Below are 71,532 nucleotides of genomic sequence, written 5' to 3'. Positions count from 1 at the left end.
TGTCGTGTTGCTCACGGCTTGCAAGGGAGACGAGTTCGGGTGTTTCCGATCGGCAGACGACGCCGGGATCACGCTCACCTCTGCGCCAGTGTCAACAAGGAAACGAACGCCCTTGTCGCGGTCGGTGAGGAAAAAGACCGAGGGACGACTCTCTGGCAAGGCGGAGGCACTGGTCGCCCTCAGTGCCGGCCCCGGCCGTTTCCCGACGAGTGCTCGCAGGGTGGTACGCAGTTGCGTGCGGCGTTACCGTACTTGCGGTGATACCAGCATACCTTCTGCTGCTGTTGTGGTCGCGGCTTCGTACTCTGGTTAGACGGGTGGGAAACAGACTCCTGCAGTACAGCTACTGTGGCGGTTAGGCGCGATATCTCGTCTCGAATGTCTTGCAACTGGTCAGAAGTAGCTGGCTCTGGTCGCACGGCTGAGACAGAGGAAGAGGGCACGGCCATTAGTCTATCGGCGAGCTCAGCCAACTTGGAGAGGTTCGTTTCCCCGGCGGAGATGAGTACCATCCGCACGTTTGTAGGAAGCCGCCGGAGGAAGAGTTCTCGGAGCATAATGCTGTCGAGATCCGTCGTCCTGGTCCCGAGCAGTTGTTGCATTTGACGGAGTAGCTGACTCGGTGTGCGGTCTCCGAGCTCAGTTTCGCGAAGCAGTAGCTGAAACCTCTGGGGTACTGAAGGGGTAACCCTTCGAATGAGGGTCTCTTTGAGCGTCTTGTACGCATCCTCCGCGGGTGGAGCAAACAGCAAATCGCGGATCTCACACGCTGTAGCGGGCGGCAGACTACTCACCATGGGGTGGTATTTTGTGAGGTCTGCCGTGATGCGTCGTGCAGCGAATTGTGATTCCACTTGAATAAACCACAATTCTGGATCAGAGGTCCAGAAGGGCGTTAACTTGATGTTGACGGTGGAAACCGACAGGGGATCGTGCTCTTGTGGCGAGGTCATGGCACTGCTGCCAACTTCCGGGTCACCAATGTTGAGGTGGCGAGCAAGGTCCGAGAAAGAACGACCTGAAAGCTTGCGTACCAGATCTCAACTGCTTTATTCTTCTTCCTCGTCGATCTCTTTTTTCTGTCTCCCCTAGCGGGAGTGAAAATCAATCATCTCCAATGAAGAAGTGCGCATGGTCGTTCTCGCGTGCGGCGAGCTGTGTGGCATTGAGCCACTACATTTCCAATGGAAGTCGAGATAAGGCATCTGCATGTCACAGACTCCGTCCCTTTTGTACCTGATAGTATACCGATATGAATCCAACATATTTTTCCACCGCTGCGCCCTGGCTACCGCCAATTGACTGGAATGTATTTTCGGATCTAACAGCTGCGCCAAGGGCTGATGGTCAGTTACTATTTCAAACTGGCGGCCGAATAAGTACTTGTGGAAATTTTTTATGCCGAAGACAATGGCGAGTGCTTCGCGCTCCACCTGCGCTTAGTTCTTCTCGGCTACCGTGAGCGTGTGTGACGCGGACGCTATAGGCCGCTCTTCTTGGTTGTCGGCGTGTACGAGCACCGCCCACAGTCCGTATGCTGACGCATCACACGTAAGGCGCAGGGGCTTACCGCTATCATAGAGATCATAGAGCGTTAGGACTGACTCTTATAAGCAATTGGCATTTCCGAAAACTGTTTCCGCATTGTTCTGCTCATTCCCACTTTGCCTCATTGCGTAGAAGCCGGTACAGCGGCTCGAAAACGGTTGTCGTTCCCGACAAAAGCTGGGCATAAAAGTTTACTAATCCCAGAAAAGATTTTATCTCTGTCACCGAGGTAGGTGCCGGAGCTTCCGAGATAGCTTCAACTTTTTCTTTAGTCGGATGAATGCCGACTTCGTCAATCTCATGCCCAGAAAGCGAACCGGGTTTTGAAGGATCTGGCATTTGTCAGCATTTACTTGGATACCATGCTGACGGAGCGTTTGTAACACCTGCTTCGTGCGTTGCTTTCTTTAATCCCGGCAGGTTCATCGCATTCTCGTCACCATTATTCAAAGCACAAGACCATGCTTAGTTTGAGACCAGTTTATTGTGACAACTGCGGCTCAGCTGCTGACATGAAGTACCAAAACACGCCCCCGGTTGAGGTTGGCCTTTATATGCACAAAGCACAGTTTTGTCCTTCCACATCCGGCCAGCCGTAGACCCCTGCTCGGCTACATATGCAACAAGTAACGCCTGGAACGGACAACGAAAGCTCACCCTGTAAAGCTTGTCTAAAAGAATTTCATTTCATTTCATTTATTAATGACTCAAAGGCATTAACTGTGATTGAAGTTCATTACATGAGGGGAGAATAAAAAAAAATAAAAACAATCGTTTAGAAACAAATAATAGTAAATTCTTAGAATAAATATAGATAGTGAGATTTGTCGAATAATGACTAGGGTTAATTTAGATCTGGATACATATCATGGAAACAGATATAAGAAACTCAAACAAGTTTATAAGAAATAACTACTGGAATGAACAGTTCGACTAACCAAGAACGCTTTAAGATGTGTCTTGCAAAGGTCGCGGAATTTAGCTCGGTTATTTTCAAGTACAATAGCCTCAGGAAGAAAATTCCAGTTGTAATTGGCTAGAGAGAGCGGAGAATTTTGAAATTTGTTAGTCCTCGCAAATAGTGGGTTTATCTTCAAATTGTGGTCACGACGTAAGAGACCTGTGATGGAAGTAGGCTGTAATGGTTTCGAGATGACGAAGAGGAGTAGTGAATTTCGTGGTACACTTGACGAGAAAGTTCAGTTTTTTCAGCCAGTGGGCAAAGGTCATGGTTAGTTTTGAGTGCAGTCACGCTTGATGACCGCGAGTAGTCATGGGACATGAAACGAGATGCTTTTTCTGAACTGATTCGTTTAATAATTAGTTAAGTGTGGTTGACGGTGACGAATGCCTTAGCAACATCAATAAAGATGGCGCACATATACATGTCATTGTCGAAGGACGAGTGTTTAATGACAGAAAAAGTATCAAGATTGGCGGTACCACGACCAGCGACGAACCCGTATTGATGCGGCGAGGTTAGGTTGTGCTTCTCAAATAACCCGGACAAAAAGACAAAAAGATGTTTCTCTAATATCTGGAAAATGGAAAACAATCGTCGCGGATTCTACCGCCTACAGTTATCACGAGACTGTGAAAAGAGCACTGAACCCTGAATTGCGCTCCGACTCCTCTGGCCAAGTGGTAAGGGGAGAGTACGTTAATGAGAACCACAAACACATCAGCCGAGGTGCACAGACATCTCGTTTGTTTATGCATCGTGAGTTCAGTTGGTATGCGAGAGAGAAAGAGAGAGAGAGCGAGTAACCAAAAAACTAAACCAAAGCGTCTCCTCCAATGTGTGTATTTCTGTAACCTTCAGTATATATACATTAAACAGTTGCTCTTTAAAGATGTAAAACATTGGTTCTTCTACATCACAAATTTGGTTCCGGAACTCGGGAAAGTGATAAGGAATGTGATGTCAACGAAGTCAGTGAATTATCAACGAGAACATGGAGCGCCTGAAAGTGCGACGCGCATACAGGACGTGTTAAAACACCCCCTTCATTCGCGAGATAAGAGGAACTCTGGAGTCACCTGAACCAGACCTTGAAGCTCTCAGAGTGCTACACGAACGACTCAAATTAAGTAACACCAAACTATAACGAAGCTAAACGAGCAGCTACAACCTTTAGTGCCTGCCGAGGAACTCGGAGTCGAATGCGACGCAGTCTTGAAGTACGAGGATACTGCAATAGCTACGCTAGCGCAGTTGGAGCTAAAATCAACAGAATCAAGGACTCCAAGTCACCACCAAATGAGCCACAGCAACGAGACCGAGTGTCGGTAAGCGTTACCAAATTGCCAAAGCTGCAAAAAATTACCTTCAACGGAGAACTCAAAAAATGGCAGGGATTGTGGGATCACTTCAGGGCGACTATTCACAAGAATCACAGCCTCACTAATGTCGAGTAATTTCACTATTTGCGATCTCAACTGACAGGAACAGCTGCCTCGGCTTTGTCAGGGCTTTTGGCTACAGACGAAGGTTACATGAAGGCAATCGAGCTACTGAGGAAGAGATTTAGAAACAAAAGTCAGATCGAGCAGGAGCACCCGAACACGCTCAGGACGGCGCACCACGTGAGGTCATCAGACGATGTCGTGGGACTGCAGAAGCTTTACGAATGTGTCCAGACTAACATTCGTGGGTTGACGTCACTGGGTGTTCTTTTTGTAGAGACCGGGACCAGACAGAGTCAGCTGGGCCGGATGGGCAAAGACCCACGGCAGTCTTTATTCACAGAATATATACAAACGTAACAGTGAGGCAGCGCCCTCTATGATAGTATGTTAGAATTAGTGTTAGTCGTGTTAAAAGCGACACCTGACGATAACAAACAACACTACATCCCCCTTCCAGAAGGATGCCCTTCTCTTAACTAGACCAACAATCACAAGTCCAGTCTCACAGGCGGAATAACCCGTCGCCCTGATCTTGTGTAGCGATGCTCGTGCTGCCTGAAGTCCCCTGATGTCGAACTTCCGTTCACCCATGGGTTTGCACTCGTCGCTGCCGATCGTCGCTGTTGCAGCTCAGCCGGCGTCTCTGAAGGCGGGGCTGGAAGACCAGCCAAAGCCTCCTCGGGAATCGGAGGATCAGCAACCGGCTCCCCAGGAACTGCAGAACCAGCCACAGGCTCCCCAGGAACTGGAGCCCCAGGAGCGTGAGCACCGTAAGGCACCAGGTGTCGCCGGTTTCGCTGTAGCATGCCCCGTTGAGTTTCCACGACATAGGAACGTGGACGCTGCGCACCGCTGAGCACCCGAGCAGAGCACTGAGCATCGGTTACCCAGACCTCCTCTCCAGGCGAGAGGTCTCGAAGCACCTGCACACCATGGCGACGGTTGAAGTCCACTGCCTGCTGCCGCCTCGCCGCACTGTCCCTCTCTCGGAAGGCACCCAGGGCCGGCACCTCAGGACGCAGCTTCTCCTTGGCCCTCGGCATCCGAGAACGCAGACGCCGCCCCATCAGCAGTTGCGCCGGGCTGAAACCTGAAACGCCTGGGGTGTCCCGGTATGACAACAGTGCCAAAAAGACGTCGTCGCTCTTGCGGAAAAGGTCCTTAACGGTTCTCACAGCGCGCTCCACCTCCCCATTAGATTGGGGGTAGCCGGGGCTACTAGTGATATGCTGAAAACCATAGTCTCTTGCGAAACTTGCGAAGTCATGTGAAGAAAACTGTGGCCCGTTGTCGCCTCTTAGTACTTCCGGTATACCGAACCGAGCCATGGAACTCTTGACCGCTGCAATCACAGCCTGGCTTGACGTACTTCTTAATGTTACAACTTCTGGGTAACGAGAGTGGTAGTCCACAAGTAAAAGAAAATCCTGCCCGTCCAGATGAAACAAATCCGCTCCCACCTGTTTCCATGGCAGGTCCACCGGAGGCGTTGGCAGCAGGGGTTCCGCTCGTTGCGTCCTGGTAGATGCACAGCGGTCGCACGTTTGTACCATGGCCTCGATCTGCTGTCCAACATGTGGCCACCAAACCGAGTCTCGGGCCCGCGCCTTACACCTGTTCACCCCCTGGTGTCCTTCATGTATCAACTGTAAAACTTCGGGTTGCAGAGCTGCTGGGATCACTAGACGGCCACCCTTGAGAAGCAGACCCTCGCAGACGCTCAGCTCCCTACGGAAATTCCAGTACTTCATGACATGGCTGGGAAGCTTGTTCCTTTGAGGCCAGCCGTGGTTGCAGAACTTCTCCAGCGTTACGCACTCGCCGTCTGATGCTTGATGCCGACGGACATCTTCGGGGCTGACTGGAGAACCTTCCTGGATGGAATGGATGACGTTCTGCACGTAAAGCTCCACGGAGCTCGCTTCTACGGCTGATGTCAATGGGGCCCTGGACGGAGTGTCGGCCGTAGCCAACAGCTTTCCGGGAACATAAAAGATCCTGTACTGGTACCTCATGAGCTTGATCCTCAGGCGCTGGATCCTTGGAGGCAAAACGTCCACGTCCATTTCTCCCAGTAGGGCTGTCAAAGGCTGGTGGTCTGTCTCCACGTTGAATCGCAGACCTCTGACGTACTCGTCGAAGCGTTGTACGGCCCAAACAACCGCCAGGGCCTCTTTTTCGGTTTGACTATACCTCTGCTCGGTTGGCGTGAGTGCACGGGATGCGAAAGCCACGGCTCGGCGTTCACCCGTTGGCTGGTCCTGCAGCAAAACTGCCCCAAGTCCAAACGAGCTGGAATCCGCAGATATGATGGTTGGGTGTTCTGGGTGGTAGTTGGCAATGCAGACGTCTGAAGAAATCATGTCTTTCAGTCTCTGGAATGCCGCTTGCTGGCTTGGACCCCAGAGCCAAACACTCCGCTTGTTCAGTAGCTCGCGGATTGGTGCTGTAACGTCGGAGAGATGTGGCAGAAACCTCCCCACATGGTTGACCATGCCCAAGATCCGGCGCACGCCCCCGACGTCGACCGGCGGTTCCATACGCTGCACGGCTGCCACCTTCTGCGGATCTGGTGCAATTCCGTTTCCGCTCACGATCACGCCAAGGAAACCGACGCTTGTGACGCCAAACTTGCATTTGGCCTTGTTCAAAGTCAGCCCTGCCCTCGCCAGACGATCCAAGACTTCCGCCAGTCGGCGATCGTGTTCCGCGCTATCCCGGCCGAAGACGAGGACATCGTCTATCATGTTGACGACGCCATCTTGACCCTCCAGGATGTAACTCATTTGGCGCTGGAAAAACTCTGGCGCCGACGTAATCCCGAAGGGCAACCGGCGGAAACAGTAACGCCCGAACGGGGTTATAAACGTCGTGAGTTCCTGGCAGTCTTCGGCCAACTTCACTTGATGGAAACTGGATGTAGCGTCCAGCTTCGAAAAAACTCGAGCTTCACCAAGAAGTCCCAAGACCTGGTCTACCGTCGGAAGGATATGGCGCTCTCGAAGCACCACCTTGTTCAGCCTCGTGAGGTCGACGCAGATGCGGTAGGCGCCGGACGGCTTGGGCACGACGACCATTCCCGCGCACCACGGCGTAGGATTCGACACCCGCCGGATGACGCCCTGGGCTTCCATTTTGTCCAACTCCGTCTTCACAACGTCGCGCAAGGGGATAGGAACTCTTCTTGGAACGTGAAGCGAGAAAGGAATCGCATCGGGCTGAAGGCGGATGATGTACTCTTCTTTGAGCTCACCCAAACCTTGGAACAACCCCGTCGGCGAAGTATCGTTCCTTCCTTGCTGGACGGCTGCCACCGGCTCGACGAACTTGACCACGCCGAGCGCCTGGATACCCGGAAATCCCAGGAGCGGAACAACCTGGGACCGGACCACATAGAGCTTCTGCCTGGTCGTCTTGTTCTTCCATTCAAGCGTGGCGACGAACGCCCCGCGAACATCCAAAGGCTGGCCCGCTGGACCGGTCAGCTGTCCGTCCGGCGGCTCGAGCCGCGCCGGAATCCCAGAAAATGTGCTGGGGATGACCGTGACTTCGGCCCCGCTGTCGACCTTGAAACTTAGTGGCATCCCGTCGACTTTCACCTCGACGAACTTCGCCCGAGTGCTGCCGTCCGAACTGACGGCACCCAGCTCAACCGACGCGAGCCTCTTGCTGTGCCTCTCGAGCTTCGTTCCGGAGCGACATACCGCTGCGAAGTGGCCCTTCTTGTGGCATTTGCTGCAGAGTGCTCGGCTTGCAGGACACTCGGAACGCGGATGAAAGTCACGTCCGCAGAACCCGCACGGCGAAGAACCCGCATTCCCTACGGCAACGTTGCGCGCTGTTTTTGGTGGGCGGTTCCCCGTGACTCTCGCCGCGTCGATGCTTATCGCCTTCGCTTCGGCAGATGCCGCCGAGGCTCCGGTAGAATCGCGAATCCTCCGCTCCCTCTCGGCATCTTCAGCCTGACGTACTTGAATCAGGGCGTCTTCGAGTGTCAGTCTCGGATTGCGACAAAGCCTGTCTGACAACTTGACATCTCGAAGACCGACCACGAAGCGGTCCCGTATCAAACGCTCCTCCACTTCCCGCGAAGGATAGTTGCATTTTTTTACGAAGTTTCCCAAAACCGTGAAAAAAGAGTCGGCCGACTCACCGGCTTGTTGGACGCGGCGATGAAAGCGTGCACTCTCGTACAGTTCGTTGGCGGGATGGATAAAATAGCCGTCGAACTTTTCGGCGATGTGGTTGAATTCGCTGAAGTCCGCCTCTTCCACTTGCAGCGAGCTCAGGATGTCGCGTGCCTTGGGTCCCATGCAGTACAGCAGTGTCCGCACACGAACTTCTTCACTGGCGGCGTAGAGGCCTGATGCGTAGCAGTAGTCTTCAAATTGCTGCCGCCACTGTCGCCATGCTCCGGGGTTACCGAAGTCAGACTGCGGCGGGGGGCGTAGGCTTGGCACGCCCACTGTTACGGGTCCCGCCCCGGACCCCGCCGGCTTGCCTGTAGCCATGGTCTCCGAACTTCGCCGCGGCCGCTGCCGTAGGAGGCAGCCTGGCGAACCACTTCTGACACCATGTAGAGACCGGGACCAGACAGAGTCAGCTGGGCCGGATGGGCAAAGACCCACGGCAGTCTTTATTCACAGAATATATACAAACGTAACAGTGAGGCAGCGCCCTCTATGATAGTATGTTAGAATTAGTGTTAGTCGTGTTAAGAGCGACACCTGACGATAACAAACAACACTACACTTTTGACGTCCTACTTGTCTCTGACGTGTGATATCCTCTCCAAGGCGATGCCTAGTGATTTAGTTGTTGCTTACCACCGACACAGAAACTAAAATAACCCAGTGGAAGCCGGGACTTCAATTAAGACGTTAACCATTATCTTGGAGTGCCTTTCGATCGAAGTTAAAAGTACGAAGCGTAGCGAATACGACGCATTTGCGCCCAGAGAGAAAAAATCGCGAACTCAGAAGGGAACAGTGATTTCCCGACACACACCCCTAAAGGGGGGGGGGGTGTACAATCCCCTCGCCTTGTTTTCCTGAAGGCACCCCTTTAATTCGCAACGACCTGTTTATTCTCAATGCTCCCCCCCTACCCCCCCCCCCCTTAAAAATTGAGACCTCCCCCCTAATTTCAATTCCTGGCAAAACCCCTGGAAGGGGTTTTGCCAGGAATTGGGTTGTTTGGGAGCAGCTTTGGGTTGTTTCCCTGGAAGGGAAACAACCCAAAGCTGCTCCCAACCTCCATAGCCCTCCATAGCGAGGCGGGCTCTGGTAACTTTTTTTCTGTAACACTAGAAGGCATAATACTGAAGAGTGCAAACGTCAAATCGGATTCAATCAAAAGAAAGCAAGCCTGTCTAAAGACAGCAGGTGATTCAAATGCAAAACACGGGATCATCGGGCGAGAGATTGCCGACGAAAGGTGACACGTGAAACCATCAAGGGAAAGCATGCCGCATCAATGTGTGATACTTGATTTACAAAGAAGGCGTTTGGGATCCAAGAAAACAAAGTGAAGAGCACAATTATTCGAGCAACTTATAAAACAAACGGCAGTTGTTATGAACCGACGGGGTGCTTCTGCAGACGTTCTGCGGCTGGTTGATGACGACAAACTAATGCAGCTATATCAGAGGCGTCATTGACAATTGAAGCCAAAAAACCTTCATCAGGAAAGAAGTCGCTAATGAGCTGAATCTGAGGGTGACTGGAACAGTGAAGCTGAGCATCAATACTCTCAGGAGCACCAGGGACAACAAAAAGCACGAGCGCAGAATGGTCGAACTGATCGAGCTCCAAAGTCAGTACGACAGTGTGAGGCACCATATCGAGGCTATCGAAGCGCCGATCATATGCAAGGACATCGGTCCCGTACCGATGGACGGCTTCGTGCAAAAGACAATAAAAGAAAAGAGGTATCTAGCGGATATGCTCGCCTTCCCGGGCGTTCAGAAAGAACCGGGAATCAGCCTTCTGGTCGGAGCAGACTAGCTTGGAAAGCTATTAGATCACAAAGTCTGCTGGGACGAAAGCAACTGATGCCTATCCGCGATCAAAACAAAAATGGGATGAACCTTTCGTGGTCCTGTGACCTCAAGGACCCCTAAATCTGACCGAATGACTAGCAACATATGCGTGCTCAGAACCTGCGCAATCGGAGACGATAATATTAGTTCGACCATAAGAAAATTCTGGAAACTGGAGAGCATTGGTATTAAAGATTCCATGAACAACACTGGCCATGATGAATCCTTCCTGCAAACGTTTTAGGAGACCGTAACCATGAAAGATGGAAGGTACGAAGTTGCGCGCCCACGGAAATCTTAGAACGTGAAACAACTTGACAACAACAGAAATGTGACAGTAACAAGACTGCAAGGGTTCTGCCGGCGCCTGTCGCGAGAAAAGGACCTTTTGCATGGCTACGACTCTGCTGTGAAACACTATATTTCAAGGATGGACACGCAGAAAGGGTGAAAACTGAAAACCACGGGAGTGAAATCAAGTACAATATGCCGCACAGAGCCGTCAATCAAGAGACGTCGACCACCACGAAGCTGAGAGTGGTCTTCGATGCATAATCTCATAGCCCAGAAAGCTAAAAAGGCCCAACCTTAACATCGACCTGTTAAAGAACCTTATGAACTTTCATTTTCATAGGATCGCACTTATGTTGATATAAAGAGGGCTTTCCTTCAAATCAATGTGAACCTTGAGGACAGGGACGCTATGCGGGTTCCGTTGTTTGAGTGCACGCCCATCCCAAGAGAACAGCATCCTCCTATCCAAGAGTTTAAAATGACAAGAGTCCCTTTCGGGTCCACTGCTATAGCCCATCCTTCTGACAGCAACTCTGCAACATCACCTGCAGGCGGTCGAGGGCAAAACCAAGGCTATAGTCAAAAAGCTTGAAAAGTGTTTCTACCTGGACGACTGATTGTGCGCGTATCATCCTACGAGAAGGCGCACAAATCATTCGATGCCTCCACGATTATCCTTGAGGACGAAAGAAATGAAGCTGCAAAAGTGCTCCACCAGATCGAGAGAATTCACGGATCACATGAATAGGAGTGCGGATGAGATGTGCGCCTCTACTGAATCCAAGCTGACCAAGGTACTGGAAATCCTTTGGGAAACTAAAAAAGACAGTGTGCAGACAAATCTACAGCAACTCTTTGACTTTGTCAAACAAATGAAGGATATCCCCCCCCCCCCCCCCCCCCCCCAAAGAGGTTCGTCCTCCAAAATACGTTAAGGCTCTTGGACCCAAGAGGGCTTTTTTCGCCTTACAGCATCAGGGCCAAGATCCTGTTTTAAAGCATCTGGGAAAAAGGGATCCACCGGGACAACGTACGCACTGCCTGAGGATTTGCGCCAGGAATGGTATGAATGGTGTGGCGACCTAGGAGAACTCCGATCTCTCTCAGTCGGCAGATGCCTCATGAAGGCAGATCAAACAATCAAATCTAGACAACTTCATGTATTCACGGACGCAAGTGTTTACGCATATAAACCAGTGGCGTACATACGAGTCGAAGACGCCGACGGAAGTCATCGTTCGACTGATTATGCCCAAGGCTCGTGCTGCACCACCCAATAAACTTACACTGCCGCGCTTAAAGCTCGGAGCCCTTAATTGCCGGTTAAAGGTTGATGACTTCCATCAAAGCTACGTTGAACACACCCGACATGGAATGCTACCTTTCGAAGGAATCCACCATCGCACTCAGTTGGATTCAGGGTTTGGCTAGCAAATGGAAGCCAGAACAATACTGATCCCCTTCAGGACCGACATTGTTCAGGAAAACACAACCCAGCGGACCTACTCACTCGTGCAGTTCCTGCATCGCACCTGAACAGTGCAGTGGCAGGGACAGGAGTAATTTGCGCATGGTCCAAACCTCTGGGCGAGGAGGGACGAACGACGAGGAGGGACGAACGAACAAAATCAAGATTCGGCTTCTCAGCTAAAGGGCAATGACACTGTTCTGCAGACCAGCGCAGCCGTAAGGAAGCCGCTTCTCGAACTTCATCGGTTCAGCAGATGGTTCAGGGCTGGGAGAATCACTGCATGGATGATGCGATTCGCCAGGAACGCGGACGGAGAGATTCGCGAGACAGTGGTCCCCTGTCCACTCAAGAATTGGAAGAGGCGAAGACGTACTGGACTAAGTACACACAAGAGCAAGCCTACGGTTCAGAAAAGGCAAGCCTAGTCGCCGGTTAAAGGCTGCATTCGAGTTTACGCTTCCAAGACCTTCATTCGTTCCTGGATGAAGATGGTGCCATATTTACAAGAACTCGGCTTTAGAATGCGGCACCGGCCGACGAAGCCAAGTTCCCGGTGTTGCATTGGGGAGATCATCGCTTCACTGAGCTTCTCATGGAGCATGCTCACGGCCACATCCTGCATGGTGGGGTGAATGACATGCCATGTGAACTCCGGGAACACTACTGGGTTGTGAGAGCGCGTCAGTGTGTAAAGCGTGTGATTAGACGCTGTAAATTGTGCCTGCGATTCAAGCTCAAGACTCCTATGGCGCCGCTGCCTGCAGACCGTGTGATGAAAGCGGAGCCATTCCAAGTGTCTGGTGTTGACTTTGCAGGACCGATGCTCGCGAAGTCCGGACACAAGTGCGTCAAGGCTTACATTATTGTGTTTACGTGTGCTATGACGCGATCGATTCATTAGGAGCTTGTCTTGGACATGTCGACGAACTCTTTTCTGATGGCTTTAGGAGCTTTGTACCTAGGTGAGGATTGCCGCGGATCATCTGTTCCGACAACGCTTTGGCCTTTAAGAGAGCTGATAAGGATCTGAAGCGAATGTACAGAATGTTTCAAGGACCAGAGCTAAAAGATTACCGTGCAAACCACCGTATCGCATAGAAATTCATTCTTGAGAAAGCCCCTTGACAGGGTGGGTTTCAGGAGCTTAGGGTGGGCTCAGTGAAGAGATGCCTGAGAACAAACATAGGCAGAGCGGCGCTTGATGTCCAGCAGATCGTAACCATATTGACTGAGGTTGAGGCTGTGATTAACTCTCGACCAATGACGTACGTGTATTTTGAACCAAAAGAGCCCAGTGTTCTGTCTCCGGCCCACTTTCTTTGTGGTACGAGGCTGACAACACTACCTCACCGGAGAGGAGGAGTAGTTACATCTACACGAACAGAGTTGGTTAGGAGATGGTTGCACCACGTGCTTTTGATAAATATGTTCTGGAACCGATGGGTGAAGAATACCTGTACACGGTTCGAAGTGGCACCTGCTCGAAAACCTCGGAACAGCAGCAGTCTCAATGTTTGGGACATTGTTATCGCGCATGACGACCATGTTCCGCGAACGTTTTGGAAGGCGGGCAGAATTTGAAGTACTTTACAGGTCGAGACGGGAATGTGCGTACTTGTAAGATAAATTGTGCAACGGAGCAGGAGTCAAGAGGACTGTTCAACGTTCATATTTGCTTAAGTTGAGCTACACAGTTCCCACCGCGCTTTCAGTTTAAGGGTTAACGTAGCATAAAACTATATTCACAGTGGCGTTCGAATCAAAACCGTGCAACTAATCAGCTTCTTTTCAATATGAAATGCGTGTCAATTTTTGATGAATCCTTATGCAGTCGCATTTAAGCAACTCCAATATTGTAGTCAACCGGGAATTCATAAAATGTCGTTTGGATAGCTAAAAACATCACCGGAGTAAAGCCCTGTTTACACACCGCCCTTTTCGAAAGTTATGTTACGTTACAACAACTTACGACTGCTTATAGACCATTCCATTTAGCGCTCTCAGGGCGGCGCCTTTTTCTTAGACCGCAGCGCCCTCTCCGCACATCAGGGAAGTTCAGCAGGTTCGGCGGGGTAAAACGAGAGAGAGGGCACGCGCCCGACTCCGCTAGCACACGACAAACCGGGAGGTTGCCGTTCTCCAACTTTGGGCTGTACCGGCAGGCTCTACCGAACATCGAACTCTCGCTCGTGGCTGCAGTTATGAAGTGTTTTGCGTTCTCAGAATATTCATGGCTGCTCCAAAATCAGCCTATAGCGCTCTGTTGTTTTATTTCAGTAAATGATCAACTAGCGTATCTTTGTTCCCTTATTTCAATAGCAGTGGAGTCAGCCAGCAGTACTACCCTCAACCATCCGGAGAACACGTTTTTATTTACTATTCCAGACTTTCACTCACTGTCTCTAAAGGCCTAGAACAGTATAAGCTTTGTATAGTAAAAAAGCTACAGCAACCGGATTTTGTACTTTTTGCCGGAGGACCAGCCACTCTGACACACTTTTCCCATTTCCTTTTTTTTTATTTGCACGCAGGTAACAGCACAATTAAACCTGGTTAGTTTTTTTTTTTTTTTTTTACCGAGAATAGCATTACACGATAACTTGCATAACAAAATCCGTGCGTCTGCGCTTGAAATTTCCAAAATGACGCGATTTTAAACCGAGTTTGAACGCCAGCCGGATGTTAAGTACAGCCCACTCGGCGGAGCAGACGATGCAAGGGGTGAGAGGGTGAGAGCATTTTTCCCTCTCCTCGCTTTCTAGTAGAACGGTCTATAGGTCGGTTCACACTAAAGTCACTGGATCATGGTACAACCAATACCTCGCAAGGCGATTGGATAATCAGTCTTCGATGCTAAGGCAATCGCCCTTTCGGCCCCTTCCCATCTTCGGGAGGGTCGTTCTAATCCAGTCGCACCAAGGTCACCATGGAGGATCATCGTACTGAAGGCGTTCCTCGCCAATATAAGTATCTTTGGCACTGGGTATGCAATCAACTCATCCATCATGCCCGTCTCCACGGATCTCTTACAACTATTGGCGATGTCAGCGATCGAAAGCGTCGCTGTGATCGGCCCACCACAATTGGTCGAATGCTGACTACGACGTCAGCAAAGGATACCAAATCTACGCAACTAAGAGCGATGTAAGAACTTCAATTTTGACAGTGTGGGCAGCGTTACTTTGAGAGCGCTATGATTTCAGGCTTTCACCGTGCTCATTACAGACACCATTGAACTTGCTCTTCAGAAGGTAATGACGTCACGAAAGGTAAACAAAGAGGGCGCCACCAAAACATCTCGCCGCTAATATTGCTCCTCTTGCGCATTTAAGGACAGCAAAATTATGTTTCAATGCTTGTAAGCACCGCAGGAGGAAGCATGAGCAACAGTTGTCCCGCTGTCCCGGTTGTTTTTGTTGTTCGCTTGCTGGTTCACGCAACCTGCACAAATGTGTGAACAGGGCCCAAGAAGACAGTACCAACAAAGTCACATGGAAAACCGTTCGCCGTTTACAGCGTGGCCACAAATGCAAGAAGAAGCTTCGTGGAGCCATCAAAAGTGATAGAGTTCTCGGGGTCCTGGTCATTTTGATTGCTGCGGACGCAACCGACGCAAATATGCTAACCAGCATTAATACTCCTGGGGAGTAGTTAAGTGAAAAGACAGGGGCAGGGTGGGGTGTTTTTATATGTGTATTCGTTTAAGTTCCTCTGGTGGAGAAATTTTAAAATTCTGTATAGAACTGCCTTTCTGTGCGTGGGTTTCCTTTCTTGGAGGCCCACCGGTTAAGTGTCTTCGACATTTTGACAGACTATACAGCATTTTGACTGCAAGATTGTGGCACTGCTTATTTGGCACCATTTATTCACGGCCTCTGTTGCGCTCAGATCTCTGATAAAGCTAGACATATATAATTTGTCGATTTTTTACACCATCCCCAGAAATCTGTGATGATGATGATGATGATGATGATGATGCGGCTTTTCCCTTTATACCGGGCGAGCTCGAAAAGTCTTCGTGCCCTAGCCAAAAAAAACTATAAGCTATCTGTTCTAAATTTTCTTCACCAGTGTTCCAGACGCGCTTTCGTCCTTCGCACGCACTGCATGGTAGAAATCTCATGCCTGTCTTGTGGAGGGTCGTCTGCTTCGCCCGTGTAGGGTTTGTTTGAGTCAGCCGCCGTTTTAAAGCCCAGTGCATATGCTAGCATCGCCTCTGAGTGAAGCCGGCGATCTACCAGTGGGGTTGGCAGCAGGCACTCACAGTAGAGCACTATGTGTTCAACTGTCTCAGGTTCTTCTCTGCACGCGCGGCACATCGTGGAAACCACCTTGGGGTCAAACCGCGCCCGGTATACCAGAGTTCGTAGAGCGCCCGCTCGCGCCTCGAACAGAAGGCGGCTGCCCAAGCTGTTGTCATAGAGCAGGGTTTCAGCCGCGATCTGTTGCTTGTTTTTACTGTACACCAGCAGCGTTGGCTTCGCTTGAGCGGCTTCAAACCACTGGAAGACTTCTCTCTCACGTACTCTGCTTCTCACTTTCGACTCCAACCTCTCGCCCGTCACTACCTCTAAGGGTTCTGCAAAGAAGCCATACTTTTTTTGGAGTTGATAAAGGCGCTTCTGCCACCTCGTTCTTGTCCCAGTCATGTGAGTGTATACAAAAAGTTTTTTGGCCCATCGGTTTCGATCCATGTGGCGGAGTCGTGTATCATAACTTATCTTGCTGGTGGCTTCCCTGGCTTCGAAGCTAGACCATCCTAGGTCTCCCTGGACGGCTTCGTTAGCCACATTTCCGTGGCAGGCCAGAGCCTGTCGTCCCACTGCTCGTTGTCGTCGCTCCAGAAATTCTCGTAATTCACCAGGGACGCACACTACAGCATTCGCGAAAGTCAAGCCTGGAACCATTACTGCCTTCCACACTTCCCGTGTAACTAGGAACCTATTGCAGCTCCAGAGACTTCTTTTTCGGAGGACGTTGGCCCCTCGCCCTACTGACTGGCGGAGATGAGCGTAATGATCTCGAAGGTATTCCGGCGTATTGGCAAGGACGACACCCAAGTATTTGTACGAGTCCTCAAGTGGCACAACCTCGTCACCCAACTTAAGTGTGCAGCAAAGCGTGTCTTCGACCCCTGAGAACTGTACAAGCGCAGATTTTTTTTGCGTTGAAGCCTAGGTGTCGCACAGCAGCCTCCGCAGTGCATATATCCAATAGCCGCTGCATATCTTCCGCTGTCTCAGCCATTAAAACGATGTCGTCGGCGAACGTGAGCCCTGGAAGCACCCAGTTCACCTCCTCGCCGTCCTCTAGGTGGGTTAAAGAGAAGCCCACTCTTGACTGAATTAGCCTCTCCTCCATCCCAGCCACGTAAAGCATGTAGAGGAGCGGGGAGAGTGGACACCCCTGTCGAAGTCCCCTAGTCACTATCACGTCTTCGGATTCTACCCCTTTCATTTCTGCCCTCACCTTATTGCCCTCATAAAGAGATTGGACTAGAGAAACACACTGTTGTGGCAGGTCTAGTTGTTCCAAACACTGAATGAGCAGTGAATGAGGGACACTGTCATATGCTTTGGCAATATCCAGAAAGCAGCACAGTAATTGTCTTTTCTCCTTTCTGGCTACCTCAATGCACTGAGTTATTGTGAACAGATTGTCCTCAAGTCGGCGCCCTCGACGAAAGCCTCCCTGTAGCTCAGTAAGGTGCCCAGCCTCTTCTTCCCATGCAGCCATCCTCTCCTTGAGCATGTATGCGAATACTCTGTATATTGTGCTCGTCACCGTCAGAGGCCTGTAGCTGCGGAGATGTTGGCGATCGTTCCCTTTTGTCGGGATCAAGACCACCTTGCCGAGCCTCCAATCATCTGGTATAGATGCTGTGCCACAAAGGATGTCGTTTAGTATAGACGCGAGGTGTTGTCGGGCGTCCTTTCCTAGGGCTTTGAGTACCGTTGCCGGGACACCATCCAGGCCTTGGGAGGTGTTCTTCTTAAGGTGGGTTAGTGCGCGCACTACACTCACTTCACCGATTTCCCACCGGCTGCCGTCGGATGAGGACTCGACTGTCCATTCGGCTTTTGTGGCAGTGGGCATGCACTCGGGAGAAAACATCTCTTTCAGGTACGTCGTGAGGTGTGCACCCAGGTCTTCTACTTCTTGTCCTGTGCACTCATCGAGGACGGGAGTCGATTGGTCTCGACCCTCCAGTGTACCCATGTAGCTCCAAAACTTCCTCGAAGCATCTTTTCCACTGGAGCGAATGTCAAGAACAGTACGTAGGTCCGCCGTCCTCATTTTTTCCTGGATGATCTGTTTGGCGTATTGCTTCCGCGTTTGATAGAGCTTCCAGTTTTGTGCGACCATGTGCTCATGCCCCATTCGAAGGGACTGTGCCATCGCATGCTAGCGCCATCTCTTGGCGGATTATGGCAACGCTCCCATAGAAGCAATGTATTAAATATAGAAATACGGCAATATTTGCTCAACATCACATTTTTCAGATTTGCCATGCTACCCGTCCAATCTCTGACACGATCCAATCCTTCCGCAAAAAAGTCGATTACAGCGCATAAGCTGCAGGTTCCTCATTCGAGTAAATTATTTGATGCATAGCCACTATGGGTGGTATCAGGTTTGATCGGTTTTGAAAATATATTATTAGGTGAGTGAAATAAATTTCAATTTTATATTATAAATACAACCCTCCCTCAATCATATGACAAAGTTTCGTGATTTGTATGATGTTTTGTAATGCGTAGAAAAAACATCCTTCTGGGGCACCTCTCCCAAACGTGCCACACAAAGTGATTTTCAAACCTCCCTAATTTAAAAATACAGAAAGATACGAGATTTTTCATATAACTGCGACAAGGCAAAAACATCCAGGAAGCGTAGTGTACGCTCTGTCTTCTCTCAAACTTATTTGCTCGGGTTCCTGAGACCAGTTTGTCGAACCAGGCGCATAATCGATCAGCCAGCTGTTCGGAATCGTTTCCTCCATTCTGCTGCTGGGGTCACTAAACTACCAAACAAAGAAAGCAACTATTTTTTTTTTCATTTAGAAATTTTATTATGGCTAAGAATAGGTATAGAAATATTGTTATTAATCATTAAGAAATTATTGACCTTGGCGAAGCTACATTTAAGGCGAATAAAGTGGGAATATTGAGTGATTATTTGGCAAGGAAGCTGACTGTACATGATGGTCTCTTCATGACATGTCAAGCACATAAATTCAAAATATCAAGTAAAAAACATGTCTGTCGATCCAGCGAGGAGAACATTGGAAAATGAGAACTACGTAACGTCCTCACTCGAACGCCATTCCCATCGAGGAGGTTTATTTTCAAGGATATGCAGTTGTACCATGATTGATTTGATGGACTTAAATTTTATCATTTTTCCCAGTTAAAGACCCGAATGTTCTAAACAAGTTCCTTGTGGATGAGCGGAGGCCCAAATTTGAAAAGTTGTACGAAGCCGTCAAAACGGAAAAACCAGGTCTAGTTTGAAGCGGTTTTTCTCAAGACAGATTTATTTCCAAGTATTTGCCATGGCACCAGCATGTAGTAGACTGATGAAAATGATATATTTGGCCCAAAATGGGTGCATGAGCCGTGCTCCAAAAGTTCCCTGTGAAGGCGCGGGTGCTCAAACTTTAAAAATGGGACGAAACCGTCGAAACGGAAAAACCAGGTCCACTTCGGAGCGGTTTTTCTCAAGACAGATTTATTTCCAAGTATTTGCCATGGCAGTAGCATGTAGTAGAGGGATAAAAATTATATATTTCGCCCAGAATGGGTGCATGAGCCGTGCTCCAAAAGTTCCCTGTGAAGGCGCGTGTGCTCAAATTTGAAAAGTAGGGCGAAACCGTCAGTACTGAAAAACCAGGTCCACTTTGAAGCGGTTTTTTTTTCGAAATAGAGTTATTTTCAAGTATTTGCCATGATACCAGCACGTAGTAGAGGGATGAAAATTATGTATTTCGCGTCGTCTACCACTTGAGTATAGAGAGACCAAGGTTCGAGGAGATATCATAGAAACAACATCTGAGCGGATGAACACTCAAACCTTTCAGACTCGCCAAACTGCTTGGCCCATGGACAACACGATAACGCCCAACGAGCCTTCAAAGTAATTCTAAAAGCGCAACGTGCGCGCGTGCGTGCATCGTGTATGCGAACACGAAGTGATAAGCTAAGCTATGTTTTTTTCTTTAACACTAACTTTGATCTCCCCTTTCCTAACAAAGTAGCCAGACCCTCAGTCTTTGTTCAATAAAACGGTGGCCGGAAGCGTACTGCTGTAGAAAATTATGTTAGCCCTGGAATAAAGACCATTGAGAAAGAAACGGGTATTACTCTGTCTCAGTCACAAATGAACAGAAAGGTACTTCACGAACCTCGGAACCAAACCAACACAGAGAGTGTGCCACGTGATCAGACGGTATTGCGCAGCAGTGCGAAAAATGTAAAGTCATGTGGCACGCTCACCGGGCTGGTTTGGCTGGGATGAATCGTAAGGTTTGCTGCGGTTCATTGAAGAGAAAAATTAGATATAGCTATAAATAAGAAATTATAAACCAAATCGTGTAGGAGATTCTCATGGAACTCGCAGCATTTTGCACCGTCTTTTATGGCGTAAACGCTTCTTCGTTAAAGGGGTCTGGAACTATTATGGAACCTCTATGAATCTTTGTCGACTTCCGTGAGGTCCTTTATATGGCTTCTTCCGTGAGTGCTTTTTTGGAATTCTGAAGATGCTCCGGAAGGGTACTGCGGGAGGATCACGTAGTGGTTGACAGTCCCGCGTGACCTTACGGATCATGGGCACTTGACCGTGCGACCAGCATTTTCGTTATTTCTAGTGTGGCTACGTGGTGGACGAAAACCGATGGGCCATGGTCACGTGACCCCCACCCAGAAACAAACGACGCTTACGCATGAACATGTGGCCAGCAAAAGTGCGCTATTATCAGTATTGTCTGGTTGCTTCCGACTCAGTCACGCGATCATGTGTGGCCATCAAAGGTGCGCTATTTTTTATGTGGTCACGTGGTGGACGGGACCCCACGGACTATGGTTAAGTGACCTCAGTGACGATGGACAGGTGATCCCTTATGATCATGATCACGTGTTCGTGCGACCACCGAAGGTGCGATATCTTATGTGGTTGCAACCACCACCCCCTCGACAGACCGACCGACGTGAAAACTGAGAAAGGTTTTTTAACTTTATGATGTGTGAGGGCAGCCATTAACAAAAGCTCACGACGTTTTTGTTAGAGTATTTGAAGGCCTTGAGGAACACAGGCTCTAATCATTGTAGTGAGGTCATGCTATATGATAAAATTTTAACGACTGTGTCTGTTTAAAGCAATTAACGGAATAGGACCGAAGAATTGCATACTTCAGAAATATATCGCATATTTACTCGAATTAGTTTTTATACTAGACCTCGGCGTTTGTACAAAATCAAAGATTCGGGAGTTCCGCTCGTTTCAGCTGAATTTACTGTGGAGTTATAAAGTCGTTCCTAAATCCTCCGATTTCCTCTTCTTACTAGCAGGAACCAATCTCGCTCGGCGGCCGCTGTGTCAGCGGAGTAGTAATCACACATTAGAATAAGAACGGCGTTGCATTGCACTTTTGGAACTACCTTTCTGATAGGAGTATCAGAAAGTTACGCTGGAATTATGCGGAAGTGAAAAAGGCAATATCATTCATGTTGTTGACAGAACAACCTTTGTATTTTTCCACACGTACGTGTTTTTGATTATATACAACGCACATGCGCAGCAGCCTGTTTCTTGAAATGTGAATAATCTTCACAATCTCGGTGCAGCAGTCCTCACTACTGCTCTTATGTCATGCTCCAAAAAACGTGGTGGCGTGTGCAAATTTCTGATAAGTACTAAGAACTCCTGATATGGTCATAACGCCGTACTGAACTGAATTGTGGGAGCTTGTCGCGTGGGCCTGAAAGCTCCTATATAAACGCATACACCCCGAAATGGTTCCTTTGTTGAACTTGCACGTTGCCTGTTCGTCGATCACTACTCGCAACAGCCATCCACCTCTTCATGTCCTACTTCGCGGTGGAGAGTGTTATCGCCAAAACGGTGAGTAAGGTTTCATGTTATTTTATACTAGTGTATAATAGGACAGGACAAATTCTAATTTCTTTTTATATGCTATATTATAATGTACCGCAGATGTTGGTTTTAGCTTTTAAGGCCAGCTTTCGATTAATGCTCATATCCACCTATTTCCTGCTAGTAATTTCAACGTCGTTGAAATTTTAGTTTCATCGCATAGCCATGCTCTGTCTTCTGTGTTCGTAAAAACTTGGATGACGTTTAAGCTTCGCCTTTAAGAGTGGAACGCGATAGCGTTATCGGGCCCCGTTCGCATCGCCTTCTCATTCGCTTCTCATGCTCTTGAGTCACGCAACAACATAGTGCTCATGACACAACAGTCCTCGTTCCCAAGCCGTGCAAGTGTGCGTTGCGTGGCCTGGTCAGTACCCTGCCTGGCTCGCCACCGGAACGGACGTAGGTTTGAATCCCGCCCGGAATTCTTCAATTTTTTTCTTTAAGGCGAATGAAGGACTTTATAAAATGAAATTATTTGAGACACGCGGCGACCTTTAATTCGCATTGCATTTCATGTTTTAATCACTTTCATTCCACGCGTGACGTCACGTTTCACGTGAGCTTTGTGGGCTGTTTGAAATTCCCGCGCGAGGTCATGGGCTGTGACGTCATACCCTATCGAACAATCCTGGATTTTCCCGTCACGCCACCGACGCCGGCTTTTCTGCGACACGAGCTCGTTAACGCTTTCGCATTAAAAGCCCGTATTTCGCGTGCGTGTTCACCGTGGTTCGGCTCTTTGTAACAGTGAAGAGGGTAACACAAATAACTGGAGCACAAATAAAACGACCTTGTGCCTCGCCGGAAATCAAACACGAAACCGGCATTCAAGGGCAGCCCAACTTTAATAGTACCACGTTCACTGGAAGATGAAGTGAAAAATATGTCAGAAGTCTTAGAAGCATATCAGAAAAAAAAAAAAAAAGATGTTCCTGATAATTTTGTTAGCCAGCTCCTGCGCTCTATCTCCGCAAGAAAAGATTGATTTTATCGACACGTGACGTGACCAACAATGACGCTTGCGTCGTTGTTGGTCACATTGCGAATATTTGTGGCATTTGCTGTCTCTGTCTTTTTTCAGTCAAGTTCCGTTGTTTGTTCAGCGCTTGCCCTATTTGCCTCTCTTCAGCTTTATTTCTTTTATGCGATGTTGTAATTTTTACAAATATGCACAACCAACTCGCCTGCATCGCTTCTTTAATTCTAGGGGAGTTTCAATGACGGTCGCACAACCACTGTGTAATTGTCACTCTTAGTTACGTCATCGCGTGATCTGGTTACATGATCACATGACCTACAGAAAATAGTTGCCATAAACACCTAGGCAGAAGTGCAGAGGTCTCTTGCGGCACCAGAAGACCAGGAAACCAAGCAATAGGCTCTCTACGACAAACAAATAGTTAAATTGAGTCAATTGCGATTTCATGGGGAAAGAGTAAATATACCGTGGTACTGTTCTAAAGTCGGTAAACGCAGAATGCGTTGAGTGTCTTAGCCTTTCATGAAAATTCCAGAAAAACAAAAGCCAAGCAAGTATCAAATCCCCAAAAGTAATACAACTCAGAAAGCCACAGAAATCCGACGGGAGAAACAGGCTGACAAACACAAAGCGTTCTGCATCTATCGACTGTATATTAAGGACCATATCAATTTCAATCTTCTCCACGAGTGCACAAGGAATACACCAAACATCTGGCTTTATTCAGTGTTTGGATAAAGTCAAATGTAGGAACAGAGTGACAATAAAATATCACGAAAAGCCAACGTTTATTATACAATGCAATTCTGCATTTAACAGTTCGATCGACAGAATAAATTGGAGCCTCAGGATTTTATTCAAGGTCACTTTTTGTTACATTATGTGCTGTGACTATAACGAACTTTCCACTGACCTGCCCACATGAATCCAGTTTTATATATTATCTCATTAGACTGCAGAGAGTGTTAACGTTTGGCGTCCGGGTGATTCTACACTTTTATAATCAAGGTTGCACTTCATTTTGTAGAAAAAGAGGTACCTCCTCAAGAGGACAGGATACTCCAAGTGGGACTGCACCTTTGAACCACGTCGAAACCTGACTGCTCGCTGCTTGGCAAGCTTCGAGACGCCGTCGAGACCCACAGATGCTCGCCTCGAAGCAGCGCGGGACAGTTTCGTCCTCGCCATTCGCCAGAAACGGAGCAACACGAAGACATCCAGTGGTCTGGTTAAGGTTCCTTTTGAACTCGATGTATTTCGCTGGGTGTTTGCTAGCAAGGGTGAAAGCCTTGGGAAGGGCTGGTCTCTTTATAGTCACGAGTCTGACTTTGAACGGCTTAATTTGCCGGATGGATGGAGGGAAGTGTTCCGTAGTTGGGTGAAGGTGCTCAGATTGCTTTACCTATAAGGATGAAGCCAGTATTGCGTTTTTCACGTAAACTTCAAGAAAGTGACGGCGAGGTTCTCTCGTACCCCCATGAAAAAGTGCATATTTACATTTCCACGCAGGCGCGAACTCGAAAGAGTCTTGATGTATGAACGGCTTAACATATTTCCTCGTGAAGAGAGCCAGTTATGGACATACTTCGAGAGAGTGTAGCGGTCACATTTGTGGGGGCGAGCGTATTGCTCAAGTGCAAACTTGAGGCAGTTGTCAGAGCATTAACCTGCGAGCCCAATCTCGGGATTAGTTCTATAATCCAAAGCTATGTAAGAGTCGCCAACGAAGGACAAATCAATGAGAAATTTCTCTCACAGTACCGAAGAACACTATCCACGGTCCACAAGTTAAAGGGCAGAAAAAGGTATAGTTTTCTTTCAAGGGACACGACATTTCAAGTTGACCTTTCCGAATTAGTTGGTGAAGCATTCTTTGCAAGCTCTGAAGAGCTAGGTAGTGGCAGCCAAGGCAGCAGCACTCCCCATCACGACAGGTTGGAGCAAATTTCAACCATTCATCTGGACAATGAATCGGAGAGTACGACTCAAGTCGGCGGGAGTTCTCTGCCTGTTCAGACCTGTCTTGCTCTAAGCGACCTTGAACGGAAAACGTGGAACTACGTAGCAGTTTCCAGTTTGGAAAGCGAGGTGGCCCAGCTAGAGGAAGCGCTGAGAAAACGAGACCAAAATACTGTTAATTTTGGTAACTATACACACAGTGGCGCTCTTATTGGCCAAGGCAGCCGTAGGAATGACTACCGGCTTCTTTCCAAACTTTCGTCACAGCTTTACGACCAGTCAGAAGCCTTGGTTTTACAGTACGGAGTACACCTGAGCTCTGTGCTTGTTCAAGACAACCATGAACAGTTGCATGAACTGAATTACGAGGACGACAGCGTTACAAAAAATATGCGTAGAAGTCTACCACATTTCTCGTTCTTCGAGATGACCAACGCAGAGAAAAAGCGTATTGAGTATTTAGTGTATGTTCTAGATGAACACACAGTAAGCAACACTGCGTGGAATGAACTGAAACGAGTTCTTCCTAGTCTTCCTTCATTAAAACAATCTCCGAGTGCAGAGACTATCTGGACGAAGAGTTTCAACTTTCCCGGACACCTGGAACTGCACCTGGGGCCCAAGTGTCCTTCAAGCGGGAGCTTTGTCGGTACATTAAGTCCGCTGCCGAGAAGTCCCATGCCAACTTAGAAGAATTCTGTAGATCTAATCCTTCGGTTATCGTTAAAATCGAAGGGGACGGATGCAACGTGACAAGAAAGGGCACGTGGACCACGCTGAGCTTTTCAACACCAGATGGCGATGACAGGCACAGCCCAAAGAATCACTGCCTTCTTGGTATTATTCAGACAAAAGAAAACTACTTCGCCCTTCGAGAAGGATTTGGAGAAATTATCAAAGAAGTCAATGATGTGTCCGCGCAGAGAGGTATTCTTGTAGACGACAAATTCGTGTCCGTGGATCTCTGCTTCGGTGCGGATCTGAAGTTTATTTTGCTTCTCCAAGGCATGCAGTCGGCGGCTTCATCCCATCCGTGTCCAATCTGCAAGGCCAGTAAGGAAGAACGCTCAAATCCCAGCATCCCATCAGGCTTTTTTATTTCCTCTGCGATGACTCGTACCCTAGATGGAATGAAAAAAGACTGCGACAATATGACAAACTCTGTTCGTCATCCGCCGCTGCTCATGATAGAACCCTCCCGTGTGGTACCTGACATCATGCACATGGGAATGAGAATAGTTGATAGGCTTGTTGAGAACCTCATTCTTGAAATGCAAGACAAAGATTCTTCAATAAAAGTATGCAACGCATCAGCGAAAGAGGACCATGTGGCTAAGCTTATTGCGATTATCCACGATTGTGGCGTCAGCATCCATCTTTTTTCTTCAAATGATTCGAAACATCAGGGGAGGAGCTTCAGTTCGCTGACAGGAACTGACGTTGACGTACCGCTAGAAAAGCTGCCTGGTCGTCTTCGAGATGTCCTTCATCACGATACAGCCGAAGATGTTGTTTTGCTCTGGAACATATTAAGAGAAGTACTTAATGTTTACAAGAATGATACATCGGGCTCTGACGTCTCGGCGCGAACAAAACTTTTTCTCGACGTTTTCGTGCGGCTGAGCGCAAACCGCAAAGGATATGGTCGAGACCGTGTGGTATACATTCACATATTTTGTGCGCACTCGGCGCAAAAGCATGTACAACTGCACTGCCTGGGCCATTATTCCAGTCAGGGGCTTGAGAAGAAGAACGACACGCTGAAAAAACTGCACCACACTAAAACTAACAAGTGGGACACCGCATGGGACGTCTTAAAAATAGTGAAGCGGGGAGAATTGCAGACTCAAAGGCCGCCAGTAAGAAACTACACAAAAAGATCTCACGAGTAGTGGTCTCTGGGCGGTGTTCAAGAAAGTCGAAAGAAAAGACCACGTAGGAGCGTTGTTCCGCTAAATGACAATCCTAGTGGGACTTTGAATCTAGATGCGATGCGCCCCGGTGAAATTAGAACAGAGTTGGCACATCGTGGTATAAATACATCAACCAGGGACTTCCAGAGATTAAAACAAATGCTCAGGGACTCTGAGCGCTGATCAACCGCTACCTGTGATGCGGTTTTGTGACTGGAATGAGTAGTCTGTTGCCCAAATAACCTACGCGACTATTATTCCTACGTTCAGAAAACAAAGCCGGGCAATCTTCGTGTAGCGTAGGAACTCGCTTGTTGCTGAGATCTTAATTGTGTTTGCTATTTTTATCTTGCGTTCATAGTCTTGTGATTTCTACGAGCGGTCATAAGTTCTCGTAGGTATCTTTGTTTCTAGTTCATCACTCGTTTCGTGACGTGTAAGGCAAGTGTTGAACGGTGAGAGTGTATCATCCTTTTCTTATTTTTAACACACGGACGGCCTTTTCACGATGCTGGGACTGTGCGTAGCACTGAAACTGATGCGTGATATTGTCACGAATGAAGGTGACGAAAAGCCGAACAGTGAACTGAAAATAAAGATTTAATGGGCGAACTTGTGCCAACCAAAAATAAATAACGAAAGAGCGTCGAGGTAGCAGAAAAGCGGGCGGCGGTTCGGCGGCACTACAGAGCGCTAGCGAAACTGGGACTGACTCGACAAGGTCGCGGGAGCCGCTTATCTACCCTGCGTCACTATCTCGAAAGTTCGGCAAAGAAGGTTCGAGCGTCGCGCGCTCGGGGCGAGGATGAACTGGCACTTTCGAGAATAACAAAGCAGAAGGAAAGTTACGTCTGCTGCGAGAATGACCGGGAATCTTCTAGAAGACCGTGACCGAGCGTTGCCTTCTCGGCTCTGCGGGTGGCATTATCCCCCCTTTAAAAGTGCATCGTCCCGATGCAGCACAAAAACGGAAAACAAAAAAACAAAAGGACAGCAGAATTGCTAGCCGGAGTTCACAGTCCACACTTCACTCGTCGACGAGAGTGGAGAGTCCTATCGTTCGTAATACGGCTTCAGCCGGACGACATGCACCACCTCGGGTCGCGGCTGACGTCTTGCAGGTGGGCGCGTTCCGTCGGGTAGAACTTCGTAGTTCAGATCGCCGAGGCGTCGGATGATCTTGTAGGGCCCAAAGTAGCGCTTCAGCAATTTCTCACTGAGGCCGCGGCGACGAATGGGCGTCCACACCCATACCCTGTCTCCGGGCTGGAACTCCACGTCGCGGCGGCGAAGGTTGTACCGGCCAGCGTCCACACGTTGCTGGTTCTTTATTCGAAGACGGGCTAGCTGGCGTACTTCTTCTGCTCGTTGGGTGACCAGCTGGGCGTCGTCAGTGCCGTCATCCGTCGGGTCGTGGGGCAGCATGGCGTCGAGCATCGTCCTCACCTTTCTGCCGTGCACCAGCTGAAAGGGTGTAACGCCGGTAGTTTCTTGAATCGCCGTGTTGTACGCAAACGTGACGTAGGGCAGCACTTCATCCCACGTCTTGTGTTCCACGTCCACGTACATAGAAATCATGTCGGAGATGGTCTTGTTTAGTCGCTCCGTCAGCCCGTTGGTCTGCGGGTGGTATGCCGTGGTCCGGCGGTGGTCGGTGTGGCTCAGGCGGAGTATCTCTTGTGTCAGTTGCGCCATGAACGAGGATCCTCGGTCCGTAATCAGGACTTGGGGAGCGCCGTGTCGGAGGACGATAGACTCCACGAAGAATTTGGCTACTTCCACGGCGGTCCCCGACGGGAGTGCTTTTGTCTCGGCGTACCTGGTGAGATAATCAGTTGCCACGATTATCCACCGGTTTCCCTGCGCCGACGGTGGGAAAGGTCCGAGAAGATCCATTCCAACCTGCTGGAATGGTGCAGTCGGGGGCGCGATCGGTTGCAAGAGACCTGCCGGCTTCGTCGGTGGTTACTTGCGTCGTTGGCATTCGTGGCACGAACGGACGTAGAGGTGGACAGTCTTCGGAAGCTTGGGCCAGTAGTATTTTTCTCGGATTCGAGCAAGAGTCCTACTGTAGCCAAGGTGACCAGATGTTGGGTCGTCGTGGCAGGCTTGGAAGATCTCTTCTCGAAGACTAGCAGGAATCACTAACAACCACGTCGAGTTGTTGTCCCCGAAGTTTTCTTTATAGAGGATACCTCTCCGGACGGCGAATCTTGGCAGGTCACGTGAGAAGGCTCGGGGAATCGTACCCCCTCGTCCCTCCAAGTGGTCGATCAATGCACGCAGCTCAGGATCGTCCCGCTGGAGCGCTGCCATGCCGTGAATGCTCACCGCTCCAAGAAAGTGGTCGTCGTCGTCGTCTTTGGCACATCCGGCAGCTGACTCGACAGGGGCTCTGGACAGGCAGTCGGCGTCGCTGTGTTTTCGGCCTGACTTGTAGACCACGGTTACGTCGTACTCTTGCAGTCGTAGGCTCCATCGAGCGAGGCGTCCCGATGGGTCCTTCAGGCTCGCTAACCAACACAGCGAATGGTGGTCGGTGACCACCCGAAAAGGAGTCCCGTACAGGTATGGGCGGAATTTCGTGATAGCCCAGACGACGGCCAGACATTCCTTCTCGGTCGTTGAGTAATTGCGTTCCGCGTTCGACAGCGTCCGGCTAGCGTATGCGATCACGCGCTCCGCACCGTCTTGTCGTTGGACCAGTACCGCTCCGAGTCCTGTATCACTGGCGTCCGTGTGGACCTCCGTTTCGGCCGATTGGTCGAAGTGGCCGAGAATCGGTGGTGACTGGAGCCGTCGCTTTAGTTCGTCGAATGCCTGTTGTTGTTCTTCACCCCAGTCGAAGTTCACGGCGTCTTTCGTAAGGTGCGTTAGCGGCGCAGAAAGCTTGGCGAAATCCTGAACGAATCGCCGGTAGTATGCGCAAAGTCCAAGGAATCTTCGGACGGCAGTTTTGTCGGTGGGCGGTGGAAAGGCCGCTTCGGCGCGAGTCTTCTCAGGGTCAGGACTTACACCTTCGTTGCTCACCACGTGGCCCAGGAACTTCAGTTCTCCGTAGGCAAACCGGCACTTCGTCGGCTTGAGGGTGAGTCCTGCGGTCCTGATTGCCTCTAAAACGGCCCGAAGGCGTCGTAAATGCACGTCGAAGTTGGCCGAGAATACCACGACGTCATCGAGGTAAACAAGACAGCTCTGCCACTTGAGGCCTGCCAGGACGGTGTCCATGACACGTTGGAACGTTGCCGGCGCCGTGCACAGTCCGAAGGGCATCACCTTGAACTCAAACAGTCCGTCGGGCGTGACGAAGGCAGTCTTTTCTCGGTCCCGTTCGTCGACTTCGATCTGCCAGTAGCCACTCTTAAGGTCCATCGACGAAAAGTATTGGGAGTGGCGCAGCCGGTCCAGCGTGTCGTCGATGCGGGGGAGCGGATACACGTCTTTCTTCGTGACCGCGTTGAGCCGCCGGTAGTCAACGCAGAATCGAAGCGTTCCGTCTTTCTTCTTTACCAGCACAACTGGAGAGGCCCACGGGCTGCTCGAAGGCTGAATGATGTCGTCGTTGAGCATCTCCTGTACTTGTTCATGAATGGCCTCTCGTTCCTTTGGGGAGACCCGGTACGGCGGCCGATGCACAGGGAGCGCGTCCTCGTTGGTAATGATGCGGTGTTTCGCAACTGTTGTCAGGCGCACCATCGACGTCGTCGCAAAGCAGTCGCCGAACTCGGCGAGGAGGTCTCCGAGCCTTCCTCGTTCCGTGGCGCTGAGCTTGGGGTTAACGTCAAGCTGTCGCGACACTGTACTGGACGGCTGACATGGCGAGGGCTCGTCGGAGATCGCGGCGATTTCGGCGTCGGCCCGGAGTTCCTCGACGTGTCCTATAGTGGCACCTTTCGTTAGATGCTGCGCCTCCGGTCGAAAGTTCGTCACGAGGACCACACAACGTCTATCCTGCAGCTCCGCTACGCCCCTTGCGACGCCTATTCCTCTTCCGAGAAGCAGTTGGACGTTGCCTTCCAGAAGAACTTTCCCGCTGGCAACTGCCTCGGTCACGACGGGCACAAGAACACTCGACCGTGGCGGCAGGTTCACGTGGTCCGCAATGACTCGGACGGCGGCTGGCGACGTTTTGGATTCCTCCGGAGGTAGCACGGGCTTTCGCAGCGTCAACCTGTTTGCTCCAAGGTCGATCACAGCACCGTACTCACAGAGGAAGTCCATGCCAAGGATGACGTCTCTCGAACAGTCTTTGAGGACGACGAACTTCACGGGGCAGGTCTCTCCGTGGATGTCCACGCGTGCAGTACACCTTCCCACTGGTGTGATGAGATGTCCGCCGGCGGTTCGTATTTTTGGGCCATCCCACGGCGTCATCACTTTCCGAAGGCGGCGAGAGAGCTTCCCACTTAAAACGGAATAGTCTGCCCCGGTGTCGACGAGTGAATTCGCGTCGTGGCCGTCGATGGTAACGTCGAGGTTATTCGACACCGTCACAGAAGCGTCGTTCCTATCCGTTTTGTCGCTAGTGTGGGAGCCCTCCGACGTTTGTGGAGGATATTGGCGTCGTTCGTCACCGGCAATACCACCTCCGGGTATTGCCGCACTCAGTTTTCCCGGCGAGGCAGGGGGGACAGGCTTTCTCGGCGGGACCTACGATGAGGCGATGCAAGGCGTTGCGGTGATGGCGATCGGTAACCGCGGCGGGGAGACGGTCCTGGGGATGGCGAACGGCGGAGGTATTCGTCGATGTCCCTAGGTCGCTCTCCGTAGCGTGGTCGCGGGTCGTCGGGGTGGAAGCCTCGTAACCCCAGCTGCCGGTACGGGCAACGGCGGTAGACATGATCGGCTTCCCCGCAATGGTAACAAAGCGGGCGTCGGTCGGCCGTTCGCCACACGTCAGTTTTCCTGGGTGCTGGTTTTTCCGGGCGCACGTGCTATCGTTCTTCGCGACGTTGGTAGTACTGTGGCGCTGGAGGTTGACGTCGTGGTGGCACCGTAGCTTGGCGGGGAGCTTGCGGCGGTCGTCTGGCCATGGCGGCGTAGGTCAGCCTCGGTTCCTCAGGGGCTTGCTCGTTGTCGGAAGCTTCAGGCTGCAAGGCCCGCTGTACCTCGTCGCGCACGATCTCGGTGACTGACAGCGACGCCGGACGCTCAGCAGCGGGGAGCAGCTTCCGGAGCTCCTCTCGGACGACGTCTCGGATAACGTCACGGATGTCGCGGGTACGGGCGCCGATGTCGTCATTAAGCAGTGTGGAGGCAACGACGCCGGGATGTCGTTGGTAGTAGGAGGCGCGTGCTTGGAGGGCGCGCTCCATGTTCGTAGCCTCCGTGACAAACGCTTCGACGGTGGTCGGCGGGTAGCGGACGAGGCCCCCAAAGATGTCGTCCCTCACCCCACGCATAAGGACACGCAGCTTCTTGTCTTCGGTGGATTGTGGGTCGGCACGCGCGCTCAGTCGCAGGACGTCTTGAACGAAGCTGGTGACGCTTTCGTTGGGGCCTTGCGTCCTCGTCCGAAGGAGGTCTTCGGCTCTCTCCCTTCGGTGCTGACTGGCGAACGTCCCTCGGAGCTCTCCTTTCAGCTGGTCCCATGACGTAATCGAGGTTTCACGATTCTCGAACCAGTGTCGTGCCGTTCCCTCGAGGGAAAAATAGACGTTTTGCAGACGCTGTTCCGGAGTCCATTGGTTGTGCAGCGCCACCCGTTCGTATTGCTGCAACCAATCTTCGACGTCTTCGTAGATCTCGCCGTGGAAGGACGTCGGTGTACGAGGGGCGACGGGCAGGTAGACGACGGGGGCGGCGGTCAGAGTCTGTGACGACTGGGGGTCCATTGTCGGCTTCGTCGACTGGTTGGTGTTCTTCGGCAGTAGACCGAATTCCGGGGGCAACCCTTGAATACGGCGGCTGGCTCGGTGCTCCGAGTCTTCAACGGAAGGTCGTCGGGAAATGGGGCTTGCTGATCGAGTTCTTGTAGGGGTACGCTGCACGGGTTTTGTACCCAGCACCTCCACCAGAAATGTCACGAATGAAGGTGACGAAAAGCCGAACAGTGAACTGAAAATAAAGATTTAATGGGCGAACTTGTGCCAACCAAAAATAAATAACGAAAGAGCGTCGAGGTAGCAGAAAAGCGGGCGGCGGTTCGGCGGCACGACAGAGCGCTAGCGAAACTGGGACTGACTCGACAAGGTCGCGGGAGCCGCTTATCTACCCTGCGTCACTATCTCGAAAGTTCGGCAAAGAAGGTTCGAGCGTCGCGCGCTCGGGGCGAGGATGAACTGGCACTTTCGAGAATAACAAAGCAGAAGGAAAGTTACGTCTGCTGCGAGAATGACCGGGAATCTTCTAGAAGACCGTGACCGAGCGTTGCCGTCTCGGCTCTGCGGGTGGCAATATTGTAGATTACAGTGTGTATATATATGACGCGATACGCTAGATTTGAAACGTGGGTGACTGGCTTTTTTTTTTGATGAATTTATGAAAATAGTGCTAAATTTTATTTTGACTTCACTTGTCGCAATCTACATGTTTCTGTTGCGTCAGTGGGTTGTACAAACTTTACTAGCACGTAACGACAAAAAATTCGAGCATGTGTTCCTTTGCAGCAGACAGAGCAGTCTGTTTCTTTTTTTTTTCTATTGTAGTAGAACACACCTGAACGCTATACCTGAATGCGTTAATGTATACATGTACGCGTCTTCATAAGCTTCGCAGCATGGAACTTTTTTGTGATACTGCTATTTTTCCTTGTTCTGCAGTACGTCAGAGAGCTTCTCGTACGGTTCGAGCTTTTAGCCTTGATCAAAAATATTGCGTAAGCTTTGTTCACTCTACTGCTTTGTTGTTTTCTTCTGTCCTCGTATGATGTACTCATTGGGTAGTATGCTCCCTTTCACCGCAAAATTAACGGATCGGACGCTAGGAACCATCCAGCCATGTGTCAATATAATACCCCTAATTGAATGTAACCATTTATTTATTTTGTACGCAAATGTGATTTTACACTGTAGCTTTAATCTCAGTATCCGCACCAGAAGCTCACTTGATAATCACTTAATTCTGGATGGGCTGAGATGGTCCGCAGCGTCCACTGCTGTTCATTTGGGGTGCAAGGAAGCATAGAACACTTAGGCTAACTGATGACTCGGGTGTGTTGAAAGCATTTTGGTTGTGAGCCTGGGTACGTGAGGTATATCGGACCCTGTATCCCCTTTTTTTTCAATCGCTAGTAATAGACCGATCTCACCAGCCAGTTTGACTACGCCACCGCTGCCGCAATGCATCGAGGGAACTTTAGTCTTTCTGCACGTGCGACAACCCCGCTGGAGCGTTGCGCGAGGGAAGCACGAGACGGCACGTGCACTCGCAGGCACGGCCGTCTGCCTTCTGTGAACTAAAGTTATGGCGGCGTCACGCATGCGCCGAACGCTTAGTGAAATCGGTCTATTGTGTCAATATAATACCCCTAGTTGAATGTAACCATTTATTTATTTTGTACGCAAATGTGATTTTACGGTGTTTCTATGAAGCATAATAAATACTGTTTGGCACTCTTTCGTATTGATTTTTTATCCTTCCGCCTCGATGCCTCTAGAGCAGAAGTCATGATGCTGCGGCTCGCAAGCTGCATGCGGCTCTTCACAAACTAAATTTCGCCTCACGTGATCTAGAGACGCCCACATTAAAATGGTTGGGACCAAGCATTGAGCTTACTCATGAAAACATTACAGCGAGGAACAGGAAAAAAAAAACTGGGCGTTTAAAGTTACCGTAGTTTTCGTTGTCGATAAGCATTTCAGAATGCAATTGTCAGACGGGGGCAAATAAGGTGGAAATTTAACCTGGAATTTTATAATTTCACTTTGTATAGGAACCTTTCCCAAACTTGGTGTGAGAGATACGTAATGCAAAACAGCTGCCTATAATTAAATATCGAGCTCTATGTTTTACACACCCATACAGTTGAAAAACTAGTAAGTCGCATCTAGTGGAATGTATAATCTAGATTCTCTGCTTGACGAAAGCGTTTGCTTGAAATGAAATGAAACTAGGCACCAGTTACATTATAAAAGCTTCGCAGTGTGAAACCATAGCTCCTATATTTAGTCAAGCTATAAGTTATAAGGGGAGCCTAATGACAAACGTTGAAAGCATGTGGAGAAGACGATGTTCTCGCAATACCACCCCCTCCCTTCCCTTCTTGCATCTTCCTAAAATATAACAATTTTACTTGCGCCATCAGTTTGGCCACGCCCGCTCTATAGGCTCAACATTCACCGCAACGCCTACAACAGGTACCAAGTCCTCTGGATCTCTTGATTGTCTTTACAATTTTATTTTAAACTTTTAAGATGAAAATGCATTTTCACGGAGCCCCTGCAGTAAAACTCCTGCGCAGGCATAGTACCCGACGAACGTAACATTGCTGGAATATTACCTATATTTAAATAAGGCGACGGTCACTGTGTCGACAATTACAGATACAGACAATCACACTCACGCTTCTGCTGCCGCCGACGCTCTAGACGGGCACGCTGTTGTTCTTCGTCGGTCAGAGAGCAGCTACTCGATTTCCCGACCCGTCGGCCGCTGCGCGGTCGGCGGCTTCTCGTCGCTTTCGCGCCCATTCGCGCTTTTGCTCTCGTTGTCGCTCTTTGAGGGCACCTTCTTCTTCTACAGAGTGAACTACGCGCGTCTTGCTCATAGCAGGTTCAAAGTGCAACTGCTGATAACGTCGCTAGGGCGATGACTACTGTTGAATATTAGAAGACGACAGCGCAGCACGAGCACGAGCGACCGCGCTGCCAACAATGTGTCTGTATATTCGTATGCGGAGAAATTCTCGATCTACACGCTCTGTCCGCGCACGCAAAAAATTTCAGAACCTAGCCATATACAGCTTCGCTGTAAAGCATTTAACAAAATGATCATGCTAAGAGGCAAGTACAAAATCGTTCAAATGGTGACGGTACATTGAAATTGGTGCTGAGATGTCAAGATAGGGAGGAGCAAAGGCATTATATAATGACTGAATCCGAGAGAGAGGTGAGGTATTACATAGCGAGCGAACGTCAAAACAAACGAAGTGTCTGGTTACTCGAAAAGGCAATCTCGAGTCCTCGGCCACATATTTGTGCGAACTTCTCCCCGCCATTTAAATATTAATACCCCAAGGCGAACTGTAGGTAATAAATAAACAAAAATAATAATGCCCCAAGGGCAAACTGTAGGTAATAAATAAACAAAAATGAACAATAAACAAATGTATTTCATGCATTTCCTGACTTTCTCACGGAAAGCGTAGCCACAACTTTATTTATTCTTGAGCGCTGAAAACGTCTGCCGCGGAAGAGGTATGTAGCACTAATGTAAAAAGTGATGACATCTGAATAAGCCCAATAGTGACACACAAAAAACAAAGATACAGTTTAGAATATTTCTTCGACGGCAGACGAACGTTTTGTGATAATCGGAATAAACGTGCTTTGATAAGTAAGCCCTTGGGAGCAAGAACACAATGTAAGGGTTACAATAGCTCAACAACAGAAGAAAAAACTCAGTTTGTTGAGTGCCAGCCTGGTGGAAAGAAACTGTTAACCAGTGCACCGGGCAACTTTTTTCGATCTGATATGGTGTCAATTATTGTCGGAAAGATCGTTTGAGTTCTGGATGGCACGAGGAAGTGCTGAGGTTTTAAAAGGATGGATGCTGAACGAAATATTCGTTGGAAGCTTTCGCTGCTTTTACGAAAAGAATCCGGTGGTTCTTAAAAAAATAGAAAGAAAGAGAGGCAAAGAGAGAGAGAGAGACAGAGAGAGGGGGTGGGGGGCAACGCTATAAAAAATATCAGGACGGACTTAGCCTTGCCGTTGGAACTGTCATTGTCCCGCTCGGCAGTGGTTCCAAAAGAGGTGAACTCGACTGACCGAAGTTATGAAGGAACCGACGAAGTAAGCAAAAGAGCGAGATTAGTCGACGAGTCTGGAGAGGATGAATGAACTTACATTGCCTAAGATCTGACACGCTAATAAATCGAGAATGAGACTATATGAATAGCGCGGTACAGTCTTAGACGGGTTCTGAATGCGTAATTCTGTACGTTTGGTGATATCATTGAGTATTGTAGACTAAGAAAAAGAAGGTGTAAGCTTCCGGAGACTAAATAGACACGGAAGAAACTAAGAACGAGGAAGGAGAGAGCGCTCGCACTGAAAGGATCGAGATGACGGTCGGGTACAGTTCAACGATACCTCCAAAATAAATAATTGATTATTTCCTTCTATTTTAACACAGTTCGCATAATTAAACCGGCTTTTTATTTTTATCGTCACCGTGGAGATCCTTCCTTCATTTACTTAATAAAGGCTTCTAAATATATTAGGCGTATTCCGGTTTCTGGGGCGGATGTGAGTACTATAAGTATGCTTCTGTGTTTTCGGACAAATTCGATAAAATTGAAAAAATACTTCCGGTAAAATATTTTAATATTTATATTTACCCAAAAAACTCAGATTTTTCAGGACCGCCAACTGCTATGAATCCTACTGGTCTTAATATTTTCCAGGGATCTTCGAACAAGTTTTGCTCTACTCCTCTATATCTAATATTTATTTATTTATTTGAAAAACTGCAGGCCTTTTTCAGGCCCTCGCAGTATCAACTTTCGTTTGTATGATCACAAAGAACTTCCGTTTAGCTTCTATCTTAAAAAAGGGGAATCGTCGAACACGTTTCTCATTGAAAAGGGTACTTTTACTAAATTTACAAACTGCTGTTTTCAACCTTTCGTTCACTTCACCGAAAAAGCCGAAAAACTCTGTACGATGAAAGAAAGCTCCAAAGAACTCCGAATTTATGGTAAAAAATAAGCACTAAACGACACTCCGCGATTTTAAGCAGAAATAAACTCCGAAAACGCAGAATCCTAATTATAAGCTGGATTTCGTATATGTTGGTGCAGCTTTTAGATCTCGTTATAACTTATAGGTAGGGTTCCGTATTTTTGTGTATTCTTTTTTAAATTTAAGGGTGTCTTTGGGTGTTCATTTTTTCAAAGTTCTCTGTTTTCGGTATCTATTTCTGGTGTCGACCAGAAATCAGGGTTTATCAGGGCTTACGTCGTAAAAGCTATTGCACATCTATCGTGTTTTTACAACACACAATGCTATTCGCGCCAGTTATCACTAAGTGGCCCATGTAGAAACAATAATTGCAGCAGAAGGAAGCAGCCTCGCGGAAAAGGGCGGTTTGTTTTCGGGGTCAACAGAAATAAAGCAATTTTTTCAGTTAACCTGGGGTTTCATTTAATTCAAAAATTTCAGTTCGGAGTTTTTCAGTTTTACCAATTTCAAGAAAAATCCCAAGAAAAAAGGAAGCCAGACATCAGCACAGCGAGTGGTCATACCAAAGAGAATATTTCGCTCCTGATGACTTCAGCGGAGGCAGTGTAGAGTTACTATGGTTGTGGAGTTCATGGAAGCCTAAATTAGGCAACACAAAATATGAATCCTTTTTGTTGTAGTTTACTCGACACACTCGCCAATCTGCAAACAACTTTCCAAAAATATCGCATATGTATTGTCGGGTAGTTTTTCGAATACTTGTTCGGAATTCTTTCGCAGATCTGACTTTTTTGCTTCCATATCGCTAGATAAGAAAACGCGGAATGATAGTGTTATCGACTTCTTGCAACCGGGAGGCGCTGATACGGCGTGCTCGTCCGCTCTTTGCGCCCGTCTTGCGTTTGTTTGCCTCAAAATGCGCTCACAGGCTGCTTTTACACTCTCCCCCACCACACGCACACACACATGCGCGCGCGTTCACACGCACACACGCACGCACGGACGCACGCACACACACAAACAACCCGTCTCGTCGAATTAACCGCCAACACTGGCGCGGGTTTTACTGCCGCGTCAGCACGCTCTCTGCGTGTTCTTTGTGCAGTCCATCAATTGATCTTCCCCCTTTCTGTAGTACTGTTTGAGAAGCTCTGATAACGTAGCTCTATTTTCTATTTTCCACAATTTTATTCATTGCACACGGAACGCATTTCGGTTTGGCGGGAATTTGCACACGACGTAAAAGTTAGAGGTGAATACGCCACGTGTCGGTAAATAAGTGAACTAGAACAGCTTGTCACAAATTTCTGGCCATGCGTGTCACGGGCTCTCGGACGGAAGGACACAAACACAGGGGAGCAAAATTCGTGACAACGCTTTTTTTTTTTGACGAGCCTTACCACGGCAATTGGGCCGTATCACACAAACGTTTCCGGTAATCATTGGGTACAGTTAGTTGGGTATATACTACGTTCAGTAATAGTCTACTGTGTGGCTAGCTTTGGCTTCCCAGCGAAAGCACATTTGCTCAAAAAAAACGCGCAGATACCTTGGTCTGCAAAGGAATTTTGTCAGTGTCCTACTTTAATGACCCTTATCTCAGCAGTCAGGTTGCATCTTGAAAAGTTCCCCGGAAATCGTATAGTACAGCTAATTGGGTATATGCTTCATTCAGTAGCGAGTTTAGGAGACCGTGTTTCCCCCTCCGCTAAGTCCCTCTGCTACCCGGAACTCTCCAGCCAAGGCCATCGGCGCGCAGGAGTAGTGGCGCGTTCTTTGTGGCGGAGGGTTAGTGGAGGGGGAAACGCGGTCTACTAAAACTCCCTAATTTAAGTCTTCTAAGTCGTTTTCTACGACTTCCCCGCGAAGGCGCAGGTGCTAAAATAATTCTAGCTGCTAGAGATTTGGTCAAACTGTACAAATTTAATGATCTTGATCTCGGAAATCTGATTGCACCTTGAAACGTTTTCCGGAAACCGTATAGTGCAGCTAAATGTGTATATACTCCATTAAATGTAAGTCTTCTAAATCGTTTGTTTCGACTTCTCCGGGAAGGCGTGGTTGCTTAAAAAACGCGCGGGAACCTTGGTGTACCGGAATTTTTTCAATGTCCTATTTAAATATTCTTATCTCAGCAATCAAATTGTACCTCAAAACATTCTCCGGGTATCGTATGGTACAGCTAACGGGGAATATGTTCCATTAAATGTAAGTCTTTCAAGTCGATTCCTGCGACTTCCCCACCAAGGCACAGTTCCTCAAACAACCGCGTGGAAATGACTTGCTGCGGCTTCCTCTATATCCGTGTTCTCGCTCTTTTTTTTTTTTAAATAACCACGCATAACACAAGTTTTATTATACTTAAAGGGGCCCTGCAATGACTTTTTTACTAGTTTTTAATTTGCACCGAACCTGAGCGCACTGAACGTAGTAACTTAGTGAAACTTTTCTTTTCTCGAAATTATAGGCAAATTAAAATTACAAAAACAAGCAAAAAATAACCTCCCTCATGACGGCCTTGGTTGCTTGAGAGTGGCCGTGAACTAGAGGAGAAATAGTGAGCTCATCGAGCGCTCACGGCTGCTGCAGTCCGTGTCGACGGCGCGAGAACGCGCCATTAAAGCGTGTTCTGGATAGGCTGTATGCGGCGGGCAGCCAGAGCGGCTCTCATGGCATTTGCTGCGCGATTAAACACTAATTTGGCGTGACACTTCGTTGGCCACAAACGACAGCAAACACGGGGTAAAGATCAGTTCAGAATGGGAGCTACTTTGCGCTGCCATACCGCGAAACGGCCAAACCGCAAAACAAAGCTTCTCGCCGAAGGCCTTCAGAACGCTCGGAGCCGGTCGGATACTCCTGCCCATACGACCGCAGCGCCGCCGCGTACATCCGGGACCTTTCCGTGTGGCGCCTGATCCCACTACTCCTTTCTAGTATGCGCCGCCTTTTCCACCGCTTGGTGGCGGGTATGTCGACGGGTCATTTCTTGTTTTCGTACTTTATAAACTGCATTCGTTTCTTTTTTTGATCTAAAATGCTGAACAAAGACTACCTTTATAAATAATTGAAACGGTTCGCGCCACATATACTGCGTATTTCGACTAAAAAGAAGCTTTTGGCGGTTCTGACCAGTAGTAAGGCCAGGACCAAAGACGTCACATTTTGCGCGCTTTTGGTACCGCGGGTCGCCCTCGTCGGTGGAGGAGGTTTCCGTGTCGTCCGGTTAAAATATGACGCATTGATATTTAGTTACTCTCTCCGTGCCTGCTGGCTTGCCCAAACCCCAAGAGACGTGGAAACTGCAAAAAAGGTAGACGCTTAAATATGATTGCAGGGCCCCTTTAAATATTGTCTTTCTGTGTGTGGACATACTAAAACACGTATACAAGACTTCTCAGTTAACATGCACCAAGCCTTAAAAACCCTGCGCCCTAAGCACACAAACCTAACTGCTTGTTATTAGCGAGCATCATCTAAAAGAGCCGCATCCGTTTTATTGTCGTTATTAATTAGACTGAATAAATCTTACCCTTCGGAACACTCTTCATAATGACATATAGTTCAACATATTCTTAGCACCTGGCCTAGTCTTCACGTATATGAAAGTTAACATTTTTATGTGCTACGCGGATACATTTGTTCAGACATAACACTGCAAACGGTGTATTATATTTATGAATCTGACACTTGCGTAATCCAGTTGTTTGTGTGCTTACACTTACGGAAATGCTGCGCAACATTTCCGTAAGTGTACCAAGAAGCTCTTCTCCGTTCAGCCCTAACGTAAATCAGTAAGCAAAGAATAACGAATATCTCTGGATTGTTTGCCTACTCTGGCATTACATCTGTTATGTCTGTTGTCAGTTGTGGCATTTTTGACAACAGACATGTTGTACATGTCTGTTTTCAGCTGTGACCCATAAACCCACTGTCTTCCTTCTTCGCGTCCAGGGCGTTCCGAGATCGCGAAGGGTTCAGTCGCGGTGGACGACGTTCCAGCGAAGGGGACCGCCAAGACTCGGCGTCCTCGTCCACGACGCGTCGGACGTCGTCGGACATCCGAATCAGCAAGAAGGCCGAGGAGAGGAGCCGATGTCGCCGACTCGAGGACGACCTCCGCATGGGTCGCGGTCTGAGTCCCAGACGTCCGCCGCGCTACATCAGACCGAAGCTGCTTGACTCGACCGTCCAGGTAAGACAGTGTGCTCCGAGGTTACAGGCATAGTGAAGAAAATTGAAAGCATTTCGGAACCGCTGCTTGTATAAGGGACCACGAAGCGACCTTGAATTTGAATGTTATGCATTTGCGCAAGAGATATATAGACACGAGTGTGGCGGAAATGTACCCCCCCACGCAACGCCACGGACATCCTTAACATTTTTGTCAGGGTGTTATTCCTAGGATAGAAGCGGACTATTTCTTTTAATCCCTCCTTTACAAACGTTTATTTGACGTAGTCCATGGAATTACCCTAGGACCTAGGGTAACGCCGACATGAGCATTGTCTCTGTTAGAACTACAATTAATGCACTGGCGGCTGTTCGTGTTTCTTGCGTCCAAACGCTGCAGTATCGACAAGAGCCCAACTCTTACGTTGTTCTGACCACCGCATGTGCCATTGTGCATTGCCAACCGCTGCTCGTTCTTCTTCAATGTTTTCTACTACTGCAGATAATGGGAAGAGAGAAACACCAATGCACTGGGAGGTTTTAAGCGTTAATAAGTTATCTTGAGCAGTATTGAAGGAAGGTAAAAACATAATTTTGTGGGGCCACTTAATGATTGTGCGAATTATTGCGATGTTGCGGATATACTTCTCAAGAACATATTTAGACCGGTATGTTTGGTCAAAATGCGAGACAAAATTAACGGATTTTTTTTTGCATCGTCGTCTTCTTGATATTTTGAAGATTAATTCTACAAAAACAATAAAGCGACTGTGACAACACAGTGATCAAGTAGATGTTGTAAACAATTTGTTTTTTCTGTAACAATGACCTGTAGTCAGCACGCGATTTCAGTGCGGATATACCGGGGCGAAAACAAATCAAGAAGCCATTGTTGCGGAGTTGCCTCTCCGGAGTTGGGAATGACTCCAGAATCATTCCGCCCTTCCACGACTCCCTCAATGGAATGGGAATGGAATAGCATCAGCACTGGGAAAAATGGTATGGGGTATGGAGTTGGGTGGCATTTTGCCTAAAAGAGCGTGACAGTGGAATGCACCCTGTTTTATGTAAACTGTGTCGATGTGGTCAAAGGTGTTTTTAGAACAGCGACATTGTACTTTATGTACTGACGGCTTGGTTATGTGACCGGCTCATGTTATTCGGGGATGCAAGTGGCGCCCCCAGTGAAGCAACTAAAACGGAAGAGTTGCAGGCGGACAAGGTCTTGCTCCTGGCGCCGCGAGACGCGACAATGTGGCTGTTTTGACCATGTGTGATTCAGCACCAGTCGTAGGCTGCCTGGCAAGGACAATGTCCCACCGCTTGCGTTTCTTGGATGCGTGCACTTGCCATGTATCCCCTAGAGGGGAAATATATACACGGTCCTTTCGTGAATAAAATGGTTGGCTTGAAGTTGGCCACCTTTTACGAGCCTTTTTACGCTTGTTCACGCGATCGACATCTGCAGTGCCACCATAGCAACCGCCACTAGCGCTATCTGTGACCACCACTCGGCTTAGTAGAATAAATCGTTTCGTGACTTGTTTTGCATAGTTTTGCAGTTGTCTGAGCGTTTGATAACTTGTTCTTTATACTGACGTTAGTTGCCGGCCGCTTAAAGGGGCGCGAAAGAGGATTCTGCGATCGTCTGTTCATGCATGGTCACAACTGATTCTACGGGCCCTAAGCATCCTAACAATCCAGAAATTACAATCACGCGACTTCGATTTCTTTATTAGAAACGTAATGAAGGGTCGGGACACATCCCTTTTGAGCGGAATTTTTCGCAGAGCGGCTTGCGATTCCTTTCCTGAGCGGAAATATCGGCTCAGAAAGTGGTTTGTCGCGGCTTTCCACACGTTTTTAATGAGAAAATCGGTGTCGAGTGACTGGAATTTTTAAAATTTTAGGATGCTTAGAGTCCGTAGAATTAATTATGACCAAGAACAGACGGTCGCAGAATCCTCTTAAGTACCGCTTTAGTGTAGTTGTTAATAGCCATTTATTCGCGGTGGGGACTTAGAGGAATGGAATGGAAAGGTACAGCCATTCAGGGGTGGGAATGAGCCCAGTGTTTCCAGTGCTAGGAGATGGAATTATCGGAAAACGAATTCCCTGGAATAGAGTTGGAATAGAATGGGGGGCGTTCGTTCCGCAACACCGCTCGAAGCAGCAAGAACTGACGCAAGGGTGTCGTTACGCCTTGCCTCTAACCCTCTAAAGAGGCAAGGAGAGATACATTTTATATTAATCGCAGCTCAGCGTTTATCTCCTGTGAAGTGCGTGTGGTTTTGAATTTGTATAAATTACTTATGGGACTCTGTAACAATGCGATTCAGGCCAACCATGCTGCTTCGGTGTCCTTACGGATTTCTTCCTGTTAGAGTCGGCGAGAATTTGGAAAATGCCTCAGATAAATATGCATTTATTAATTCTGTTTGCCCCAGACTTCTGACAGTTCTACGTCAAAGCACATTGTGCCGGACGCGAAGGCCAAAGCGGTCTCTCCAGTGCCGCCTCCCCGCCAACGTCTGATCAGGGGACCGCACCCCGACGCTGAGGACGTTCCCGTCAAAGTCGTCCGCGACGCCGGAGCCGCCGGCTCTGGCAAAGGATCCAGTTGAGTCATCTTCTCTTTCTCTGAACCTTCTTTAAGGGACACTAAGGAAAACTTAAAAACGTTTTATCATTCGTTAATGAAAACTGCGAGGTGGGGCACGAAGATAAGTTAAAGTAATTGGTTACTTTCTGTCTCTATTGGGCTCTCAGAGACCTCAACATCGAGACATTCTTCAACTCGCTATACATTCAGAGGGAACAGGTCCACTCGTCACAGCCAACTTGTCACAGGAAAACTTGTCATAGGTCAACTGGTCAAAGAGGGCATCTTGTACTAGGTGAACTCGTAAGAGGGGAAGTGGTCGCAATGACCTTCTCGTAACAGGAAAAGTCGTCAAATGCTTTCAGTTCGTTCGTCACATTTCTTACTTATTTTTTTTATCTTGTTCGATAAACCCACAAGGGTGTATTGTCTTTCACCGTGACCCATCTTTTTCATTGTAAGCACTTTTCACAGTTCCTTTTGGAGGGCAGATTTTTGTAAGGGGGATGCCAAGATTCAAAAGAAGGAAGTCTTTCCCAGTGACCCCTATTTTTCATTGTTTTTAGAGGGAAGACTTTTGTGAGGGGGTGATAAGGTTCAAAAGGTGAAATGCTTTTTTTTTGTTGTTTATCGCTTCAAATCCGGGAAAGCGAAGTGTGCACTCGGTAAAACTCTGGCTTGAAGGTATATATACATATAGAAAGAAATAAGCTAACTGCCAGACTGAACACCGGCAGGCTGTACGATGGAACTAACGAAAACCCAGCGCGGAGCAACTATGCTGCTGTACGAAGGATATTCATATACGTGTAGCCGAGAAGACTCCGAGACTTCGTACTGGATCTGCAGAAATAGAAAAGGCTGCAAGGCTAAAATCACCACGGACAAGATGATTTCCCGTATCACCAGGAGAACCGGGGAGCACCCTCATCCGGGAGATCCAACCACCATCAATCTTCTAAAAGTCCGGAATACCATGAAAGAAAAAGCTGGTAAGTCACTTTGTTTTTGTTTCTTCACTATCGGTCACGTTTTAACCGCATAAATTAGATGTAACCATTTACTGTTTTTATTTTCTGAAGTTGAAGGAACTCAAGGACCCCAGCAGATCCTGCTCGACGCGGCAGCAAGTGTGAGCGAACACACGGCTTCGCAAATGCCACCCACAAGCACGCTGCGCCGAACCATAAGGAAACAGCGGCAGCAGAGTTGCAACCCCTACTCCGTTCCTGCAACTCGCGAGGATGTCGTCATTCCAGGCGAATACACGGTAAAGAAATTTGTATCCACCTTTTAGTCTTAAAAACCACTGAGCTAATTTCGCCTTTGTCTGTCTTCACTTGGAGTGCAAGCATTAATTGGTTTTCTGTTTGCAGGTTTCTCTCAAGCAAGAATCCTTCGTCGCCCACGATAGCGGATTTGGCGACCGCAACCGCATCTTAGTTTTTGCCACTCAACGCAACCTTGATTGTCTGTCGAGGTCCAAAGCTTGGTTTATGGACGGAACATTTAAAGTTACGCCATCCATTTTTTTCCAAGTGTACACCGTGCATGGAATGTACAAAGACGCGGTCATTCCTTTGGTGTACGCTCTCCTGCCAAACAAGACCGAAGAGACATATCAAAGGTATGATTTGTACTAGGACTAGTTCTGAAATTGGAACTTGGTAAAATCATGTGGCTGATTAATATTGCCGACACTTTTTCAGGCTTTTTACAGTACTTTCAAGTCTTCTGACACAGCCTGCGGTGGAGCTGGTGTATTGTGACTTTGAGTCCGCCGCTATCATCGCCACTGGCAACATTTTCCCGCAAGCGCGTGTTCAAGGCTGTTTCTTCCACCTATGCCAGGCCGTGTATCGCAAACTGTGCAAGCTTGGCTTCCAGACACGCTACGGAACAGACGAAGATTTCGCGGTTTTGGTAAGTTCGGACATTCGACTGCGTGGTATAATTGCTATACTAATGAATATATTAAAATTCGTACGCAATCGCAGGTGAGGATGCTGCCTGCCTTGGCATTTCTGCCACCTGCAGAGGTTCCAGATGCCTTCGAGGACCTCGTGGCATTGTTTTCAACGGACGCGATGCCTCTTGCACTCTACTTCGAAGACACGTACATCGGACGTCGTCGACGGAACGGATTGTTGTCTGCTATGTTCCCGACAAGTGTCTGGTCTGTCCACGCATCTGTTCTGGAGGGCCTTCCGCGCACAAACAACGCCGCCGAAGCTTGGCACCGCAGCTTCCAGGTTTGTGCCATTGCTATACGCTGAGCAACCTTTTTCGTTTGTTGAGCTTTAGCCGCTCACCTCCGACTCTTTCCAGACAAACATCAACTGCAGCAGGCCTAACCTATGGTCATTCCTGGGATGCCTGCAGAGAGAGCAGTCTTTGCAAGAAATGAAGATCGCGCAGCTGGACGCTGGTCAACCCCCCTCCGGCATGGCCGCAAAGTACCGGGTACTCAATGAGCGCATTTCACGAATCTTGTACGATCACGACGCAGCTCGGCCGCTCTCGACACTGAGATGCATCGCACGCAATGTACGGCTGTAAGTCAACTCGGGACATTCCTTCTTAGAAAACCACTTGTCACATTTTGCAAATAAACGAAGTTTTGATTGATGTTTTTATAGTTTTTGTCATGTTCAAAATCCCTGCTGCTTTGTGCGCATTAGATACAACACGTCTCCGGAAAGGTGCAGTCAAATTGGTATACTCGTCAGCCATGCAGACCCCGTTTGCTTGAACAGAAGCGAATAGCCAGATGGGGCTGAACAGGGAGCCCTAAGTCCAATACCACCTATTATAAAATTGAAGCCTCGGAGGCGCATCCTGCGACAAACAAATTTTGATGAAAGTCGAGTTCTCCGCCGTTACGAATTCCCCGCCGTTACGAGTTCCCCGTGCACGAGATGGCCTATGACGAGATGCCCGCTGTGACCAGTTCCCCTATGACGAGTTGGCTGTGACGAGTTGGCTTGTGACGAGTTCTCCTAGACCCACATTCAGAAACGGCGGTCGTCTTCTGAAACAATGCATCGTCTATGCGGTTACTCTGCTTTTCTTTTACGAGTCTACCATTAACTTGCTCCTTTCACCTTCAATGTGTTGCAATACCACCTTTCATCTCAGCACTTCTCAGACATCGCCAATAGTAAAACCCGTCGTTGTGTTTGTCCTTGCCTTCAAATGCGCCAAAGCACGATGCCCGCTCCTCGTGCTGTCCTTGGAAGTAAATAGCGGCGCACTGAAATGAGCGGCCCTCGGAAGCGAATGGCGTCGTAGCACCTGTTCGTGGTACGTGTCTTGCACGTTCGCACGTTCCAAGCTTGAACTTTATCAAGGGGCTTTAGCCAATGGGGGGAATGCAGAGGTCACGTTTGCGTCCCCGACGGGTTCGTAGCTTGTCACAAGGATTGCAGTATATACCGGCGCGCTTCGCGACGTCAAGATATATGCGCGTCTGCCGCTTTAGTCACTGACAATGACTGCGTTCCAAACTCTACTCGGTCCGACTCCGGAGGAAATGTTTCGTACCGTGGCGTCTCAAAACCTCGCTTACTCGATGACGTCAGAACTGGCGTTCCAGACGCGGGTTGATTATTCCGAAGTATTTACTCACATTGTACCCTCCTCCGATCGGAGCCGCAGGAGGCGCCTTTCGAACGCTCGGCCTTCAGCACGCGCTTCATGCCTTCCGCAGTGCTTTGGCAGCGTGAACGCATTCGAGGTGCGTGCAACAGATGCCGAAGCGCTGTCGAAGTATAGGAAGCTGGCGCTGGAGACGGGAGAACTGAAGTTCCCCCCTGCCGTTCTTACCAGTTACTATAGACCCCTTCGCTTACAACCCGGGCAGAAACGATGAGTCACTGAGCGGGGGACACGTGCGCAGCGCCTGATATACAGCACAACAGAGCTACAGCGCATTCTCAGAAGGCGTCCACAGCCCAGCAGGCAAAGATGTCAGCGCGCAGAAGGCGATTCTTGTAAAGTCTATAGAGGTTAATCTAAAGTCCCTATAGATCTATCAACTTTAGTATGCTTCCTCTCGAAAAAACAATGTTACAAAACAGAACAAAACAACAACAAACAACACAATGTTAGAGCGCATGACTGATAAAGCAGAGCTTTGAAGTGAGAGCCCAAAGCAAGTGCACGTAAAACCGAACACTGCCTCCCGGGACAGTACTTAGCAAAGTTTGGAGTTCATGCAAGCCGATGCCCAAACCTGATTTATTTATGTTAGGATTAAAAAGGTATTCGTCCGTCCCTCGCGCTATTTATCTGTAATTAGAAATATGATTGCATCTCTATGTGTTTCCTCTTGCATGTATTTCCTCTTGTATGGGATTCTTCTGAAGAACTTCATTTAATAGATTTTCTTTCTCCACGTTTCGTGTACTTGCCTTCCGATATGTCATGCGAGCACAAAGTTCTTTTTGGCATACCCCGCGACCTGTTGTTTCACACTGCCAAACAGCGAACAAATAATCACGTTTCCGCATATGGGCTCAACAGGGCGTATTCTTGAGCCGGTCTAAAGCGGTCATGTGAACTTATAGTAAAATTTATTAAGAATCATAAAAAAAATGAAAATCGTTTACAACTTCCTGTAACGCGTAATCAGAGCGCAGCTCTTGAGGAGGAGGAGGGGAAGGTACGGAGAAGAGGCTATGCCCCTCCTCCTCTCCTGCTCGCCTCCCATTTAGGGGAAAATTTTCCGCTAAATTTAACAGGGAAATTTCACCGCTAGATTTCGCGGGGAAATTTTTCCGCTAGATTTAGTGGGGAAATTTTTCCGCTGAATTTAGCGGCGAAATGTTTTCCGCTAAATTTAGCGGAGAAAATTTTCCGCTAAATTTAGCGGAGAAATTTAGCCATAATGCACTGCGCGGTTACGCCGACGCCGCTCAAGCCGGAAACGGGAGCCTAAGAGCTGCGCTCTAAATATATTTAATTACTGACTGAAGATTTGGCAACATAAATAAAGGGCCGATAATCTTAATATACATCATAAGTAAATGCACTCCCAAATTATCTGAAAAGATGCTCTGCAAATTTCATCCGGCGTTTTTATCCTCGATAGGCACGTGTGTAGGTGATTTGAGAGAGCCTTAGATCTGATTTATATAACTATGTGTTCCTCACACATATATATCTTTACAAACATGTTGAAGTATGTTATTGCCTCCTCTTTTATGTGATGAAGAGTAAGTTTATGTGCCCGTGGGCGGGACAAAAACAAAGTATCACAGGGGCGCGTGGTGGAACTATGACGATTGCGCACGCAGGCCGTCAGAAAGTGCCGAATTAAGTAGCTGCTGTGCCGAGCAGAGCATGAAATACTTCTTTGTTATATTTAACAAGAAATCATTAATTAGCAAGGGTGAGGCTTATTTGTAAATTAAATTTATTGGCATCTTGTCAAGAACATTTCTCAACACCCAGGCTATGCCAGTTTATCCTGCATAAGGAAATGTTCACTTGGGTACGGGCTATTTTTAAGCAAGATTCGATCGGAGTATGAAGGTGCGTTATAGATTAGAGCGAACAATTTTGAACACTGTTTTTTGCGTGATTCTTCGCCTACATCACGGTGCTAAGTGTAAAACCTGTTGGTTAGAAGCACAACTCTTGCCGCGCGGTGTTCCTATCAATGGTAGACTAAAAGGTCTTGTCTTAAAACTTCCGTACAATTTTGAAAATATTATTGCTTTTAGCTGAGTTGCGTCGTCATCATATATGTTGCGCAACGTATTTTTGTAAAGTATATACCACATTATATAAGATTTTTTAACGTAACATAATTGTTTAAAGACATCTGTGAAAGTTACACTTATGCGGTTCGTGCAGGTGAGTTATAATGCCAGGGGGACATAGTATAGGGGCCTAATCGTAACGATCAGTCGGATAATTAAGTAAAATTCGTTAATTAACTTTTAATTAATGAAAATAGATATATGATTCTAATGAGAAACTTGCTCAGTGTCATAAAAAACCACTAAATCAGTATTTTTTGGAAAGAATTTGAGCGCGTGAGAAGCGTAGTAGTGTACTAAAGTTACCGCTCGTGGAGCAGGTACAAGCCTGGGGCTAGTACAAGGCTAGCGGTTTCGGTGCCTTACCGAAACCGCTAGCCTTGTACCTGCTCCATGAGTGATAACTTTATACTTCGTTTCAGCTTCGGTCCAGACGCAGCCAAAGCTACAAGCGCGAGCTCCGGGCTTTCAGCATCTCTGCCAAGCACGCGCGCTCGTGCAGTGCAAGCACTGTTCTGGGCCACATGCTCGCGCTTGTAGCATCGGCTGCGTCTGGACCGAAGCTGAAACGAAGTATAGTGCACTTTACGCTTCTCACGCGCTCAGTCTTTCTGAAAATTATGGATTTAATGGTTTTCCATGACGCTCAGCAAGTTTCTAATTGACTAAAATTTTAAATAATTAGCCAACTGATTGTTACGATTAGCCCCTATACTCTGTCCCCCTGGCCGTGTAACTCACCTGCACGAACCGTATAAGTTTAACTTTCACGGCTTTTCTTAAACAAATCTGTTAAGTTAAAAAAAAAAAAAACGGTATATGGCGACAAGGTGTCGATTCCATGATTTTACTAAAATCATGGAATGGACACCTTGTCGCCATATACCATTTTTTTTTAGTTGTACCCTCGAAGGATTTACAGAGCCTAAAATCATTTTAGGCACTGTAATTAATTCCGTCAAGGGCACAACTAAGATTCGACTTTTAATACTGCCACGCAAAGTTGTACCGATCGCTGGCATTCTAGGCTAGCTATATCACACTTCTTGACAACCTTTCGATTCAGGTAAAATACATGCGAGTGAGGTAAACAAATGAATATTGAGTCATAAAAACACGACGTTTCGTATGTTATTTTAGATTTTCTTGTGCTGTTGCGTCGAACTTAAATAATGCAATCTCATTATTTTGTTACCTGAAAATAAAAATGTATTGTACGAGCGATAAAAAAAAAAAAAAAAAACTTTAGTTACTGGTCTCACGGCGGAAATAGTGCATAGTGCAAAAACAACGCGGAAAATATATTCTTAATTTAGCGTTTCAAACCGTTATTTTTGCTCCCCGGAGCTGAACCGAGAGCCGTGAACCGGAACCCGAACCGAACCGATAAAAATTTCAGAGCGACACCCTGGTCACAGTAAAGAATTTTGTTCATCCAAGTAAAGAGCCGGCACCGCACATAAAGGTCTGTGCAGTAACAATGCTAGGCGGGTGACAGCCACGAGCGCCCAAAAACCCACATCTGCTTATGTTTCTCGAAGATCGTGCCGAGTCTCCAGTAAATTGCATGCCGCAATGAAAAAAAGAAAAAAAGGATGGAGAGGAGGATTAGGAGAAAAGGAGGGAGGAGGAACAGAGGAGGGGGAGGAGGACGGGAGGGTGCAAAAGAGGAGGAGGGGCATACCCTCCCGTCTCCCCCTCCTCTCCTCCTCTTCGGGAAATGCACTCTAACTTCTTAATCCAGAGATTTGTAAACGTCTCATTTTGTTAATCCCTTTCATTCCACGTGTGATGTCACGTTTCACGTGAGCGCTGTGGGTTGTTTGAAATTCCCGGACGAGGTCATGATGCTGTGACGTCATGACCCTTTCGACCGATAAGGACTTTCCCGTCACAACGCCGCCGACGCCGGCTTTTCTGCGACCCGAGCTTCTTAACGCTATTGCGTTAACTATATAAATTATAGGCGGCATCCAAAGTCGAGGCCTCGCAGCGCATACGCGTCGCTTTACGTTTCAATAGCAGAGCTTTTCTTTTTTTTTATTGACATACAGGTTAAGAAAGTTTTCGAGGGAAAGGGGGACAGGGGAAGAGGCAGCAGACGGAATGCTGGAGAGGAGAGAAGAAAACCTGCTTCTCTCTTCAGCTTCCGTCTTCAGCTTCCGTCTGCTTCCTCTTCCCCAGCTAGAAAACTTTTCCGACAGCCAGAGATGAGGCCCTAAGCTGCAGCCTCCTTAGCACCCCTCCCCACTTTAATTCAGCACTGCCTAGATAGGGAGACTTCATCAGTGAATGTTGGCTTTGTTCGTTTCTTTTCTTCCAGACGGACGGCCGCATGACGCCAAGCCCGACGAAGAGGCACAAACCGCGACTGTTCCAACTCAATTGCCACAGCAGAAGACTGAATCACCCCCTCGGCCCTCGTCAGATCAGGTCGAAATCTGCATCGAGGCCCATAAGCCTAGCCACGACGACCGGAAGGCACAGAGACTGTCTTCTGCGCCATCGCCAGCCGGGTGAGCAAAGCCCGGAAATTGTAGGCCATTGTGCAGCTCCACGCAAGGCCCGTACAGCCTCCCTCAACTGCCCTAAAACGGCAATAGACTTCCGAGTGCTTGCTCTGGATGCTGTGTTTCAAGCAGAGCGTCGCATTGTCTATGACGATATTGTGTCGGCGTAGGACCGACTCGTTATCTGAGCAGTGTTGCGTTGTGTCAATTTATAGACCGTTTCACTTCATGTGTATTGAATGTTTTACCGAACATCGCCCAAACATTTCTTGCGATAACTACGCATGGAAAGGAAAAAAAAAAGAACTCAATTGATGCCGTATTATTCACTGCCGAGGGACCAGTTTAGTGGGTAGGTACATAGTGCCGCAAATAATTAATGTTTTCCTAGTCAATTGTTTAATTACTACAAAGAAATATGTCGTTTCAATGTAAAACGTATTGAGCGTCATCAAGGAATATTAAACCGGTTAACATTTTGAAAGACTTTGTGGGCGTGAGATGTGTGGCGGTGCTCGAAAGTTGGCATTGTGATACAGGCACAAAAGTGGTAAAATAAAAATGTGAGTAATAAAAAAAGTGGAAGCCGTTTACAAATCCCTGTAACGCCGAATTGGAGCGCAGCTCTTGAGGAGGAGGAGTGAAGGGTACTCAGGGGAGGGTAGACCCCTCCCCCTTCTCCTCCTCCTCCCCTCATTCTTTAATATGCTCCGGGGGGGGGGGTGTCACGTGACTTCGGGGAGGGGGTCACGTGACCTCGGGGAGGCGTGACCTGGGGGTGACCCCAAGGCCAAGTGACCCCAAAGGTGACCCCCACGTGACCTTGGGGGTCACGTGACCTGGAGGGGTCACGTGACCTCGGGGGCCACGTGACCTCAGAGGGGTCACGTGACCTCAGAGGGGTCACGTGACCTGGGGGTCACGTGGGGTCACGTGACCTTGAGATGACCTTGGAAGGGGTCACGTGACCTTGGGGGTCACGTGACCTCGGGGGTCACGTGACCTTGGGGAGGCGACCACGTGACCTCGGGGGTCACGTGACCTCAGAGGGGTCACGTGACTTGGGGGTCACGTGACCTTCAAAGGGTCACGTGGGGTCATGTTGGGGTCACGTGACCTTGAGATGACCTTGGAAGGGGTCACGTGACCTCGAGGGGTCACGTGACCTTCAGGGGGTCACGTGGGGTCACGTGACCTTGAGATGACCTTGGGAGGGGTCACGTGACCTTGGGGGGTCACGTGACCTTGGGATGACCTTGGTTACGCCGACGGCGACGGCGACGGCGACGCCGACGCCGACGGCGACGCCGACGCCGACGGCGACGCCGACGCCGACGGCGACGCCGCTCAAGCCGGGAACGGGCCCCTAAGAGCTGCGCTCTAAAAAAAAGAGTGGGCGCGTTGATTGTAGGTACCGTTCGGAATGCAGAAGAACAAAGTACGGGCTTTAAAAATTCCCAAAACTGAGAAACTCACTGACTTGTGAATGTCCCTAAGAAGTTTCTGATTGCAGCAATATGTTTATTTTTATAATTAAAATATCATTATGGAAACAAATAAGAAACCCGATCATCCTAAAGTAATAGGGTAGAGATTTTCATTTTTGTGCAATGCATTGTCTTTACACATAATTATTGGCCGATGTTTTGTGAAACCCCCCCTATATTATATCAATGCAATTTCGTCACACTAATGCTCTTGCTGTCTCCCTTTTCAGGCTGCGAAGCAGTCGCCAGAAACCCAGACAACCACCGAGGGTCCAAGAGGACACCAAACCTCTCAAGCCATCCTGGCTAAAGATGATCAGTGGCGTGATGCCGTTCGAGGGGTTCTTCGACCGGGGAAAGGGAAAGATTCCCCGCCGTAGCTTGCTGCGACAGCGCACGACGTCGACGGAAATGATCATCACCACGGATGCAGCGGTGCAGCTAGAAAAGCCCGCCATGGTGGACGACTCGCAGCAGGTGTCTGAGGCTCCCGTGACTGGTGAGGCACCTCCGTCTTACAAAACTTGGGCACATCCGTTTTGTCACACTTCTGGTCACGTCTGTGTAGCACTTGAAGATTTGTCTTAGGCAGTGTGTCGAACCGAAAAAAATACGGGTTCGGTTACGGTTCAGGTTCAGGTAAATTTATTTTACTCCGGTTCAGTTCCGGTTCGATTAATTCAATCCGCGAACCGGTTCGTGAACCGGTTCGGGGCGCTGAACCGGTTCGCGAACCGGTTCGGAAATTATAAATGACAAATTGCGACATCAAAATAAATTACAAATAAAACATCTGAAATCAGCACATACGAAACGGGATACATCGTAGTGTAAGGCTCAGGGATTTCTACCAGGAATGGTTTCTTTATGTGCACTCAAAGGTTACCTCACCGACGTTTACGCATTCGGACTTCATCTAATTGGGTCCGACGCAGTAGCTGTAAAATCCACGACCTCCTTACAAATCCACTTACAAGTAGAACTCGCTAACTATCCCGCCACCTCGGCGTGTAAGCAATTGAAGGAACAGTGGGGAGAAAATACAGCTTTCTTTATTTTAACTATCCTTCGGTAACTCAAATTAGACCCTTAAAGAAGTTTTGATTAAACAAGATACGGAATATGAAAAACACTTCACCGAACGCAACACCAGAAGGACGTAATAGGATAAATATTAAAATAGAAGAGTTCGCTGTCTCACAAATATGTTAGCTTCTAAGTGCCTATACGAAACCGGATGCATTATTATCAAACTCCACAGCCTTTTCTTTTATCATTCCGATGGAAGCGAGCTTCAAGAACTCGCGCGTTCTAGAAACGTCTTATGAAATGAGCACACAGCAACATTTAGGATTTACGAGATTGTAGAAAAATAAAATTCCGTGACGCGATTTTTTTTTTTTTTGCACAGCTTTTTATTTTTTTTTTCTTCCGTGCAAGCCGCGACCAGCGCAATACTGGTTCCTATGTCAAGATTAATGGATGCAGCGTTTGTCAAGAATCATGGATGCAGCGTTTATATTCCTAAGACTGAGTGGAGAAGAAAAATATGTAAGCGAGGTGTGTGTCAGTCGACGGCACTTAAAGAACAAATGGCATTGATTGCACATTCATTGTCAACAGCGCGTGGCCGAACCGTTTTGACATGAGCCGGTAACCGTTATTTTTTTACCGGTTCAGTTCCGGTTCGGGTTCATCGCGATAACAATATAACGGTTCGGGTTCGGGTTCAGTTCCGGAAAAAATACCGGTTCGGTTCCGGTTTTCGGTTCGGTTCGGTTCCGGTTCGACACCCTGGTCTTAGGTGCCCCAAAATGGGTGCCCAAAGTTGGTAATGTAGGCGCCATAATGAACAATGTTAACGGCAATGCACAGTGGCCATTCCTGTACTACAAGTGCCACATAGGAGGCATTTGCAGTACACGATCTTGCGTTCTGCAACACCCAGCAAGATATTCGATGATAGTAACAGGGTGGCATCTATTTGTGTTTTCGAGGTAACCCCGTCTGGTCTAGTATAGCCTCCGACAATATGAAAAACCCATTCGACAAGACAGTGTGAGGAGGTTGTGCTGGATTCGCTTTGGGCATGTTCACTGTAATCGTGTAAAGAAATAAATAAACGTTTGTTCTATTCTATCTTTCGAAACAATTAGAGCCTCCAGCCAAATTGAGCCACTGCAAAAACTTGAACCGCCGAATGGGTCTTCGTACTGTCGGAGGCTGTACATGAAGGCTCCAGCAGTGGCCATTTCGAGATGAACCTGCGCTTAAAATAAAATGAAATATCGATAATATTTACCATCTATAGGCCGGGAGTCAAATCTAGAATCCTGGCCACAACGTCGAAAACAGACACAATATTGCGGACAGAAAGAAATACAATTAAATTGACTGGCACTCTTATTACGAATTCGTCACATACGTAGCTAACATGAATGGTGTGCAGATTTATATACATATATATATATATATATATATATATATATATATATATATATATATATATATATATATATATATATAACGGGCATGGTGGCGGGAGGCCGAAGGCGTGGGTATAAAACTGAGAAGAAAAAAAAAGTGGCCATTCCTGTACTGCAAGTGCCACATATGAGGCATTTGCAGTACACGATCTTGCGTTCTGCAATACCCAGCAAGATATTCGATGATATTAACAGGGTGGCATCTATTTGTGAAGATTAAATCGTCCGTTGTTGCTGTTTTTCACTAAGGGTTTTTTTCTTCTTAGTCTTATATATATATATATATATATATATATATATATATATATATATATATATATATATATATATATATATATATATATATATATATATATAGTTTCGCGGAGTTTGTTGTATAATGTATCTTAATCTTACAGAGCACAGACAATCAAATGTTAAGAAATTAATTCGGCTGCACTTTGTGGCAGTAGGCATACATGAACACGGGCCACGGTGTAAGATAATCTGGAACGACGCCTATTTAAACCCAGCTCCCTATTTCAGCTTGAAAAAGAGTTTGAAAGAGCCAAACGTCAATTCTTCGTGGTTTGCTTTTTCACCGCCCTCATGCATCTTGTTATAACATTTTCTGAAAATAAAACAAAATTCGTCATTCATGATTAAAAAAACAAAAAAAAAATTTACATGCACGTTTGCTCGCAAAAATATTTTCCCCGCATATCCTTTGTTTAACACATAGTCTACTACACCCTTCAGGGTTATTACGCTCTCATCGTTGAAGATGGAGAACCTGAAACGCACAAATTACCGCTGATTGTTTTGTCGCAGGTGGCTGGTTCGATACCGCATCCGTTTATCGTTCGAAGCTGGACGCCGAGGTAACTCTTGGGCAGTGTATTGAAACCACTGCTACACCCAAAAGAAGACGAATCACTGAAAATTTCGTCCCAATACGTTTGGACGGAGAGGCTTCAAGGTCAAGTCGCACCACATCAGGGAGTGCCACAAACACGGAAAATTCTGAGCTGGTCCTCAGAGATGCACAGCGTCACAAGGATCGTGATTTGGCTGTAGCGACCATTTGTCACGACACAATTTCCGAACCTTCGTTGCTGCAGAACACGTCCACAAAATCTGCGGGGTCGTCGAAGTTTTCCTCAAGTCAAGAGTCACCCTCCAGCGATCATTCAGCAGTTGTACCGACCAGTACAACACCGGGACTTTTCACGAACCATTCCAAGATATCACTAGGAGCTTCGGGGCAAGACTTTGACGATCTCTATCTACAGATGCAAGGCCCTAGTTTGAAAGAAATGACTGAGCTTTCTTCCAGTTGTAATGCAACATCGGACGGCGAAGAAATATCGCGCAAGAGTGCCGCAGGCAAGGACATTGAAGTCGCCGTAGTCTGAGATGTGAAGCCGACTTCGACAGCCAGTTCATGTCACGATACGACTGATGCTTTCGTACACTTAAAACTTGACGTCAGAACTACAGCAAAAAATGGTCAGCAATCGGTTGAGGCTGAACAAGTATTTGACGAGGACATGTCTGACTCGGTCCTTGATGAACTTGAACATCCGTTCAAGACGCCAGAACCCACGTCTTCGAGCGTCATGTCTCGAGGTATCTTTCGAAAGGCGAAGTCGACTTCTGACACGCCGACAGAAGGACAGCGTCGCGTCAGCTTTCTGGAAAAGCCGTTTGCAGAAGTGCTGCATATCATTAAAGAGGAGGAGGACTCTTCGGATGAAAGGAAAGGAAGCTCGGCGAGTAAAAGTAAGCAATTTTATCTACTACACCAGTTCGTGTTACATGCGCTACTTCATTGTGGTTCAGCTGCATATGAAAGGAGGGTTTGCTCAAAAACTCTACTAGAAAAGAAAACGGAATATTGTGCATTCGGTGTTTAAATCACTTCTTTAGGAAACACGCATGTGCGTGAGTGTGTGTGTCTGTGAGTTTGGGAGCATTTACACAAAAATATCTCGCTTCCTTTCAGCCATCATGCACTTCAGATGCACTCCGTACTTTTGCGTGCACTATGCATACGAACCATGTAGAACCGTTCTACGTGGTTCGTATGCATATATCTGCGCGCAAAGTGCGGAGCGTATCCGAAATGGTCGTTGAAATCAAGCGAGAAACGAGTTGGGTTGTCTCCGCTGTTGCTGAACAGAGACTTTTACACGCAAAACGCTCACCGTTTTTAAACAAAACAGGGAAGGGGCTCGCACCCACACGCTTTAACCATAATTCCGGTTATACAGTCCATGCCTTCGATTAATGTAACAAGCCTAATGAGGAGGATTGGGTTGGACGAGCTTAGAGTCCGGCGAAACATAATGTATATAGGAGTGCAAACTAAAGACCGGTTTGTATATAGGGTGCGCTTTCTCGTTAAACTTCGTTGGCGGCGTTGCACTCGAATCATCGCCATCTCGCTTTTTTATAGGATATAGGAGGATAAAGTTGGGCTTAGAAGGGCGGGAGGAACCACTTATGTTAGTCTTTTTAGACTTAAGATAAGTGGCCCAAGTCCGAGGTCTTTGTGCGTCTATTATCTGCGGCTAAACCAAATCACGCGAAGTAAGCGCGCCGTCGTCCTGCGCTTTTTTTTTGCGTGATTGTTTTTTTTATTTATTTATTCATTTATTTTTTATAGCAGACACACAAAGATGACGACCGTTGCGATGATGCCCCCTGGGCGTGGCTCGATCGGATCCATCGAGTCGCAGCGTCGGCTGCGCTCGGGCTTCATATGAAACGGAGCATAAGATTATGTTATATAGCCGTTTGAGTCTGCGACGCCCATTTCTCTCGACTGAAATAAATGCTTAGAATGTAACCCGGAAAGCTAGTATTAATGTATTCTAGTACTGGTGCTTTCTGTTTATTCCCTGTGCCTTTCAAAAAGCGTCTTTTTCGGCATTTATGGTTTTGTACGACAATCCATACATGAAATTCGGTATGAGCTCCACTTTTGGGTGTCTTCGCCATTGAAAACGTTCCTTTCTTTGCCAATGAAAAACATCATGCGCTCTCTACCTAGTGGAGACGTTCCTTGACAGCTAATCACCGAAAACTTCTTACGAGTTAACGGTTGAATCATGTTCACTATACCTGTTTGACAAGTTCAGCAGCTATGTGGGCTCTTTGAACATGACCGGCTCACTCGCAGTGTTTCAAATTCTTGCAGGCAAAGAGAAACTCTCGACGTCGGGCAGCGCCGTTTTGAAAATTTTCGAATCGAGCCCCAAGCAAACGAGTCTCGAGGGCACCGAACGACACCCTGATGATGCATTTGTCGTGTACCAAGCGGAAACGAACGTCTTCAAAAGTCAGATGGTAGCCGTCCCTCCTTGACGACGTCTCAACCAGTCAACCGAGGATCCAAGTTCTCCCTTGTTCATCACCAACCATTTTGCGGCTCTGCATGCAGAGCCGCAAAATGGTTCCGCAAAATGGTTGGTGATGAACAAGGGAGAACTTGGATCCTCGGTTGACTGGTTGAGACGTCGTCAAGGAGGGACTGTGGTCTGACTGGCACTCTCAGAAAAAAAAAGTGTATTATTACACCCCTTGTCCCATATAATACACCCCAAAACTTCAATTCGACGTAGAGCGCCCCATAATCGAACAGGCGGCATCAAAGTTTACGAGGGGCTTGATAGCCGTGTGGTACAACTTATCAAGATAGCTGATGTACGTGTTATTGACTACAAAAAAAATTATCGGAGTTTTCTTGGCCGCACTGCAAAAGCTCCCTGTCTTCTTTCTTTGGGCTTTGATACGTAGTTTAGCAATTTAATAAGTTATATCGCACCGTTATCAAGCCCCTGGTAACATTTTGTGCCGTCTGTTCGACTATAGGGCGCTGTACGTCGAAATGAAGTTTTGGGGTGTATTATATGGGACAAAAGGGTGTAAGGTGATACCCTTTTTTTTAGAGTGTGACGAAGGACCCCTAGCCCCATCGCCGTCCACGTCTCTGTCATTCGTGTCCTCCGAGTCGGGCCACAACGTGATGCATCCATTGACCGACCTGGCGCTTCTTCGAGGACTACTGCCTTGCCGCAGGCCAAAGTACGAGACCGGGGACGGGAGGTCGCGAACTGGCCAACTTTCAAGGGCGCTGTCGGCAGGCACGCACACTGAGGAGGCGGCAACCAGGACTTCGCAGCAAGCCTTTGGTCGAACCCAGCAGTCATCGGTTGGTGATAGACTAAGGGGATCTTCGGTTTGGCCCAGGACTGGAGCGCGACAAGCGCTTGCTCCGATGTCGCCCAGAGGACCCTCCTGGGTCGCCGCGATCGGCACCCAACACTACTTCCGTGAAAGATGTGCCTTTCCTAAAGCCCCAACTCTGGATTCAGTGACAGCCCCGAACCAAACGGAATACGGCTTTCAGCAGAAGAAGTCTTTTCTGACCTCATTGTCTGCAGACGCAACTCCTGAAGATCCTCCAAGGGCCATGAGACCCTCCACGGCGAAATCCGAAGTGTTCCTGACAAGGAGCACAACCGGGTTGTACAGGAGCTCGCCGTGCTTCCAAGATTCTAACAACTCATCCAGGAACGATCTCTTCCTCCAGCCGCTTCGACTTAGGGACCTGGTCGTCCTGCGATACCCCCAGTTTCGCTGGCTAACGGTACAGTCAGAACAGTATACAGACGCTGGCGTGCAGGGATCGCAGCGAGAGTCTCAGTTTGCTACGTCTGAAAACTCCAGTCGAAATACTCCACCACTATCGCAGGTGGATGCAGTTGTGAAAACGCTCCGAGAGATTTATCTGGACACGTCAACACTTTCCCTACACCTTTCCGCCGACACTACTGGAATAGCGTCCGCTTTAGACGATAGGAATCTCGGTGATCTTCTAGCGGCAGCCAAAATGGCGCCCCTAGGGAATGTTGGTTTCGGTACTCCTTTGGAAGCTACAAGGCCTAAAGATGGGCACTCGGGGGGCGCCACACCATCCCTAATAAATATAGCTGCCACAGGGCTTGATTTGATATCATCGTCTTTGCCTAAATATGCATCGAAGGAAACGTCAGACATTTTAGAGGAGATAAGCTGGCCTCCTACGGAAGGCCTTATTCTCATATCGGACAGTTCGACTGCAGTCAGCGTAGCTGGCAGTTCCCCCGTCGCTGCGGATTGCAGCAGCATTGCCATCGAGCCCAGTTGGAAGGACAGTGTGCAGTCAGGGAGCTTGAAAGTCGGTACTGTTAGAAGCAGTGGCAGACGACTGTCGACAAGGATCCTCGAAGGCCCTTCCTTTGAATCGATATATAATTCAATCCTGCAGCCTCAAATTTCTACTGATCCCGCTACCGACATAGGCGCTGACGGTGTCTTAAATCCTCCGAGGGGTACTCGAGGTATATCACTCCCTGGTCGCCTCTTCCCTTCTCACGAAACAATCGGCTGGGATGAAAGGAAGGCGGCGGTCATAGTGACGGCTCAGACTCAGGTCAAGTTAGGGACGACTTGCAGAATCGAAGCTCTTCCGGATGGTGCCACTTTGGTGTCAAGATCAAAGCTTGCTCTGAGGAGTGGGCTTCGCTCGCAGACGAATGAAGCTATCGGACCCGGGGAAGACGCAGAAAGGCGACGGGAAGCCAGCCGGGCCGTTCTGGTGCATGAAGCACTATATCCGAGGCCGGCGCAAGACCGCGAAGACACGTCATCCACACCGGAGTCCACTCTGGACAGTGCCCAGGTGGCACAGTTGGGCCTGCAGACTAGATCAGAACTATGTCTGCAAGACAGCTCAAAGAGCTCGATGTCGTCTCTCGGACGTCGGAAAATGGATGTTCTGACAGTTGAAGAAGGTGAACTGTCTGCTTTTTTCTCATTCGAGGAAAGCAGCTCCAACACTTCTCTGCTCCCGGATGCGACAAGCCTTAGGTTCTCGGAGGATTCCCTCAGCGATACCGACGCCAGTTCATCGAATCAAGATGACGGCAATCGCGGTGCTAATTAGATTGCTTATTAACACTAACCGATAGCTGTCCGTTTGCATGCCTGAAAGGCCGTTTTCCAGAGACAATAGGAGGACAGTTTTTCCCTGCTGTATGTCGCCATACATATGAAGCACTGCAACTTACTTGGTTTAAAACAGTTCGTTTTGACCATCAATGTAGTACTTGTAGAGAATGTATACAATGTGTACGATAGTGAGTGAACAGGACATTTAACCTACCGCTCGTTCCCCCTGCGCATTGCGACGACAGAATAAACCATAAACTTCAGTGTTTCGTTTTCTCTCGCTTTCTTTGGTGGAGTACTGAAGCGACCCAAACCCTGGAACTTGTACATTTGATATAGGGCGTCGCTGTCGCTAGCTCTTTAAGCTGACCATTGCACTCTTACCGCTCATTCACACTGGAAGCGGATCCGCGTTCGGAAAGCGGTTGCAAACGTGGTTGTATAAAGATCCAGTACAATTGCACGCGCACTCGATGACATCAAGTGCGCGTGCAATCGTACTGGATCTTCATACAACCGCGTTCGTAACCGCTTTGCGAACGCGGATCCGCTTCCAGTGTAAATGAGCGGTTAAAGGGGCATCAGATTGCTCTTTGAAATCCTCGTTTTCTGGTCATAACCCAATGTACGAGCTCTAAGCATCCTAAAGAAGCGAATTTACATTCTTGCGCGGCCCATTTGCATATTAAAAGAAATTATTGAGGATTACAATATTCATCATTGTTGCTGAACGACAGGTGGCGCCACCGAACCTTGCTGAATACTGTCGAACGACAGCGCTTCTCAGCAACTTCCTTGCGATGGGTTTCCGCATGGAAGAGCGGGACTGATCAGTCGCTCTTTCACGCGGGAAACCCATCGCTCGCCAGTGGCTGAGAAGCGCCGTCGTTCGACCATATTCAGCAAGGCTCGGTAGCGCCATCTGTCGTTCAGCAACAATGATGAATATCGCAATCTTTGATCACTTTTTTTTTATATGCAAATGATCCGCGCATGAATGTAATTTTGAGTTTTTAGGATGCTTAGAGCTCGTAGAGTGAGTTAAGACCATTAAACCAGGACCTCGAAGAAGTACGTTGGTGCCCCCCTAAAGGTCGGTTCACACAGGCATTTTCCTAGGTTACGCTGCGCTAAAACCGCTTACGTCGCGAGTCACCGGGCATACGAAACACAAATGTCGCGGTGATTCCTCACGAAACATAAGAAATCGGGAGCAAATCGACCCCGCGTGAACCGACCTTTAGAGGCAATATAAGATAATAAGTTTTGTGGAGCTGGTGCGCTGGGAGCTCGCTCCTGCTGTTTCAGGCCAGGGAACCAGCTCGATTTCATGGACGGCTGGCTTTTCCTTTTGAATTCGTTTGCTATAGTTAGCGACAGAGTGAGAACGGCAGTGAGTGACTTTCGAACGCCTTTCCTGCAGTACGCGTTCAAACACAGCCTCCTCTATACTAAGAAAGCCTGGCGGTTCGACGACGGAGCCATAGAGTGCCCGGTCGCAGATTTGGAGCGCGAGGACCTGGGCCCGTTTTCTCGAACGCGAACCGTGGGTTAAAGTTAACTATTGTCCCTAGAAGGGAGAATTCTAGGTCACGTGACTGGGAGAGCAGGGGCGCCGAGGGAGGAGCAGTACCTACAAGCAAAATGGCCGCGACGTCGCTTAATGAGGGCTAATAGTTCTGCTTGGTTCTGCTGAACATTCATTTCGATCCAGCTGTTATATTAACAACTCACCATCAATCTATTAGCACGTCAAGCAAAGGGGTAGTTCAGAGGGGCTACTAAACTAACCGACGGCAGCTTTCCGCGAACGCATCACTCTTCAGCAGTCCGGGATCCAAGACATATGACGGTACATAAGCGTTTAAGTGTTTTTATGGTGAGTAAAAAAATGTTTTGCGAACGAGGGTTAGTTTATATTTATACTAACACGTTTAATTTGTTACACTATGCACGCCAACTCGTGAGCAGTGATTACTTTGCGGAGAAAGGGGGTTATTCTCGATAAAGTCTTCGTTCCGGGTAAAGAGCTGGGACATTGTACTGTTTTTTTTTTTTTGTGCGCAATTCGCCGACAGTATGCCGACAGCATCGAGGTTTCCACATATCCCCGGTGGCCAGCAATTCAACGGTGACGAGAAGCTTAGCTTCTCGTCACCGGTGCATCGGTTGGGCAAACGGAAGAGAGGGCAAACAGCTGAGATCAGCAGGAATCGCAGAAACGTGCGTCGCAAGGAACAAAAACGAGACTGCAGCATCGGCGTTGCCAGACTGGAAGGCACACGGGAAAGTTATGCGTTGTTTATGGCGAAACTCGAAAATGTAAGAAACATATCGAAGGAAATGTTTCTTACATTTTCGAATATTCGTCGACAAACTCAAGCACAGTAGCTAAAATTTCTTTGTACCATCTAAAGCAAATAAACTGGTCTTCAAGTACAACATTACTATATATTGACTTAAAATACCATACTAGATCGATAACAACCAGCGGAAAAAGAGGATAAACAAATGACTGGCTTGTTTCACCGATAGATGGCGCATCTTACTGTCCAATCAAAAATAATTATTGTTGTTCTATATCCAGCCGTTTATACCAGTACCTAGGTACTTTTTCCTTTCTAGGCACCGTGGTTTACCAAAATGGGTTTACAATCGCTTCGAGCCGCAAACGCCCGAGCCGAGCGGTGGGGAGCGTTTGGCGCACTTATCGATATATGGCGCTAGCTCCTCATCGAGACTAGAGTAACTGTATACCCGTAAGAAAATGTCAGATCTGAGCGGTCGCAGTTAGGATCGCGCGGAGCCGCGCGGTTCCAAACTTGTGGACAGTACAGATCCGCGCAGATCCGATCTGTTACCGCGCGGTTCTGGGTGTAACCAGTCGGATCCAGTGAGACGCAACGCACTGGAACCGCGCGGTGATGGGTGGATCCGATCCGTTCCCGTCGGTTCTAGTAGGGTCTGCTCCCTGCCAGCGGGCGCGCATTTTTTAGTCTCGGTTTCTCGTTGTAAGTGGTGGATAGCGCAAGTCGTTCACCTCCGCGTGACATTCACCACACCGCACCCGGATCGTCGTCAGTTGGCCTTCAGCAAAGCCCTTTCAAAAAAGATCAAAACACCGCGTGCGCCGGGCGACGATAAATGGGAGTCCTCGGTGCGCCCCTCCCAACGTCTCTCCTCCCGCTACCACGTGGCTTACGCGAGCAGGCGCAGGTTACTGTAGCAACGTTTGAGCAGCCGAGTCAGACGAGCGACGAGCCAACGGCTGCCCCTTTCTCATCCCTCTCCTTTGTACCGGCTCTGTCGTCTGCTGCACCAACGCTTTGTCGAAGGTAAGTTACGACAAATAGAGTATTCGAATAAGTCCACCCGTCGCGATGCTTTTACGCTGCCACAGATATGGTACGCCGCCAGCGACGTACGACTCGGCGAATGGCTGCGACGGCTGCTGGCGGTAGCTGCCGGGACGCGCGCGTAGTCGCGGAGGCGCAACGAGATAGTGCGTGATCTTTTCCGAGGGTTCCCAAAATTCCCTGTTGTCGTGGTGCTGCACGTTTTGCAACAGGTCTATGTTGTTTGGGTGTTGGGCTCGGTTCAATAAGCCGTCATGCAACCGAAAACTACGATGGTGGTGAGGCCTCCTGATATCTGCTTGTGAACGCCGTTCTTCCAAGCTCAATTTTCGGTACGACACGGCCGAATGTGAAACAGGAGGGTGAATTGGAACTCTCATTCCGAACCCTAGCTAACGTAGTCGGTGGGTTTCGTTTGTCGTCAATGTTGCGCTATTGGGCTACATGTAGGCAAATTGGGCTACATATTTTCTAGTTGGCGTCAAAATTTCGTGGTTGGCTATGTGGCTATTTTTGGGCTATTCGTAAGGCAGCAGCGAACTCTTGTCGAGCCCAAGGTTCGACGTCGAACTTTGAAGTTCGAATAGTTAATTTTCGAACTTCCCGTCTCCAAAAAAAAAAAATTGTCTTTCTCTTGTCTAGCCTAGAGGTGAGAGAGGAAAGAGAAAGCTCAAAACTCCTACAAACTTCGGGCTTTTCACAATGCGCAGAGAAGCTTGCAGAATTCAAGCGGTCTAGCGCAGTGCAACAAATCAAACAGATAGCACTATTACCACAGGCCCCGTAGCTTGTCATCTACCCGGACGCAGACTCAACTCTCCAAACGCAGATTTGGTGGCCATTGTGAAAATTCTTAGGCATCACCCACCCCAAGAAAGGACAACACAATCAAAAATAGCGTGAACCGGAATGGTTCACGCTATTTTTAAAGTCAGCTGTATTGCAAGTCACCAGCCAAGCGCTCCTCGTAAAAAAACGCCCGCTCCCGTGATGATGTTGACTCGTTTCGCGATAGTAGATATACTGCTCGAAATACAAGCTGAATCACTGATTACTGGTGATTTTCTGGATTGCTATGCCACACATAATTGTGGCAGGAGCAAGGTGGTGCAGGGTGTTGTATTTTGTGTGTGGGATTCGTGTTGCGCGAGCATTCGTACGGCAAGTAAATGAGGAGGGAAAGGTTTTTGTCGAAACGATGGAGCGCGCTTGTGTCTGTCCGTCTGTCTTCCTTGAGGTTGTCAGTATTAGGGTGCCTTCATGTGCGCTTTGCCTATAGGGAGTATTCATTGGACGCCATATTTGTGGGTGCTGTTTAGAGCGCATGCTCAGAACGAGTTCACACCAATTGGCTGCTAAGATGGTGCGGAAGGCACGTTGCAAAAGAACTGTGGATGCTCGCCTTTAACACGTGCTCAGCATTCGCGCACACATCTATGGCCGCCAGTGAATACTCCCTATAGGAAGTATTCACTGAACGCCATATTTTTGCGTGCTGTTTGAAGCGCATGCTCAGAACGAGCTCAAATCAATAAGCTGCTAAGACCGGCACTCTCGATGGTGCGGAATGCACGTTACAAAAGAACTGTGGGAGCTCGCCGTGAGCACGCGCTCAGCATTCGCGTACACAGCTATGGCCGCCAGTGAATACTCCCTATAGAATGGAGACATCTAGCCATTCTGCCCCACACTTTTATTTTTATTTTTTGTTCAGAAGCGCGTGAAAGGGCGTGTCCCTGCACGCGTTTGTGGCGCCTGCTGACTGTGCTATGGCGACATTTTGTTTTCGTCGATTTCTTTGTATTTTACCCGTAAGCGTGTGCTGTCGGCATCGGGTACTACAAAGGGTGGCAACACCCTAAAGAGAAGGACACTGAGGCACCCTAGTCAGTAGTAATTCCATCGCCTAACATTTGGTGCCGAAACCCGGGAGTTAACTACTACCAGGACATGCCGCACCCGAGCCAGGAAGGTGTCGAAAGCATAAAAAAAAGGAGCCACCCTGCACGCCGCCACAACGAGAGTGATCAACGAGATCGGCGCCCTGTTGACCTCGGATTTGACTGAAGTTGGTGAGCTGGAAGAGAAGCTTGACATTCTTATCCTAAAAGAAGCCTCCCTAAAAGAGCTCGACGGATAAATAGAGCCGTCGATCGAAGTAGAATCTCTAGAAGAGGAAGTGAGGGGCGCTGAAGGGGGTATGCTGGAGGCATCGCCGAAGCGAAAACACGAGTGCAGCGGAAGTTCAAGAAACTGTTCATCAACACGCGGCAGCGGCTCAGGACAGCCTTCATTTAGCCACGCCCTGACAACAGTAAAGGTGTATCCACACGAAGGAGAACTCCGCGGACGGATGTCGTGACGTCCAAACCCCGGTAAACTCCGTCCTCGGCTCCGCCACGTGCACCTGCGGAGCTTTCGTGCTTTCAGCACGAAGCCTCCGCGCCTCCGCCACGGAGGAAAACGGGAGAACGGCGCCGCGAGGCGTCAAAAAGGGATGACGTATGTCTCACGTGATGCGCGCTCCGCGGAGCAAAGAAGCGGATTTCTCTTTCGTGTGGATACCCCATAAAGGAGTATCCACACGAAGGAGAAATCCGCCACTTTCCTCCGCGGATCGCGCATCACGTGAGACATACGTCATCCCTTTTTGACACCTCGCGGCGCGTTCTCCTCCGTGGCGGAGGCGCGGAGGCTTTGTGCTGACAGCACGAAAGCTCCGCAAGTGCACGCGGCGGAGCCGGGGACGGAGTTTCCCGGGATGTTGACGTCACGACATCCGTCCGCGGAGTTCTCCTTCGTGTGGATACCCCTTAAGGCTACCGAAATTGGAGATCGCTAAATACGGAGGAGACATTCGATTATGGCGCGGCTTCTGGGGCCAATTCAACTCAACTATCCATCAGAACGAGCCCCTCTCCGACATTAACAAATTTAAGTACTACCTGAAAAGCTACCTCATTGGAAGGGCTGCCGTCGCGATCGAGGGACTCCAATTGACAGCCGAAAACTACCAGGTTGACCTCGACCTTCTCACTCAAAGATGCGGACAAACGGACCTAATTGTCGAAGACCACATGTCGAGGTTGATGGCTGTTAGAGCGGTTCACGACTTCAGGAACGTCGAGAGACTCAGGACGCTGTACGACCAAATCGAAACGGGTGTCCGCAGCCTTGAGGCCCTCGGGATCGAAGAGAAAACGTATGAAGTGTTGCTCCTAACAGCGTTATGTCAGGCGATACCAGCCGATATTGGGCTGGAGTACAGCCGTAAGGTAATCGCGCAGTCAGTGAACCGAGAGAACCAGCTGCCAGGGTTCTTGAGTTTTTTGGAAGGTGAGGTGGAGTGACGCTAAAGGATGCGACGGGTAACTGAGGGTACGGTACGCCGGCGGGTCGACAGTGACAGCGCAGAGGAACCCAGAGTTGCATCGGCGGCGGCCTTTACAACAACAACCGAGGCAGACAATAGATGCGCATTTTGTCGCACGGACGATCACGGCCCGGACGGCAGTATTTCGGGCATGTCACTGGAAGACCGAAGAGCCATCCTCCAGCGAAAAAACCGCTGTTTCCGTTGCACGAAAAGAGGACACTTGTCACGAGTATGCAGAGGCGCTAGATGGCTGAGATGTGCGCGGTGTGGCGGACGACGCGTCACCGCCATGTGCAATACCAACGTGACAATCCGCGGTACGCAAGCAGAAACGGACGCGGCGATCACAGCGGTGAAGGAGGTAGCGGGAGGAGAGATTTTGACGTCATCCCTCCGAATCCAATTGGACAAAACAACCGAACCAAGCAAGAACCAGGGGCCGCTTGCTCGAACGAGTTGAGACACAACTTGAGACAGTCTCAGCCGAGACCGAGCGTGAGCCACTTGCTCGAAACGGAACTAAGTATGGACTTGAGACTGAAACCGAGTCTCTGATTCAACTTGTGTCTGAAGCCGTGAGACAGCCCGGTAGCAAATTAGCTGGCGGCCGATTTAAGACCCAAGACCCAAATGGAGACCGAAACTGAGACAGTCTCAGCGGTTAGCCACTTGCTCGAAACGAAACTTAGTCTGGACTTGAGACCAAAACCGAGTCTCTGACTCAGCTCTAGTCTCAGATCTTGAGACAGTAACCGAGGAGGCTCACTGGCGGTCTCAGAGCAAACAAAATGTCGGACGTGGCCACAAGACAGCGGCTCCAAACAATCTTCGCCGAAGAATGCACTCCGCGGCACCGTCGGACCGTGTTTTCCAGGACCGATTTTGCCCCTTCGACGTTTCTGACGAGGTTTCGGTTTCGCCGCGACAGCAACATGCGCATCACCGGAGTCTTAGAGGTAAGAAAACAGTCTTATTTCTAACGTTCCTCTTCGACTATATGTTACATTTATTAAGCGGCCAGCGGCGAAGTAATTTTGGAGAATCGAGACTTTTGTTTCCGTCAGTTAAAAGCCTCTTCTGATCAACATGCAGCGCCGTCATTGCGTCCTCAAAACGTTGTGTAGTGGTCCTTCCCCAAGCTCTCTCTATTTTTTTATTGTCTGTGGCTCTGGTGTGGCACGGTCTTTTGTATCACGGTGAGTTTCTCATTACGAAAACAGTTTTGAAATACCGAGTTTCACTACTTGTCAGTGGAAACAGCTGGTGGATACTTGAGTGAGTTTTGAAAAGGAGCAGACTCTTCAAAACGGTAGCGAATGACATGTATTGATCATATCTCGCGGCAAGCTTCGTTCTTTTGAGGACTATGTCGGCAATGGAAACTGCTAAAGTATTCAACTGACGGTGTAAACCACGTTTCCTCCTTCGAGTGGTCAACAGCAGCAGAACTCTCCGAACTGCAGCAGACGTTTTACGCCATGGGCGGCTTTCCGGACGTCGTGGGAGTCATCGACGGCGCCCACGTTCGGATCCAAGGGCCGCCGTGCACGAGGAACTGTTCGTGAACAAGCACTACGGTCACTCCATCAACGTGCAGCTGATTGTTGACGCGCGCTCGAGGAACCTGAATGTGGTGCCATGTGACCCGGAAGCATCCACGATTCCTACGTGGTGTCGCAGAGCAGTGACGGGGAGAACGTCGCGACGGGTGCGTACGGCGGCTTCCTCCTAGGCCATGCAGCTACCCGTGCATACCAGACAACCGTCACATGTGTTCACCCGACAACGCTATAATGTTGATCTCAAGGTTCGCGCTTCCCCCCAAAAAAACTCTTATAACCACTCACATCTTCGTCGTAGTTGGCGCATACCGTCGACGCCACGACGTAGCTCTCCGTAACTAACTTGTAGCTCCGGCGAGCTCCCTTCTCGGTTCCCGAGCAGGACGCCAGGCGGGCAAGGTCCGGAGACGAGATTCGCGGCAGCCGAGCCAAGTTACTCGTCCATCCCGTCGTAGGGTAGACGCTGTCGCTCATGACGGGGCACGCTGGGGGCACGCACGTATGCCGCAAAAGCACGGAATGCTCACGTTGGCGGTTACCTCACGGTACGGAAAGAGGCGCCGAAACCGCTGACCTAAACATGGCGATTTCTATCCCATGATGCAGTGCATATCGAAACTGACGAAA

General features: G+C 48.6%; 2 protein-coding genes and 1 pseudogene across 2 annotated transcripts; all 3 read left to right on the top strand.

Moving 5' to 3' along the window:
• Window positions 1–26,006: 26,006 nt before the first annotated feature.
• LOC120843458 lies at window positions 26,007–26,951 on the top strand (annotated as a pseudogene).
• An 18,325-nt stretch (window positions 26,952–45,276) lies between these two features.
• Window positions 45,277–46,953, top strand: LOC120843491. Its single transcript, XM_040214889.3, has 6 exons — window positions 45,277–45,379; window positions 45,470–45,657; window positions 45,764–46,014; window positions 46,097–46,310; window positions 46,385–46,639; window positions 46,716–46,953. The coding sequence occupies exons 1-6, from the start codon at window positions 45,277–45,279 to the stop codon at window positions 46,944–46,946; spliced, it is 1,242 nt and encodes a 413-aa protein (XP_040070823.2). The 3' UTR covers window positions 46,947–46,953.
• A 4,679-nt stretch (window positions 46,954–51,632) lies between these two features.
• Window positions 51,633–58,029, top strand: LOC120843459. The gene is made up of 4 exons (XM_040214846.1): window positions 51,633–51,639; window positions 52,476–52,668; window positions 54,380–54,648; window positions 57,446–58,029. Exons 1-4 carry the CDS (start codon window positions 51,633–51,635, stop codon window positions 58,027–58,029), a joined length of 1,053 nt encoding a protein of 350 aa, XP_040070780.1.
• Window positions 58,030–71,532: the final 13,503 nt, after the last annotated feature.

This window comes from Ixodes scapularis, unplaced genomic scaffold (genome assembly GCF_016920785.2).
Source record: "Ixodes scapularis isolate PalLabHiFi unplaced genomic scaffold, ASM1692078v2 PGA_scaffold13__105_contigs__length_92229423, whole genome shotgun sequence".
Taxonomy (NCBI): domain Eukaryota; kingdom Metazoa; phylum Arthropoda; class Arachnida; order Ixodida; family Ixodidae; genus Ixodes; species Ixodes scapularis.
The sequence above is the reverse complement of the archived record's forward strand: the minus strand, read 5'-3'. Positions and strand labels throughout refer to the sequence as shown.

What these genes read in the sequence shown, in the direction of transcription:
- LOC120843491 (XM_040214889.3), top strand. Translation starts at nt 45,277, where the DNA reads ATGATTTCCCGTATCACCAGGAGAACCGGGGAGCACCCTCATCCGGGA. An exon ending in TCATTCCAGGCGAATACACG is followed by an intron (nt 45,658 to 45,763) that starts GTAAAGAAATTT and finishes TTCTGTTTGCAG; the next exon opens with GTTTCTCTCAAGCAAGAATC. An exon ending in ACGAAGATTTCGCGGTTTTG is followed by an intron (nt 46,311 to 46,384) that starts GTAAGTTCGGAC and finishes ACGCAATCGCAG; the next exon opens with GTGAGGATGCTGCCTGCCTT.
- LOC120843459 (XM_040214846.1), top strand. An exon ending in TCTGCGCCATCGCCAGCCGG is followed by an intron (nt 52,669 to 54,379) that starts GTGAGCAAAGCC and finishes CTCCCTTTTCAG; the next exon opens with GCTGCGAAGCAGTCGCCAGA. An exon ending in GTCTGAGGCTCCCGTGACTG is followed by an intron (nt 54,649 to 57,445) that starts GTGAGGCACCTC and finishes GTTTTGTCGCAG; the next exon opens with GTGGCTGGTTCGATACCGCA.